Source organism: Thalassophryne amazonica, chromosome 9 (assembly GCF_902500255.1).
Source record: "Thalassophryne amazonica chromosome 9, fThaAma1.1, whole genome shotgun sequence".
NCBI classification, from domain to species: Eukaryota; Metazoa; Chordata; class Actinopteri; order Batrachoidiformes; family Batrachoididae; genus Thalassophryne; species Thalassophryne amazonica.
Window position 1 is genome coordinate 104,699,567 of NC_047111.1, and position 72,089 is coordinate 104,771,655.

Genomic DNA, 72,089 nt, shown 5'->3' on the forward strand with positions numbered 1-72,089 from the left:
AGAATTCTGATTAGAAATGATGGAATTATAGTTCTATCCTGATTTTTTTTAAGTGCACACTTACCAAAAAGAGGCTTATCCAGGTTTACTAGCAGTATACCTCTTTTAAATGAAAAATACAGTTGTATGCAAAAGTTTGGGCACCCCTGATGATTTCCATGATTTTTCTTTATAAATGATTTGTTGTTTGGATCAGTAATTTCAGTTAAATATATGATATAGCAGACAAACACAGTGATATTTCAGAAGTGAAATGAAGTTGGTAGGATTTACAGAAAGTGTGCAGTAATTAGGCAGGTGCATAAATTTGGGCACCTCAACAGAATAAAATACATCAATATAGTATCCTCCTTTTGCAGAAATGACAGCCTCTAAACACTTCCTATAGCTTCCAATGAGATTCTGGATTCTGATTGAAGGTATTTTGGACCATTCTTCTTTACAAAACATCTCCAGTTCAATCAGGTTTATTGGTTTCTGAGCATAGACAGCCCACTTAAAATCACACCATAGATTTTCAATAATATTCAGGTCTGGGGACTGAGATGGTCATTCCAGAACATTGTACTTGTTCCTCTGCATGACTGCCTTAGTAGATTTTGAGCAGTGTTTAGGGTCATTGTCTTATTGAAAGATCCAGCCCCGGCGCAACTTCAACTTTGTCACAGATTCAGACTTCAGACTTCAGACAACTTTACTGATCCCAAAAAAGGGCAATTACGTTTACACTCCAATTACCTCAGAATACAGCAATTAATCCACAATTATTACTTGTTTACCGTAATAATGGAACACATCAAAATTAAAGACAACACATATACATTTGACATTGTTTATGTGCACTAAACTTGAGGCAGTTCGTCATCCGAATTAAGGCAAAGTGGGTGAAGGCCGCTGCAACTGGAGTCGCGCCACCGCTAGCTTGGGGGGAATGGGGTCCTGCCGCAGCTAAAACCGCGCAGCCCCCGGAGGGGATGGGGGGGCGTGAGTGGTGGCCGGGATGGGGTGTGTGATGGAGGGCAGGAATGGATGTATAGGGAAAAAAATGGAGCATGCTTCAGTCTTGTCCATGTGTAAGTCTGTCAGTTTATTGTCTTTGTGGGTTGAGATAAGAAAGGAGCCGAATAATCTCACCAAGGCCAAGGACATTCCTCTGGAGGAGAAAACAGTCTGGCCATTTGTCCTTCAGGCTTTATAAGCCTGGAGTGTTGTGGTTGAGCAGTGAAAAACACTTTTTAACAGTTCCACTTGAACAACCAAATCTCAATTATGAATTAAGAATATTCCCAATTATGAATTAAGAATATTCCCAATTATGAATTAAGAATTTCACCGGCCTCTGAAATCTTCAACTTCAACTGCAAGGCATGCATCTGCTCCAAGATGTCATCCAATTGCGTCTGAGTTCAAGAGTCATCGTAGTCTGAGAATGCACTGCCTTGCCAACCTTGTTAATCATGACGGACAAGCGAGGGGCCGTGGTTCTTGATGCCGCCGTCTTGCCAATTATCCGGTAGATCAGGGCAGCACATAAGCCAGAAAGTACCAGCCCTGCTACCATAAGACCAAAAATGAATAAATCCTTGACATCCTCAATGGAGAAAGGCGCCAAGCATGCAATACGCCAAGACCCGCAGGAGTCGAGAAAATATCCCGCAGGATACGTTCCATCTGGGCAGGTAGGATCCCCGCTCCTGACCTTCTTGTAGAAAAAATGGTGTCAATAGCGTTCAGAGACCAGCTGATCAATTCCCTGGTTAATCCAATAGTAGTCCAATAGATCCAGAAATCCAATATAATTTGAGGAATTTATTTATTTATTTGAATAGGGGCAATGCACATTAATGAACATCAGTATAAAAACAAATGTAAATATGCCGGATTATAGCTACAAAGCTAGTTTTCATCCATAGTCCCTAGGCAGTCAAATACATAAGAAAGAAAATATAATATACAAAATAAGCAACACAAGGGAATGGTAAAAGTCTAGTGGTCACATGACTGGTTTGTTTTCAGCCATAGTTTGAGTTGAGCTCTAAACCTGATCAATGTCGGGCTCTCCCTATGTGCAGAGGAAGACTGTTCCAGATGTTAGTGGCCCTCACAGAGAAAGTGTTCTGTCCAAAAGTTGTTCTCCTGTGGGGGACCTCACAGTCTCCTCTGGAGGAGGCCCTGGTTCTCAGGCCACTTGAAATCATAGGTTTAAACAAGGTAGACACTGGAGGTGGGGCTAGTCCATGTAGCGCTTTATAAATGAAGCATACATACTTAAAATTTATAAAATTTTCAAAATTGAAAAGATTGTACTTGTTTAAAATATTACATACATGAAAAGAATTAGGTTTTCGGTCAAAAACTTTAAGAGATTTTTTGTACAGTGATTCATTTAATTTCAAATTGGTAACTGTGGTAAGAGACCAACTTGTGATGCAATATTCAATATGAGATAAAATCATTGAATGGAGAAACATTATGGCAGCACCAAGTGTTAGAAAAGACCTGATTTGTTTAAATTTTTTAAGGTTAAATTTGACAGTATTGGCAAATTTTTTAATATGATTTTTGAAGGACAAAGTGGAATCAAGTATCACGCCGAGGTACTTGGATTCTGTGACAAGTTGTAATTCTGTAATTCACAGTCTGGTGAAGTAGGGACTTGAAGGTTAAAGCAGAGAGTAGAGATAAGGGAGTGAAGGAGAGTCCCAAGCCCTCGTCAGAGTCCCAAGCAGTTTTCATGATTCATGAACATTGTTCTCAAGAATCTGCTGATTCCATGTAACCCTCAACTTTAACAAGATCCCCAGTACCTGCACTGACCACACAGCCCCACAGCATGATGGAACAAGCTCCAAATTTTACTGTAGGTAGCAAGTGTGTTTCTTGGAATGCTGTGTTCTTTTTCAGTGATGCATAGCACCCCTTGGTATGTCCAAATAACTTAGTTTTAGTTTCATCAATTCACAGCACCTTATTCCAGAATGAAGCTGGCTTGACCAAATGTGCTTTAGCATACCTCATGTGACTGTTTGTGGAGTGTACGTGGAAAAGGCTACCTCTGCATTGTTTCTGTGAAGGCTCTCAGTTGTCCAGGTGGTTTCCATAGTAGAGAAGCTTGAATCTTTGACTGTACTGGGTTGCTTGACGCGAGGATGTTTCGCTAGAGCAAGAATTTTAACTGAGGAAGCTTCTGCGATTTGAAGTGAAACATCCCAGTCTAGTCGAAGCTTCTCTACTACTTCCTCTGCATTACAGCATCTCCTTGTGCAAAGTGCGCTGTATAGTTGAACGATGCATAGAGACACTAGCTGCAGCAAAATCATGTTGTAAGTATTTGGAGCAGGTCTGTGGGTTGACTATGTCTCTTCTCACCATCCTTCTCTTCAGTTTATCTGAGAGTTTTCTTGGCCTGCAACTTCGGGCTTTAACTAGTACTGTGCCTGTGGTCTTCCATTTCCTCACTATGTTCCTCACAGTGGAAACTGACTGCTGAAATCTCTGAGATAGCTTTATGTATCCTTCCCCTAAACCAATGCTTCTCAGTTATTTTCTGTACGCCCCCCCGGAAGAAAAAACATTTCATGCCCCACGCTCCACTCTCTGCCATGACTATAAATAGTATCATTTGTCCATAAAATTGTTATAAGTACACCTCTGCATAACATTGTATCCTTATTAACATTAAAGAAAACAAAAAGAAAGAACTTTAGATCAACTTAACAGCAAAGAATAACTTTAACATTGTTTTTTAGTCTGTAACAGAAAAAAGCTTGCATCACTTTGCTTGAAATTAAAAAAAAAATTCTATCCTTAAACTATAAACATTTTTTGACAGACTGAACAAAATTAAATAAAATCAATAAATAATATACATTCAAATTGATCAGAACACTTACTCAGGAGCACAATATAAAACACTTTAACAGACAAAACAAAATGAATAAAACAATTTGTGGTGATTTTTTTATGATTATTTTTGTGATTTTGTTTTTTTATTAGTTTTTATTTTCGCAGCACTTGCGTAATCTAGCATGACAGAGACCATGTCTACTGCTGCTCAGTTTAAATTATTATTAAAAAAATAGAAAATACTGCTGCTCAGCTCCTCCGCTATGATGCTGACAGTGCTCGCTGGTTTACTGAAGCAGCATTCACAAAGCGGGATGATTGCTGGCAATATTCAACACCTTTTCACTGATAAAAAAAAAAAAAAAACTCAAGCGGCTTATCTGTGTGATTGGGGTGTAATGTCTAAGTGGCGCCTTAATTTATTTGGCTTCATGCTGTCCGCAGTCAACATTTTAAGACACAGCGGTCTTTCCTTGTCTCCCACCCATAGTGCAAAAAAACCCCTACATTGAGCTGTGTTCCATTATGCTAGAGTCCTCAATACCATGGAAATAGAGACCTGGAATGGACGTCACGTGACTAGCGGCATGCTGCACGCGCCATTACTAAGGGTGGAGAGAGCACCTTGAGCCAGTTAAAGAGAAGCGAAATGAGGGGGAAAAAGGCAGCCAAAGCTTCACCATCAACTGCACCAACTACAAAAACAAATTCTCCAACACTAAAATGAACAGTACAATAGCCTTAATGTAATTATGTAAACAAATGTCTATTTTAAAGTCGTTATGTCGCAATTTAATATCAATATACTGAGACTATAACTCAACGCCATAAGTTCTTTTCATTAAGCTGCGTTCACATGCATACAGATACGGAAACAAAAATGTTTAAATATATTTATGTATATACTTGCAGTGTTGTTTAATATGATATGTACATGGTGGTCACAGGCGGCATTTAAATTTTAAGTGTGGTTGGAGGGGATGGAGGAGTACTTTTTACCCTGACTGAGGGTCAAAAGTCATAAATTCTGAATGGCTTTATATCTACTTGTAATAAAATGTTAGTAAAAATCATATATATGTTGTTGTCATTAAAAACTAGCAATAATATTACAGTGGAAAAAGCAGCAAGGTAAATGAGCACTGGCAAGGCATACTTCAGATTTATATTTTAATACATAAGGATTTTTTATCCAGGCATGTATGGGTTCGTTAGAGCTTTTAATTAGCATGAATACAACTTACAAGGCCTCATTTATAAAAATCCATCGAGAATTATGATGACAGGAAGAAAAAAAAAACATCACAGTAAATAAACAGAATGGCATATTTTCCCCAAATTTCCACACTTTACATAAACATTTTTTTCTACCCAGACATGTATGGGTTCATTAGAAAGAGCAATTAAAGGGCTTTAAAACAAGCCTACTTTTATTTAAATCTGTTAACAAATAGCGACAATAGAGAGAGAAAGCAGCACAGTTTGTCATAATTTCCCCAAATTTCTGCATTTTACATAAAAGTTTTTTTTTAACCCCACATGCATAGGTTCATTGGAAAGAGCTTTCAAATGGCTTTAAAACAAGCCTAGATTTATTAAAATCCGTTAAGAAATAGCGACGCTAGTGCAAAAAAAAGCGGTCAGTTTATTACTGACGATCGGACATTTCCACCCTTAGTATGGCGCCTTCCTGTCCTGAGCGACGCTAATAGATCTGTTAGCGCAAGTATATATCATAAATATTTTAAAACATTTTGTTTTCTGGACCACTCAAAGAGATTCACAAAGTTGTCCTGAAGTCACTCCTTTGATATTGGTGCTATATCTGTGCTTAGGGTCATTGTCCTGCTGAAAGATGAACCGTTGCCCCAGTCTGAGGTCAAGAGTGATCTGGAGCAAGTTTTCATCCAGGATGTCTCTGTACATTGCTGCATTCATCTTTCCCTCAATCCTGACTAGTCTCCCAGTTCCTGCTGCTGAAAAACATCCCCACAGCATGATGCTGCCACCACCATGCTTCACTATAGGGATGGTGCCTGGTTTCCTCCAAATTACATGCCTGGCATTCACACCAAAGACTTCAATCTTTGTCTCATCAGACCAGAGAATTTTGTTTCTCGTGGTCAGGTGTCTTTTGGCAAACTCTAGATGGGCTGCCATGTGCCTTTTACTAAGGAGTTGCTTCCATCTGGCCACTCTACCATACAGGCCTGTGAATACTTATGCACATGTGATTCCTTCCTGATTTATTTTTAATAAATTTGCAAAAATCTAAAAAACAAAAAAGAATTCACGTTTATTAGAGGATCTCTGTTGTGTGTCGGGGGGTGTGGCTGGAGGTTTTGGTGTTGTTTTCTTTTCTTTGCTCCTCAGGTGGCATGGAAGCTGATTTGTCTGTGGAAAAGAAGGTGCTGGCTGAAGAATCCTCACCCTCGTCAATATCATGTGAGGCACCTGGGACTGGTGCTCACGTGCAGCCCTAAAGACTTTCAGCTGTAGCAGATAATTGGATGGCGTTCTGCTTTTAAGGCAGGTGTGAGCCAAGCAGAACTGCCGGGAACTCGACCTTGTGATGTTCGTTTGTGAGACGCTGAGGACCGCACCTGGGTTTGACACATTAAGCCTGTGAAGCAAGGAAGGGTGAGGACACATGCTGTCAGCACACAGTAAAGGTAATTAACTGTTGGATTAATTGTAGATAATAACTTGATGTTTTGCTACATAGTATACGTGAAATTGTGATGAGAATGGTGTGGCTTGCTTCTCACTGTTGTGGCGTGCAAGATAAGTGATCCTCTACTTATTGTGAGAAGCTGCTCATGTGCATAAAGATAAAAAGTATAAACCTTGATGTGTTGCTGATAGCATGTGTTCTGTGAAAGAAATTGCTATAATAGCTAACGTGCCTCACATCTTCTGTGCTTCGAGAGTCAGTTTGTCGTGTCCACCTGGGGGGTGTCTGTTTGTTGGTAGTGAGTCCAGGAGCATCGGACTTCTCTCCCCGTGAACACTGGAGAGGGTGCCAGCAGTCACTCCTCCTGAAGGACATTGGGTTGGGGTTTTTTTGTATGATTTATTTAGGCACAGGTGAAAAATAAATTGTTTTTTGTTGATGGAACCGCTTCTTGGTTATTTTTAGTGCTGGGTCCTGTCTGACGCAGGTTCGCTCCTCAATCTGCGTCGACACATAACTCTCTATCTCTCTCACTGTAGTGCAGCAGATAAGTGAATATTTACTGAGGGATCCTTCAAATGGTGATGCAAGCACCAAATTTGGCACACATACTCCTTAGACATTACTCTTTTAAAAATGCCGGGTACCCACGTGAACTTTCAATAGGCGGCCAAGAAGGGGTCAAATTGAGGTATTACACAGGGGTCAAAATTTAAAAATGCTCCAATCATATTAAAAGGTATTCCATATTATTTGTCTGATCATAAAGATTCCAAAAAGATATAGTTTGGACTATCTGTTAATGAATGTTCCGGAGTTATCGGGTAAAAATAGCAAGAACAGTGACAAGGTCAATTTCAATTTGTACAGGGGTCAAAAGATAAGTTGCTCCAGTTTTGGTAAAAAGTGATGCAAATTATTAGTTGGGTGAATACGGTTTTAAAAAGGAATAGTTTGCATCATGTATCATGCTTAGTTATCATGTTACAGGGTAGCATATGTCACATGTCATAGAATCCAATGGATGCTGATATTGTTTAACCTTTACTTTGCAAACCAAGCACGCAACACAGTCAAAACTACTCCATTTATTAATCCTATTAGCTCAACCAGTAATTTGCACCACTTTTTACCAAAATTGGAGTTCTTGCTGTTTTACCCCATAACTCCAGACCGTTCATTCACAGATAGTCCAAACTATACCTTTTTGGAATCTTTATGATCAGACAAATAATATGGAATACCTTTCAATATGATTGGAGCATTTTTAAATTTTGACCCCCGTGTAATATACTTCAATTGACCCCTTCTTGGCCACCTATTGAAAGTTCACGTGGGTACCCGGCATTTTTAAAAGAGTAATGTCTAAGGAGTATGTGTGCCAAATTTGGTGCTTGCATCACCATTTGAAGCATTTTTTTTCAGTTATCCGCTGCACTACTCTCGCACGCACACACAAACATGTGCTCATTCAAGTAATACATATGACAAAAATATGGCAATATTAATGTACAGCCATGATAACACTGTTGCACCCCACTGACATGCACATATGACATATCTGTGATGTGTGTGATTGCACAGTGAAGTGATTTTCAGGACAAGAACCCACTCGCTTACAGTAGCCACATTGCTTCACCTCAGGAGCTTTGGTGTCTGCTATCTGCTCTTTGTGTGTGTGTGTGTGGTGTTGTGTGTGTGGTGTGTGTGTGTGTGTGTGTGGTGGTGTGTGGGTGTTGTGTGTGTGTGTGTGTGTGTGTGTGTGTATACCTAAAGAACATGGCAAACCCTTTGCAACTTCCATCTTAGTTTTCAATAACATTTCCCATGAATTACAATGCAACATACGCTCACACATGCCCAAATGGATATGATGTTCACAGCAAATGTGTCCACTCAGATGTGTTGGTTCCACTCTTGACCGCACAATGACAGTAGGGGGAGTTCCATTACCTTCCAAACTGCACAAAGTGAAGTAATGAAGTGAAAATATGCTTGATAGAACACTTGTATTTCTAAAAAAAACTCTCAAATATCGCAAATAAATAAATAAGTAAGTAAATATTGTGTTGCTGATACAAATGTGAATGATAGTTTTGACCACTTCCTGGATATATTGGATACAGCATGCTTTTAAATAGCACTGATAGTAAAGAAAGTGACTTTTTGTTTTAAAAAAAAGTCATCATTTGTTGTACTGATATTTCAGAAGGGTGACCCTATAAAGACATTAATTCCTGCCAAGGACAAAGTTGATCTCTTCCCATTTCATCCTACACCTCTTTGAAAGCCACTTTAATCATTAGTCAGACTGGAAATTGAACATATTTCACTCCAAGTCTCTCACAGTCTTTTTTTTCCTCCTTCTGTCTCCTGAGGCAAGTTCTTTACATCTATCAGTGTAGACCACTCAGATGCTCATTTGAAATTATGTTGAATCAAGAGGCATGTTAGTGACCTGCGCTGATGCAATGAATTCCAGCCATTTTGTTTGGTTATAGAGAGATTAAGGAATGAAGAGACGTACATTGTCAACAACTGACCTTGCAGGAACTTAAGACACATCTTTCAATACTAAAGTGGCTTCGGGGTTTACCAAGCCTCACAGAATGCAATTACAGCAGGGGATTATTTCCATTGTTCCACACTGGGATAAACTGAAATTGGCCACAGTATGGTGTCTAAGTGCATGGTTTTGTGAAAGTGGGAGGGGTTTTTAATGGCAGCTGATCCATCATGGTGTTGTTCCATATTATAAGCTTTGTATCTTGGAAAGCATAGTTTTGTGAACATGTAAATGAGGTGCACAAACCAATTCCTGGTCTGTCTCACATTTGGTGGATACAATAACATTTAGTCGAATTACTCCAGTGGTCAGGTATCGATTCTTTGTCACTGTACCTGTGTCCAGGACAGTAGACTTTATCTGCATTGTCCCACTCCACCCAGATGTAAATGGGTCTTGGCCTTGGCTGGGGAAGTAACCCATGATGGACCGGCGTCCCGTCCAGGGGGATTCCAAAGCTTCATGCTACGGAATATGTGTATCAGAGGCGATTTCTCTAAGACTACTGTTAGATATCATATGTTTATACAGTGCTACCAAACTAAAAAAAAAATAAACTTTGTACCACAGCCAAACAAAATGAGTCAAAATCTGCAGAAAGACAATAGAAACAGATGAAACTGGTGATTTGATGCCAGCAACATTCACAGAGAAGCAGGCATCAGGTACTAGATTACACATTGTGTGAGGTCCAGGTGAGTTACTCTCTGCTTCATTCTTCAGTTAGTTAGTGTTTCAGGTTGTCACATGTTAAGTCATGTCCCGGTTCGCAACACAAAATCAAAGTATTCATGATTGTAAGTCTATCCGTGCACATGTGGTACTAATTAGGGGTCGCTGATGTAGTTTATTGATGAAAATTAACGACAGAGAAACCGAAGCATTTTGAATGGTTCAGCGTTTTTTGAAGATTTTGATACAATTATATATAGCGACATCTGCTAGTCAATGTTTAACATAACATTTGCATGGAACAATAAAGGGCAAGATGTCATGAAACAGTCAGGCTCTGTTATGTATGTTTAATAATCAAGGTTGTATGTGCTTCTTGAAATTTTTGATATTTTCATTTAAAAACTTTAATAATATACTTGTGTTATAATGTGATTGTGCCATTGTAAAGTACTGTATGTAATCGAGATATAAATTGTGAAATGCTTGTGCAACTGGGGACTGTTATGACCATTTTACATATTTGAATTTACATATAAATTGATACATTTTATGATGTAAGCCGACAATGAGCTTCCCCTCATTGACAGACCAGAAGCTGCCACTGCTGTGTATATAGGTGGGACTTTCTTCTACTTCTTCTATGATATACCCTGTGTATATGAAGTTACTCTTTAACATTTGCTTGAGTACATTTTAAACAAGTATCATTTTTATTTTGATAGCTGATCCTGAGGTGATGCCCCTATAAAGCCTGGGGATAGGTGAGGTTTTTTTCCCCCGTCCGAAACTGCAGAGGGTCACATGTGCAGCTGTGATTGAGGGGCATTAGTGCTCCTCGCTAATCAAAGCAGAGGATAGAGAAGCAGGCATGGGTGGGATATAAAGAGACTCCGTTGGGTGCCAAAGCAGCCCCCCTCTGCACCCAGTGCCTTTAATTAGGCTCACAGTAGGAACACTGAACCCACCCACTCGCTGCTCATCGGTCACTCATAGATGCATGCATGTGCACACATGAAGTGGCAATCGCATGCCCTTTTTTCTGCTCTGTTATCCTAATGCATGTCTTATTACCATGTTATAATGTGCTTGGATGTCTGCTGTCCGTGCAGCTGTCAGCAGAGCAGCAGCGCTGTGCTACAAATGATGCCCTGTGACCTTTCCCCAAATCTAGCTTTTAGTCAAACAAAATGATTAAAAGTGGCTTACATGTCCAGGGTTGTCAATTTAGAACCCTTACAAACCGTGCAAGTAATGTGTGACACCAAATTCACATATATCAATATATGTCACTCGGCAGGAAGAATTGCACATGACTGATGGTCAGCACATTATTATTTGTTTAGCTGGAACATTTATGAGTCATATATCATTTTCCTTTAATTAAATGGATCATTTTGTTACATATTGCATTTTGTCTGAATTTACACAACATATCTGAATAGGAATCTTGTGCTTTTTATTCAGCAATTCATTAAATTATGTCCATTGAATTCTGATAACTGTCACAAAGGATGTTTTGTTTTTTTGTTGTTGTTTATTTTATTTGTCTTAAAAAGGTATGGACAGATTTTAATTATATTTATTGGAGCAATTTGGCATGTGCTTGTGAGGTGGAACAAAATCTATGTACAGATCCAGGATCTGTTTAATTATTATTGTCACTATGGTTTCCATGTTATTCGTGGTTTGGCGAAACAATACCCTCGCCAGACAATTCTGTATAGTTAAAAAGAAAAACATTTTAAATTCCTGTGAATATACACTCTGTTAATACACCTGGCAGGATAACTCATAAAAAAAATAGCTTGGTTTTATGAGATTTGACTGGGAGCACAAGTGTGCAAAAGATTAAAACACAACGGAACTGCTCGTCCTCATCTGATTCTCTCCAAACAACCGCTAATTGGACAAAAAGTCACTTCAGAAGTGCCCAGGGATGCTCAGAAAAGATAGAGTACCTAAGACATCTAGCCGTGGCTTTAGGTCATTGGTCATCCAACTCTCAATTACTAAGAAGTACCAGAACCCTAAAGACTTCATTCTCATCCAAAGATATCAGCATCACCAAACACCTCTGTCCAATGACCTCATGACTCCAAGCTCTTTCGAGGCATCTCTTGATCTATAAGGTTGAGGGCCAAGAGGCATGAATGTCACTGCCAAGATAAATTAATGTCTCTGCAAGTTCATCACATACAGACACACTTTTGATGGCAGAGTCCAGGAAGTCACTGAAAGCCTGTCTCTTAGACATGATCCTGGACAATTGCAAACGCAGACACTGCAACTCAGCATTCAGTTTCTCAAGCACTGCAATCAGGGTATTCATTGATTCCTCAAAAATCACATCATCTGCAAAGTCAAGGTCAGTAAGTCTTTCTGTGGCAACAAAGACAACAAAGTCGCTGGTTTCCAGAACACTAACCAACACCCAGTCCATGCAAGCACTGAACAGTGAAGGAACCACAACAGATTTCTTATGAACACAATCACAGTACTGCAAAATAAATAAAGTACTGTAACTCTCTTGCAGCCTTCATTACATATTGCAGCAGAACATTTTTAAGCCTAACTTATAGCTATATAGTTGTTAACTCCTTCAAATTATTGACATCAGTTGAGATAAACAGAGTCCTTGAACTGCTGCTTGCCATCTGCTGAAGTGGTCAGCGACCTTTAACCCTGCAAGAAAATGTCACAACACCAAAATTCATGCAAAAAGCCCAATGCTACCAGTGCAACTGCCATTTCAGTTTGAAACGGCAGTGCTGTTTCTTTTCCAACATGATCTCCGATGTGATAAGGAGGGCCGAATTACACTGCAAAAAGAGAACATGGACTTTGATACATGAAGGTCAAATATGATACAGTTTTAGCCTTTTTTTTTTTTTTTTTTTACTGACATTAAGGAGGGACCTGATACAAAATTGCAGGACATCATAAGTAATTGACTGTTGGAAAGTGCTCGTTCAGGAGACGTCCTTTGTAGATTCAGATTTAATTTTTGCAAAGGTGAGGTATAACACCTGCATAATGTGTCTTTGGAATTTAATAATTTCCGTAGTTGAAATGCGTTCAGCAAACTCAGCCAGCATCCTTCAGTGATGAGGATATTACTCACTGAATTGTAGTAGAGAAACTTGAATCTTCGACTGGACTGGGTTGCTTGACGTGAGGTCCTCACGTCAAGCAACCCAGTCTGAAGAGAGACCCCATGAGTGGTTATAAGAAGAAAATCATTAGCTACCTCCAAAACCTGGAGAAAGAGGGACTCATCGACAGGCAGACATACTACAGACTGTACCCGGGGGACACCACTCCATGCATCTATGGACTGCCCAAAATCCACGAACAGGACGTGCCACTCAGGCCTATTGTATGTAGCACAGATTCCATCACATACAGTTTGGCCAAGCACCTCAAGTGGATTTTGGCTCCTCTAGTGGGTAACTCAGACCACCATGTGGAGAACACACAAGATTTTGTGAACAAGATCAAGGACATGCAGCAGGAGGCAAATGAAACTATGGTGTCATTTGATCTGACTTCGTTGTTCACCTGCATCCCCACCGCTGAGGCTGTCTCAGCTGTGAGGCAGGGACTGCTGGAGGATGTGTCTCTACCTGAAAGGACCAAACTCACACTAGACCACATCTGCCAACTCTTGGAGATCTGTCTTAACACCACGTATTTCCTGTTTAGGGAGAATTACTACAGGCAGATCCATGGTTGTGCGATGGGGTCCCCAGTATCCCCCATTGTGGCCAATCTGTACATGGAGCGAGTGGAGAAGACAGCCTTGACGTCGTTCACGGGCATCTCTCCCAGTCACTGGTTCAGATATGTAGATGACACATGGGTTAAAATCAAGCAACAGGAGGTCGAGGACTTTACAGAACACATTAATTCGGTGGATTCCAATATCAAGTTCACACGTGAGGATGCCAGAAACAACCATTTAGCCTTCTTGGACTGTAATGTTACGATTGGAGAGAACAGGCAGCTTCAGACAGAGGTTTACAGAAAACCCACTCACACTGACCAATATCTGCTCTTTGGCTCAAACCACCCCCTTGAACACAAGCTCTGGGTGATCAGGACTCTTCAACACAGAGCCCTACAGGTGCCCACAACTGCAGAGGGAAGGGCTAAAGAACAACAACTTGTACGGAAAGCCCTCACAGTATGTGGGTACCCACGATGGTCCCTGGACAAAGTGCAGAAGTCCCAGAAAACAAAGAGACCAGATAGACAGGAGACGGAGACAAGACGAAGAGGAGTGTCTCTCCCTTATTTAGCAGGAGTAGGGGAAAAACTACAGAGGATCTTCAGACAGCACAAAATCCCAGTTTACTTTAAACCGGTTAACACCTTGAGACAGAAAATTAGTTCACCTAATGGACAGGATCCCTAGTTACAAACAGAGCAATGTCGTGTATTATATCAGATGTCAGGAAAACTGTAATGAACACTACAAGGTGAGACTAAGCAACCTTTAAACAAGAGGCTATACAGCACCGCAGAGAGGTTGCCAGTGGACCTCAGTCTGCAGTTCATCTCCACCTGAAAGACACTAACCACACGTTTGAGGACAAGGAAGTTTAAAATCGTAGCCAGAGAGAAGAAATGGTTTGAGGAGAGGTGTCAAGGAAGCATTCTTTGTAAACAGCTGAAACCCAGCCTTAACCAGGGGGAGGGTCTCAGACCACGCTTTGTCCCCTGTTTACAATGGGGCACTCAGGTCTAAGCAGTTTCAGTCTTTTGTTCATGGTAATGAGTCATTCACATCATCAGGAGGAGTCGTCAAGGGAGCCATCAGGGGAGGCTTCCATCCATCATTAGGAGAGTGCACAATAGGTGCTAATTAGAGCTATTGTTTAGTCACTAGCCTATAGCAGTCGGCCTCTCGGTAGGAGGGGTCTGGTTAGGTTAAAAACTCCAGCTTTGTTGGCTTCTGGTTTATTCTTCTCTACAAGAGTCAAGACAGAAGTCAGACTACCAGAGCAAGAATTTTAGCTGAGGAAGCGTCTGTGATTTGAAGCCGAAATGTCCTCACGTCAAGCAACCCAGTCCAGTCGAAGATTCAAGATTCTCTACTATGGAAACCACCTGGACAACTGAGGAGCCTACCACAGATACTCACTGAACTTAATTTTCGTTTTAATATCAAAAGGATGTGCTGCAGTTTGTAATGGTGCCAAAGACTTTTGCACCCCATGTTCGGAAACCAGCCTTCTTTCTTTTTTTTTTTTTTGCAACCCCATGAAAATAATGCTTAGAGCAAATATTCAGCTCTCTGTACCAGGGAAGGTGCTTGCAAGGACTATGCTTAATAGGATTCAGGTCCAGCATCTTGCTCCTCACTGTAGCTTCAAAGGCCAAGAAGTCAACTACTGACTGCATTCTAGCTCTGCTTTCTCAAGTACTTATAGAATGCAAAAGTAAAATTCACCAGTGCTTTTTGTAGCCTATGTTGAGTTTTGCAAGCATTTGATTCAGTTTTATGAAATAGTACTACTTCTCTGGGACATACTAAGAATTAATGGGATGCCAAATGAATTACTAGATATCATATAGCCAACCTACACTCAGAACTGTGACTGCTGTACAAAGCAAAGGAAGAGATGCTTAGATTTTCCCATTGAGAACTGGTGCTTGTCAGGGATGTGTTCTGGCTCCAACAATGTTCAATGCTTGCATGGACTGAGAGTTGAGTATGGTTGTAGAAACAATGAACTTAAGTGCCTTGTTGGTGAGGGACAGTTTACTTTGTGGACAATGTTGTGACCTTTGCAGACTCAATAGATATTCTAATTGCAGTGCTTGAAAAACTGAATGATGAGTTGGAGTGTCTGGGTTTGCAGTTGTCCTGGATCAAGACTAAGAGCCAGGCTTTCAGCGACTTCCTCGCTCTGCCATCAAAAATGTCCCTGTATGTGGTGAAAGCGTTGAACTTGCAGAGACATTAATTTATTGCGGCAGTGACATTCATGTCTCTGGGTTTTCTTCCTTTGAGATAGAGAGACACCTGGGAATAGCTTATCATGAGGTCACTGGACAGAAGTGTTTAATGTTGCAGATATCTTTATATGAGAAGGAAGGTCCAAGTCTTGGAGTCCTGACACTTCCTAACTTTGTGTATGGTTGAGAAACCTGGTCCTCTTGGTGGATCCTTGGGTATCAGCAGAATGACTTTGTATCAAACAAGCGGTGACTTCAGCAACTAAGGTGAGGAGTATCCTTTACAGTGTGAGGAAGCATCAGCTTGACATTCTGCTCTTGCAGTCTGTTTCTCAGTGCATGATACAGCACATAGGTGCCTCAGTGTTGAGGATCCCACTGGAGAAGGCCAGCCCCTGGCCTTCTCCAGTTGCTGGGGTTGTCAACACTGAGACATCTGCATACTGGATCATGCCCAGAGAAATGCACCCCATGGCCAAACTGTCGTAATTGGTGGTACCTCACGATGCAAGTCGTATACTGTCTTCCAAAGTAACTGCTCTATTGGCACAAAGTCATTCCAGTGATACTCATGGATTCAACAGCTTGCACCAAAGATATGTAGTTGTCACCTTAGACCACTGGTTAGCGTCCCAGTCTTATAACTATACAGTAAGGCACGAAGCACCAGAGCCTGCAGACTTAGACCTTCATTCTTTTGCAAAGGTATTATCAGCATCACAAATATCTCTGTCCAGTGAAAATCATGACTACATAAACTGTTAATGTCAATGCAGTGATCCCACAGTCATGAACATCACTGCCAAGATAGAGAATCTCTCAACACATTCTACATTCACTCTATATAGATTCATGTCTGGTGGTCGAGTCCAGGAAGTCATTGAAAGCCTGGATCTTTGTGTTGTATTGATCCAGATCAAAGCTAGGCACTCCAATGCATCTCCAAGGTTCTCAATTACTGCACTCTGTGTATCCATAGATTCTACTAGCAAATGTCATATTATTATTCATCTCATTTCTTCATCTGAAAAGTAACAATTCAAAGTGTCATTAAGTCATAACATTCAAAATTGCAGCCATGAAAATTTCGTACTTGTGCAAAGTGAAATAAACAGGATTGCACTATTTTTTGTTTGATAATTTGCAGTGCATCCAGAAAGTATTCGCAGTGCCTCACTTCCATATTTTATGTTACAGCCTTATTCCAAAATTAATGACATTTATTTTATTCCTCAAAATTCTCCACACATTACCCCATAATGACAATGTGAAAAAAGTTTTGTTTTTTTTAGATTTTTGCTAATTTATTTTAAAAAACAACCTAAGAATCACGTGTACATAAGTATTCACAGCTTTTGCCACAAAGCTCAAAATTGAGCATCCTGTGCATCCTGTTGTGCAACAGTGCATCCTGTTTACACTGATCATCCTTGAGATTTTTCTGCAGCTTAATTGGAGTCCACCTGGGGTAAATTCAGTTGATCAGACATGATCCACCAATCAGTCCTGTATGAAAGAGTGGACAAACGGAAGCCACTCCTTAGTAAAAGGCACATAGCAGCCCGCCTGGCATTTTCCAAAAGGCACCTGAAGGACTCTCAGACCATGACAAACAAAATTTCCTGGTGTGATGAGACAAATATTGAACTCTTTGGTGTGAAGGGCAGGCATCATGTTTGGAGGAAACCAGGCACCATCCCTACAGTGAAGCATGGTGGTGGCAGCATCATGCTGTGGGGATGTTTTTCAGTGGCAGAAACTGGGAGACTAGTCAGGATTGAAGGAAAGATGAATGCAGCAATGTACAGAGACATCCTGAATGAAAACCTGCTCCAGAGTGCTCCTGGGGTGATGGTTCATCTTTCAGCAGGACAATGAACCTATAGCCCCTTTCACACTGGGCCTGGATAGAGTTGCATTGTGCTGTGTATCTAATATGCAGGGAGGGCTGCATAAGTTGCATGCAGGGGGGGAGCTTGGCAGGAATAGCTGCATAAATTGCGTGCAGTGGGAGAAGCTTGGCTCCATGGCACTGTTTTTAAAGACTGCCTGGACACGCAGATGTATTTGATATATTGGAAACAGTCAGAATACATTATTCCCAGGAGTTAATGGACTTTAATTTAATGTGCCATAATCATGAGAGAAGTTGAGGAGGTGAAGGCAGAGCTGCAGCCGGTGATCACGTGCGCGATCCGTCTGTGAGAAGTTATAGTGGATGTGGAAATGTCTTCTTGCTGGCGATCTGTCTGTAAGGAATTCTAGTGGATGTGGAAGCTTGGCCCGCCTCTTCTTCTTCTTCTTCCGTGGTTTTGAAGCTTCACTGCCAATTGCAGAGGCATGGTGTACAGTAGCGCAGTGTTGCATAGACTTGCATAAAGTAGCGGAGTGTTTTGAAGACTTGCGTAGAGCATTACATTTGGTGCTCTAACTGAAAGTCGGCAAAAACACTAAACCTGTTTTAAAAAAATTAAACACGTTTAATTTTTTGCATTCATTTCACACACCCCTTTGCGTCCCTCAGCGTATTGCCACATAGGGCTGCATAAACCTGGCGTAGGGCTGCATAAGCTCAACGTAGTGGGTACTCCACATTACGCAACTCTACATTGGCCTGGTGTGAAAGGGGTTTAAGCACACAGCCAAGATATCAAATAAGTTGCTTCAGGACAACTCTGTGAATGTCCTTAAGTGGCCCAGCCAGAGCCCAAACCTGAATCCGACTGAACATCTCTGGAGAGATCTGAAAGTGGCTGTGCACCGACGCCCCCCATCCAACCTGATGGAGCTTGAAAGGTGCTGCAGTGAGGAATGGGCAAAACTGCCCAAAGATAGATGCACCAAGCTTGTGGCATCATATTCAAGAAGACTTGAGGCTGTAATTGCTGACAAAGGTGCATCAACAAAGTATGGAGCAAAGTGTGTGAATACTTACGTACATGTGATTTTTTTTCTTTTTTTTTTTTTTAGTTTTTGTTTTTAATAATTTGCAAAAAATTAAAAAAAAACAAAACACTTTTTTCATGTTGTCATTATGGGGTATTGTGAGTAAAATTTTGAGGGAAAAAAAATGAACTTACTCCATTTTGGAACAAGGCTGTAACATAAATTGTGGAAAAAGTGGAGTTAAGTGATTAACATTTTCTGCATAATCTTTCCTTCTTCTGACTTGCTCTTGAGCAAGGCCTTGAGGGCAAAATTACATGCTGACCAAGATTGAAAACCAGTCAATTTGTGGTGGTGCAGAAAGAAGAATTCAAGTTCAGTTAATTTTTGTGTTTGTGGTTAAAATGTGAATTGAAAATGATTTCAACAATAATTCATAAAGTATGTGGTGAGCTGCCCCATTGAGAAACTTTTCCTCATTAACTTAAGCTTTTTGCATGGGCCAACAGTCGCCACTCGTCAGGTCAGCTGTGGAGGCTAATGGCGTATTGAGCTGTGGACAGCACACGGTTCAAGAGGTCAAGGTGGTTCAGCTGCTGCACACCTGGTGTCCACTGTGGGTACGATGGGGCTGTGTAGCTCTTCACTATGAAGAGGTACCTTCATCTGTCATCCAACTCTTCTCTTCATCCTCCAACAGCTCATGAATAAGCCCCCCACCCCTAAACCACCCCAAACCCATAGGTCAGCGGATCAAGAGACAGCGATGGCCATTAGCAGTCCTTTATTCATTTATGTCAGCCTTGCTTTTTTTCACTAATATCTGACATTTAGGGCGTTCTTATGGAGCCCCTTTTAGCAATAAAATCACTACACTACGTCACAATTTCAAATTTCAGAGTCAAAATTATGTTTAATTTTTTTAAAATCTCAACATTATAAGTCATGATTATGTTGTACTAAACGTTCTGGCTTTCTATGTAATAATTAAAAGATACATTATGACTTTTAAAGGAAAATGTTCAGTCAAACGTTAGACATAAAAATGCAACACGTCAACAACATAATTATAACATGCTAAGATAACTATTAAAGTCAAATTATGATATAAAAATAAAATTATAATCATAATTGTTCTAAGTCAGTTAAAATATACCCAAGTATAAAGTGTGACTTTTATATTTTATGTATTTATTTATGTACAAAACTGAGACAAAAAAAAAAACTTAAAAGTGATGCCATTTTACATCAGGTTCATGAGATTATAAAACAAAATTACAATATGAAGTGTTAAACCTCCAGCAATCTCATTCATAATTAAGACATGTTTTGTCAAAATTTAGAATTGTCTTTAGAAATTAGATGAAAAACTCAAGGTGTTGGTATTTTACATCAAGATCATATCTGAAGACAAAAGTATGACATAAAAAACGTTTTAATTTAAATTTAAATGTTTCTTATAGATTATTCTTTAAAAATGAGATAAAACATTAAAAAAATTGTCAGTTTACCTTCTAAGTCAAATTTTGACATAAAAACTTTAAAAATGCATCACTTTAAGTCATAGTTAAGAAAGTACAAGTCAAAATGTAGATTGCTTTAAGCACAAAAGGGTATGTATGAAAAAGTATGAAAATTTGAGTCAAGAGGTCAAAATGAACCTTGTCAATCAAAAAAAAAAAAAAAACTCAGCAAACTAAATTTTTGAAATTTACCTTTTTATTTCTTTTTTCTTATCAGATTGTAGAGCAGACTTTTGACTTCATCATAATTTGGAAAAATTAAACATTGACTTTTCTTTTTAGTTTTGTTTTTGTTTGATTTCATATGTGTGCCCTTCTTTTCTCTTTTTTCCTGAGATTTCAAATATGAGAGTGATTGAGGCAAGTTTGATTAAGATATAATGTAAAATATACATTAAATGGGGTTTTCATGTTAAATTTAAATGACCACAAAATCTGTAATCTGGATCAGATCCAGATCAAACTTTTTTAGTAGATAAAGGATACCATCCTACATAACACTTTCAAATATGAAAGGAATTTGATGTTGAAAGACAGAGTTATGAATTTTTGCAAATTTGTTCAGTGTTAAAGATAGGGATTTTTCCAATTTTCCAAGCTTTTTCTTGACTTTGCCCTTAGGCAAGAAGTGACTAAATTTTCAAAGTCAATCAGGATATGAATCTTCAGTAAAACTTTCATAATGATACATGAAAAATTGTGGGATCCAGGCTGCTCACAAACAAACAGGGGTGATAACATAACCTCCTCCAACTTCACTGGTGGAGATCATAAAACAAGAGCCCCAAATTTGTTGTGTAATTTTACGTCTCCTTTGTGGTGACATTACAAACTAAATCATTACTTGCATCTTGATTGTACATTCATGAGCTGTTAATGAGCTGAGAAATGCCCCTAATTCAAAAAGCTGTCTGTAGCTTTTGGATTTAATTGACTAATGGTGACCAGCTGCTGACTACTTATGGAGACAGAGAAAACTTTCAGCTGCAATTTAAACACACAGTTCTTTACATTTAAAGACTCCTCTGGGGTAAAGTTGCACAGACCGGGAACACGTGAAGGAGTGTGACGTGAGATTTTTTGTGATTTGTTCCGAGCACACTTTCAAAGGATGAAATATTAATGAAGCACATCTACATGTAGGTGTAGATGACAGATCAGAAAAATCGCAGCTTTTAATAGAAATTTTGTGGAGTTTTCTGTGGACGAGCCTGAACTTGGATTCCCTCACTCAGCCCCCTCCCCGCCTGAGAGGCGTGGAGGTGTGACATGACTTTGGCCCTGACCCTGATCCCTACCTGCATGTTTTGTTTGGAGCGGGTGGAGATCAGATGTTTGTGGTCATTACACCACCTCTCATTATGTCGCCTTTCTCATCCGAATGAAGCTAATGAGACAGTGTTTAATGTCCAGAGTCGCTGCCTGACGCTGATATAAGGAGGGTGCGTGTGTTGGGGCACGTCGAGCCAAATTACCCGGCGGTCTCGCTCGGTGATGGCACCTGGGCCCCCTTGTCGCTTGGGGGAGGCTGGCTCAGGATCGGGGAATCCACTGGAGGGGGTGAAGCTGGGCCCATCTGGAGGAAGTTAAAGAGCTAAATGCTGATTGCTCTGAACAGACACGCTTGAGTTTCAGCAAAGGGCACAACACCAGGGTTCTTTTGTTTGAGGACATCCTGTAGAGGTAAATTTGCATTGAGACAAACGTTAGACACAGAAAACAAACCTATACCCTTTGGGGGGGGGGGCTTAGTTACGTCTCTTCCTTTAAGACCTCAAGGTGATTTTCTCCACTGGTGAAAGTCAGAAACGTGATTTGTACCTTGCAAGTGCTATTCCTCAGCCTACAGCGCTGAAGCTGATACATCAGCCACAATCAGTGTCAGGGAGGCCGATCCAGTAATGGGCATTTCACACCCATCTGATCCAGTCAGTCAGTGATGGCAACAGGCTGACGCCAGAACTGATACAGGACGTGAAAAGCCTTCTCTAATCTACAGGGTCATTCTAACGGCTTCAGAAAGACAGCGCGAGTAATACGTTAAAAGAATGAGGGCCTTCTCTTAAGCCACCTTGACACTTGCACGAATTTAATCCCCTCACTGCTGTGCAATTTGTTGTGTCAATGCGAACGGCTTTGTTCCGCTGACACCGCGCTTTGTGCCACTGGACCCTGCTTTATATAAAATAATTATTTTGTCACAGATGATGCATTTGCTCTCGAAATTTGGCTGATGAAACCATCTCTCATCGCTCCCAGAATCAAATCATAAGCTGCCCTCCAAAGGGTTTTTGGACATTGGTGAATAAGGTTTGGAGTAATCCAAGTGACATAATCCAAAGGGTCAAAGGTGACAGATGACTGTGTGTCAAAGTGTCCTTCAGCAGGAAACTAAGACCCAAATTGCTCTTTTCTGGGTATGATGTTAATCTGCACCTGTGCCTCTGCTGGTCCACAGCCTGTAAATATTCATGCTGCAAAAACATCCACCGGATTCTGAACCTCATGAGGCCATGGAGCCTCGTTTAGTGTCACTGCCACAGAGAAACAGCAACAGGAAATAACTGCACACCTGACAAACCAACACAATAACAGATGTCTGAAAACATAACTTCACAGGATAAACAAGAGCAGAATTCTGATTAGAAATGATGGAATTATAGTTCTATCCTGATTTTTTTTAAGTGCACACTTACCAAAAAGAGGCTTATCCAGGTTTACTAGCAGTATACCTCTTTTAAATGAAAAATACAGTTGTATGCAAAAGTTTGGGCACCCCTGATGATTTCCATGATTTTTCTTTATAAATGATTTGTTGTTTGGATCAGTAATTTCAGTTAAATATATGATATAGCAGACAAACACAGTGATATTTCAGAAGTGAAATGAAGTTGGTAGGATTTACAGAAAGTGTGCAGTAATTAGGCAGGTGCATAAATTTGGGCACCTCAACAGAATAAAATACATCAATATTTAGTAGATCCTCCTTTTGCAGAAATGACAGCCTCTAAACACTTCCTATAGCTTCCAATGACATTCTGGATTCTGATTGAAGGTATTTTGGACCATTCTTCTTTACAAAACATCTCCAGTTCAATCAGGTTTATTGGTTTCTGAGCATAGACAGCCCACTTAAAATCACACCATAGATTTTCAATAATATTCAGGTCTGGGGACTGAGATGGTCATTCCAGAACATTGTACTTGTTCCTCTGCATGACTGCCTTAGTAGATTTTGAGCAGTGTTTAGGGTCATTGTCTTATTGAAAGATCCAGCCCCGGCGCAACTTCAACTTTGTCACAGATTCAGACTTCAGACTTCAGACAACTTTACTGATCCCAAAAAAGGGCAATTACGTTTACACTCCAATTACCTCAGAATACAGCAATTAATCCACAATTATTACTTGTTTACCGTAATAATGGAACACATCAAAATTAAAGACAACACATATACATTTGACATTGTTTATGTGCACTAAACTTGAGGCAGTTCGTCATCCGAATTAAGGCAAAGTGGGTGAAGGCCGCTGCAACTGGAGTCGCGCCACCGCTAGCTTGGGGGGAATGGGGTCCTGCCGCAGCTAAAAACCGCGCAGCCCCCGGAGGGGATGGGGTGGCGTGAGCGGTGGCCGGGATGGGGTGTGTGATGGAGGGCAGGAATGGATGTATAGGGAAAAAAATGGAGCATGCTTCAGTCTTGTCCATGTGTAAGTCTGTCAGTTTATTGTCTTTGTGGGTTGAGATAAGAAAGGAGCCGAATAATCTCACCAAGGCCAAGGACATTCCTCTGGAGGAGAAAACAGTCTGGCCATTTGTCCTTCAGGCTTTATAAGCCTGGAGTGTTGTGGTTGAGCAGTGAAAAACACTTTTTAACAGTTCCACTTGAACAACCAAATCTCAATTATGAATTAAGAATATTCCCAATTATGAATTAAGAATATTCCCAATTATGAATTAAGAATATTCACCGGCCTCTGAAATCTTCAACTTCAACTGCAAGGCATGCATCTGCTCCAAGATGTCATCCAATTGCGTCTGAGTTCAAGAGTCATCGTAGTCTGAGAATGCACTGCCTTGCCAACCTTGTTAATCATGACGGACAAGCGAGGGGCCGTGGTTCTTGATGCCGCCGTCTTGCCAATTATCCGGTAGATCAGGGCAGCACATAAGCCAGAAAGTACCAGCCCTGCTACCATAAGACCAAAAATGAATAAATCCTTGACATCCTCAATGGAGAAAGGCGCCAAGCATGCAATACGCCAAGACCCGCAGGAGTCGAGAAAATATCCCGCAGGATACGTTCCATCTGGGCAGGTAGGATCCCCGCTCCTGACCTTCTTGTAGAAAAAATGGTGTCAATAGCGTTCAGAGACCAGCTGATCAATTCCATGGTTAATCCAATAGTAGTCCAATAGATCCAGAAATCCAATATAATTTGAGGAATTTATTTATTTATTTGAATAGGGGCAATGCACATTAATGAACATCAGTATAAAAACAAATGTAAATATGCCGGATTATAGCTACAAAGCTAGTTTTCATCCGTAGTCCCTAGGCAGGCAAATACATAAGAAAGAAAATATAATATACAAAATAAGCAACACAAGGGAATGGTAAAAGTCTAGTGGTCACATGACTGGTTTGTTTTCAGCCATAGTTTGAGTTGAGCTCTAAACCTGATCAATGTCGGGCTCTCCCGTATGTGCAGAGGAAGACTGTTCCAGATGTTAGTGGCCCTCACAGAGAAAGTGTTCTGTCCAAAAGTTGTTCTCCTGTGGGGGACCTCACAGTCTCCTCTGGAGGAGGCCCTGGTTCTCAGGCCACTTGAAATCATAGGTTTAAACAAGGTAGACACTGGAGGTGGGGCTAGTCCATGTAGCGCTTTATAAATGAAGCATACATACTTAAAATTTATAAAATTTTCAAAATTGAAAAGATTGTACTTGTTTAAAATATTACATACATGAAAAGAATTAGGTTTTCGGTCAAAAACTTTAAGAGATTTTTTGTACAGTGATTCATTTAATTTCAAATTGGTAACTGTGGTAAGAGACCAACTTGTGATGCAATATTCAATATGAGATAAAATCATTGAATGGAGAAACATTCTGGCAGCACCAAGTGTTAGAAAAGACCTGATTTGTTTAAATTTTTTAAGGTTAAATTTGACAGTATTGGCAAATTTTTTTAATATGATTTTTGAAGGACAAAGTGGAATCAAGTATCACGCCGAGGTACTTGGATTCTGTGACAAGTTGTAATTCTGTAATTCACAGTCTGGTGAAGTAGGGACTTGAAGGTTAAAGCAGAGAGTAGAGATAAGGGAGTGAAGGAGATGCGACCGCCCTCGTCAGAGTCCCAAGCAGTTTTCATGATTCATGAACATTGTTCTCAAGAATCTGCTGATTCCATGTAACCCTCAACTTTAACAAGATCCCCAGTACCTGCACTGGCCACACAGCCCCACAGCATGATGGAACAAGCTCCAAATTTTACTGTAGGTAGCAAGTGTGTTTCTTGGAATGCTGTGTTCTTTTTCAGTGATGCATAGCACCCCTTGGTATGTCCAAATAACTTAGTTTTAGTTTCATCAATTCACAGCACCTTATTCCAGAATGAAGCTGGCTTGACCAAATGTGCTTTAGCATACCTCATGTGACTGTTTGTGGAGTGTACGTGGAAAAGGCTACCTCTGCATTGTTTCTGTGAAGGCTCTCAGTTGTCCAGGTGGTTTCCATAGTAGAGAAGCTTGAATCTTTGACTGTACTGGGTTGCTTGACGCGAGGATGTTTCGCTAGAGCAAGAATTTTAACTGAGGAAGCTTCTGCGATTTGAAGTGAAACATCCCAGTCTAGTCGAAGCTTCTCTACTACTTCCTCTGCATTACAGCATCTCCTTGTGCAAAGTGCGCTGTATAGTTGAACGATGCATAGAGACACTAGCTGCAGCAAAATCATGTTGTAAGTATTTGGAGCAGGTCTGTGGGTTGACTATGTCTCTTCTCACCATCCTTCTCTTCAGTTTATCTGAGAGTTTTCTTGGCCTGCAACTTCGGGCTTTAACTAGTACTGTGCCTGTGGTCTTCCATTTCCTCACTATGTTCCTCACAGTGGAAACTGACTGCTGAAATCTCTGAGATAGCTTTATGTATCCTTCCCCTAAACCAATGCTTCTCAGTTATTTTCTGCTACGCCCCCCCGGAAGAAAAAACATTTCATGCCCCACGCTCCACTCTCTGCCATGACTATAAATAGTATCATTTGTCCATAAAATTGTTATAAGTACACCTCTGCATAACATTGTATCCTTATTAACATTAAAGAAAACAAAAAAGAAAGAACTTTAGATCAACTTAACAGCAAAGAATAACTTTAACATTGTTTTTTAGTCTGTAACAGAAAAAAGCTTGCATCACTTTGCTTGAAATTAAAAAAAAAAATTCTATCCTTAAACTATAAACATTTTTTGACAGACTGAACAAAATTAAATAAAATCAATAAATAATAATACATTCAAATTGATCAGAACACTTACTCAGGAGCACAATATATAAAACACTTTAACAGACAAAACAAAAATGAATAAAACAATTTGTGGTGATTTTTTTATGATTATTTTTGTGATTTTGTTTTTTTATTAGTTTTTATTTTCGCAGCACTTGCGTAATCTAGCATGACAGAGACCATGTCTACTGCTGCTCAGTTTAAATTATTATTAAAAAAATAGAAAATACTGCTGCTCAGCTCCTCCGCTATGATGCTGACAGTGCTCGCTGGTTTACTGAAGCAGCATTCACAAAGCGGGATGATTGCTGGCAATATTCAACACCTTTTCACTGATAAAAAAAAAAAAAAAAAACTCAAGCGGCTTATCTGTGTGATTGGGGTGTAATGTCTAAGTGGCGCCTTAATTTATTTGGCTTCATGCTGTCCGCAGTCAACATTTTAAGACACAGCGGTCTTTCCTTGTCTCCCACCATAGTGCAAAAAAACCCCTACATTGAGCTGTGTTCCATTATGCTAGAGTCCTCAATACCATGGAAATAGAGACCTGGAATGGACGTCACGTGACTAGCGGCGTGCTGCATGGCAGCCATTACTAAGGGTGGAGAGAGCACCTTGAGCCAGTTAAAGAGAAGCGAAATGAGGGGGAAAAAAGGCAGCCAAAGCTTCACCATCAACTGCACCAACTACAAAAACAAATTCTCCAACACTAAAATGAACAGTACAATAGCCTTAATGTAATTATGTAAAACAAATGTCTATTTTAAAGTCGTTATGTCGCAATTTAATATCAATATACTGAGACTATAACTCAACGCCATAAGTTCTTTTCATTAAGCTGCGTTCACATGCATACAGATACGGAAACAAAAATGTTTAAATATATTTATGTATATATACTTGCAGTGTTGTTTAATATGATATGTACATGGTGGTCACAGGCGGCATTTAAATTTTAAGTGTGGTTGGAGGGGATGGAGGAGGTACTTTTTACCCTGACTGAGGGTCAAAAGTCATAAATTCTGAATGGCTTTATATCTACTTGTAATAAAATGTTAGTAAAAATCATATATATGTTGTTGTCATTAAAAGACTAGCAATAATATTACAGTGGAAAAAGCAGCAAGGTAAATGAGCACACTGGCAAGGCATACTTCAGATTTATATTTTAATACATAAGGATTTTTTATCCAGGCATGTATGGGTTCGTTAGAGCTTTTAATTAGCATGAATACAACTTACAAGGCCTCATTTATAAAAATCCATCGAGAATTATGATGACAGGAAGAAAAAAAAAACATCACAGTAAATAAACAGAATGGCATATTTTCCCCAAATTTCCACACTTTACATAAAACATTTTTTTCTACCCAGACATGTATGGGTTCATTAGAAAGAGCAATTAAAGGGCTTTAAAACAAGCCTACTTTTATTAAAATCTGTTAATAGCGACAATAGAGAGAGAAAAGCAGCACAGTTTGTCATAATTTCCCCAAATTTCTGCATTTTACATAAAAGTTTTTTTTTAACCCACACATGCATAGGTTCATTGGAAAGAGCTTTCAAATGGCTTTAAAACAAGCCTAGATTTATTAAAATCCGTTAAGAAATAGCGACGCTAGTGCAAAAAAAGCGGTCAGTTTATTACTGACGATCGGCACATTTCCACCCTTAGTAATGGCGCCTTCCTGTCCTGAGCGACGCTAATAGATCTGTTAGCGCAAGTATATATACATAAATATATTTAAACATTTTTGTTTCCGTATCTGTATGCATGTGAACGCAGCTTAATGAAAAGAACTTAGGCGTTGAGTTATAGTCTCAGTATATTGATATTAAATTGTGACATAACGAATTTAAAATAGACATTTGTTTTACATAATTACATTAAGGCTATTGTACAGTTCATGTTAGTGTTGGAGAATTTGTTTTTGTAGTTGGTGCAGTTGATGGTGAAGCTTTGGCTGCCTTTTTTCCCCCTCATTTCGCTTCTCTTTAACTGGCTCAAGGTGCTCTCTCCACCCTTAGTAATGGCCGCCGTGCGGCACGCCGCTAGTCACGTGACGTCCATTCCAGGTCTCTATTTCCATCCATTCCAGGTCTCTATTTCCATGCTCAATACACCCTGCGCACACTCTGACAATGAGAGCGCCACTGCCACCTACTGTAGTGGATGTGCAATTACACTTTTTTCTAGTACGGGAAAAAAAAGCATGTTCCCCGTGGTCACACCTTGCCCAAGGACCCTTAGTGATTTTCCGGTCAGGCTGGGATTTGAACTAAGGATCCTCTGGTCTGAAGCCCAGCGCTTCAACCACTAGACCATCACCTCCCCTAAACTAGTGTTTCTAGCCATTTCTTTCACTGTTGCCGTCAGTCAGCTATGCCATGTTTATAAATCAGACCAAATACCACATCGTATGGATGAACATAATTCAGTTTAAAAGGTCTTGACTCCACATAACTTGTTTGATCCATTTCTGATTGGGTCATTGCCACATATCACAGGAATTTTATATAATGGCTCTGAGAAATGTGTATGTTCAATACAGTTCCAAAGAACAAGCCTCGACTTTCATTGAGAGAAAAACAAATTCACCCAAAACCCACTGGCTACATTTACACTACTACATACAAGCAACCCAATTCTAATGTTTTGCTCATGTGGCTAATGTCATATGTATTGCAAATATGGAATTGTTAACATACACACAGATACTGACAAATTGAAGTTGGGCAACATGCATCGGTGGAAATAAATCAGATATCTGCAGGTGCAACTGCAGTCAAAAAATACACAGAATTTCTTTGTCATTCTGGCTCATCCTGAGTCCTTCTTGTGAACGGAGGTAGTAGCAGTTGTTGGTGCACACAACCAAGCGTTGACAGCTGGACTAACTCTTCACCTGAAAATCGTAGCATGATGGTGCAGAGCCATTACTCCAGTGCTTAGGGCGAGCCCTGGAATGTCATCGCCGAGATACGTGACTATCATCTACAGGTCCAACACTTTCACCACATATAGACACAGTTCTGATGGCTGAGTCCACAGAGCTCTCAAGGTGAGATACACTCAAGGAGCTATTTTCTGCCAAATCTTGTCTAGCTGGTCATAGGGGTGAAATGTTTCAGAATGTCATGCATTAGCATCAGAGCGTGGTAACATGTTGAGTCTCACGCCAAATGCATGAGACCTGACAGGACCGCTTTGGAGAGCTCTGGAGTCCAGGAAGTATGAATCCATAAACAGTTAAACAAACTAATATTAGCTAAGTAAAGTTAACAATTGTTTTGCCCAACATTAGCTAGCTAATATTGTATTAGGTCCGAGGTAACAGCACCCTGATTCATGCTGGCTCAGTATTGTTTATAGTTTGTTCTTCCTGTTTTATTTTTAGTTTGGTCATTATTTCATTATCGTGAGAGGTGATGGGGACAAAGTTGAAAAATTAGTAGCGTGGACATTGTCATTCACTGAATCAGCCACTAACAGGTACTAGCTAGTTTGAAATGATTATAGCAATGGTCATGGTTCAAGTTTTCACCACATCTCTGGTGTTTATTTTCTACTTTCTTAGTTACTGTTTTCCTTGCATCCCTCATGTAGTAATTATTCTCTGAATATTTTCCGCTGACATTTTTATTTTGATACAGTTATTCCTTGTGTATTTCCAATGCGTTTACTATAACTGCCGCACTGGTAATAACGAGTGTGCATGTCAGTGATCTGATGGCCGTAATGATCTGATCACACGTGTTTACATGCACTACAGCGATGCGATCATCAGTGGATCCTGAGTTACATTTCATCAGTTCATAGGTTGGATGTCATTCAAAACCAGCATGGTGACACGGCAGGTCTTCAACACCCCTCCCCTTTCTTGCCTTTCACCCATACCTCTCGAACCGCACCTGTACAGCAGTCGATGTGCATTTTTCTAATTCTTACTGCAATCTGACAGCAGTCTAAGTATTCATACTGTGTGCAAACTACATTTGGACTGCATTTGTGGGCATGCACATGGACTGTGCACGACTCCGTCGAGGTGGGTTCTGCCCACATTCTAAGTATTCGACCGGCATTTGTACATGGCTGTCGGAATGTTTGTCTTTTTTCCCATTCCGGCTGATTTGGCTCGATTGCTGCTCATTATTGCGAGTGTGATGGGGCCCTAATATTATTGTGTCTGTTGAAAAAACTTGACTATGGTGAAACGTACATAAACAAAAAACAAAGTGTTCACCTGATCATCCAGTGAAATGATACGGTCAGATTTATGTTGATACCGCCACACTTGATTTCTGCATTCACTGTATCACTTCGCAGGTAAAGTAATGAGCTGATACGCTCCAGTAAAAATACCTGAGGGTGTTTGTGGTATGGTGTCATTAAATGAGGGAGGCTCACGAGTCGCAGATGTGCCCAGATTTAAGATGAACATGAAGACAAAAGTCAACCCATCACCCAACCGAAGGGGGAAATTAACTTTCAGCCATGTGAGGGATGATTGATAAACAACCTCTTTCATCTGAACGTGGGGTCATTTGTGTTTTTGAAGACAAAGCTGTTATTTGGTGTCAGTCTATGAGGTGCAGTGGCTCCAAAGGTGGAATTTAAAGACAATCGATAACATCACTCTGGAGTATAATCACATATTTGAAATTCGCGCCAACTTGATCAATAGTTGTTACAGAATTCATTTTGATAAATGATCTCTTTTTTTTTGCCACTTTTGTTTTCTGTTTCATACTGGACAGATGTGCAGTTAAATATCAGACCTGACCAAATCATCAACTGTATGAGGCTGAACTGTTCTGCAACCAGCCGTAGGCAAAATTAGTTCCCTAAGTTCTTCTTTCCAGATCATTTCAGCAGATATTAGTGAGCAAATGTTCCCTCATGTTATTTTTATATTAAAACATATTTATTTATTTTTAATTTAATTTAATTTCACATCTCTTAACCTGAGACAAAATACAAAATGCCAGTCTCACTCTTTTAATGGCAAATAATCCTAAAAAATTCCAGAATCCATACTTTGGTCTGGTTATTGAAGGAGCCAGAATGATTTTCCTCTCACATCCTGTCTCATATGGAGATCTATTACAGTTTGAAAAACCAAATCACATGTAATAATAAGACCAGGGTTTTGAACATAAACAGTCTTCTAATTCTTATTATGAAAAAAGCCAAATATTTAATTCATAAGCTGTCTGATGTGACACTGAGAGGTTTATCCAGTGTCTTGAACATGTGCAAATAAAGTCCCATCTCATTACCATTAAGTTATGTCTGTACATGTCCCCAGAATTTAATGTCAGTCTCTTGATGGTCCATAGATTAACACAGATCCTTGCTATTTTGTTCAGATGTGCATTCAGGAATATTAACACAGAAATGAGGCCACACTAGACTTGACCTGACTGCTTTTGAAGGCGGAAAATCCAGACGAGGGGCAATTTTCTTCATTGTTTCTCTTTGTGATCTCAGTATGTCTGCATTGACATCTTAAAAAAAAAAAAGAGCGTGTGTGTGTGGGGGGGGGCTCCAAATTCAGGAAACATTAAATTAAAGGGCCACACTGCGCATTTTGATTTTTGAGCATAAATACGTTTTCTAGCCTTTCCTTCTAGTATGTGAGTGGCTTCAGTAAATTTTCTAAACCCGCTTCCTCCAGTCAAGGGTCACAGGGGGGGCTGGAGCCTATCCCAGCAGTCTTAGGACAATAGGCAGGGTACAGCCTGGACAGGATGCCAGTCTGTCGCAGTGTCACATACAGACAGACAAGCACCTTCATACACCTACAATCAATTTAAAGTTTGCAGTTCACCTAATCTGCACATCTTTGGAGGTAGGAGCACCCGGAAGGAAACCCACTCAAACACAGGCAGAACATGCAAACTCCACAGAGAAATGACCAGACGGGAAGTGATACCAGAACCTTCTTGCTGTGAGGCAACAGTGTGACCTACTCAGTCACTGTGCCGCCCATATCAGCACGTTGAAATCCAGTTGTTTGAAAGAGGAATAACCCACCCGTTGAACAATGCGAATGTGCAGCTTTTCATCTGATTTCATCTTTTAGTTTTAGTGGAAGATGTGCTGTGAGATTGCTGCATTCAGGGGCAGTTATAAAAGGCCAGCAAAAGACCTTTACATGTAACTGCATTGTAATCATGTTGGAAAGAAAATCATAACAATTGAGACTTGTCCACAGGTGACTTGTCTTTAGCAGTGAAAGTCCAGTGTTATTTTTTACTTTTATCAACATTACCATACTATACCATCCCAACTTTATTTATGAAGTACCTTAAAACAGCCAGCACTGACACAAGGTGCTGTACACTAAAACATAAGACAAATTAAAATACAATCAAATAAAAAGAACCACTAAAATACAATTTAAAACATTATCAAACTAAGCCTCGTTTGTGTCAGAAGCCAAGGAAAAAAGATGTTTTTAATCGAGCTTTAAAAATGACCAATGAGGGTACCTCCCTAACACCTAGAGACAAACTGTTCCACAGTCGGGAGTTGGGAGTAACAACAGAGAAAGCCCTGACCCCTCTGAGCTTTCTCTTCGACCTTGGCAGGAGCATCTGGTCAGACGACCTGTGAGACCGACTAGGTGCATAAGGCTGAAGAAGCCCAGAGAGATATGATAGAGCTAGACCATAGAGGGACTTAAAAAGAAACATAAGAAATTTAAAATGGACCCTAAAATGAACCGGCAACCAGTGAAGTGCAGCCAGGTCCAAAGTCATATGCTCCCTCCTCCGAGGCCCTGTCAAAAGCCGCGCCGCAGTATTCTGGACCAACTGCAAATGGGAGAGAAGTGACTGATTTACTCCCACATAGAGCAAATTGTAGTTACCCAGACAAGATGATATAAAAGCATGAATGACCAACCACTGCTACAATTTGACTGCCCAGTTTAAAATGAAATGCTTTTTTTAACCATATTCACACATATATACGAGGTCTGTGATGAAAAAAGCGGTCCTTTTTATTTTTTTTCAAAAAATAAATGGATTTGATTCATATGTTTTTACGTCAGACAAGCGTGAACCCTCGTGCGCATGCGTGAGTTTTTTCACGCGTGTCGGTGACGTCATTCGCCTGTGGGCAGGCCTTGAGTGAGGAGTGCTCCAACCCGCCCGTCGGAATCTCTTTGTCTGAATGGCCGCTGCGGACGGCGCGTGTTGCTTTATCAACATTTTTTCTGGACCTGTGAGGAATATCCGAGTGGACACTATTCGAGAAATTAAGCTGGTTTTCGGTGAAAAGTTTAACGGCTGATGAGAGATTATGGGGTGTTTCTGTCGCTGTAAGGACTTCCCACGGAGCGGGACGTCACGCAGCGCTTCCAGGCACTGTCGTCGGCCTGTTTCGACCTGTTTCGACCTGAAAACATTCTAATTTAAGGCTTAATTCACCCAGGACGTCGTGAGAGAACATAGAACATTCAGAACAGGCCGGCATGAGGACTTTATGCGGACATTCCACTGTTTAAGGACATTTTGTAATGAAAGACGTGCGCGCAAATTCGCCGAGTCGTCACTGAAACGACTCGGTGAATCTGTGTGCGCCGCAACAGGAAAAACGTGTTGAAAACCATTTGTAAAATTCAGGTGGCTTTTGATGACTTTCAACAAGTGAGTAACTGAGAAATTGTTTAACAGCTTGGGCATGTTCCAACTTGCCCGTTAAGGTTTCCAACGGAGGTGTTTTTCCTGTCGCGACCCCCCGCGGTCGGGTCCGGCCCGACATGCGACTCTGCCCGCACGTTCTTTCATTACAAAATGTCCGTTAACAATGGAATGTCCGAATAATCTCCTCATGCCGACTTCTTCTGAAAGTTCTCTGTTCTCTGACGACTTACTGGGTCAACAGAGCCTGAAATGTGGAAGTTTTCAACTTGAAACGGTGAGACGCTGCCGCCTTGAGGCGCAGATCGCCGTCAGGCGCCGTGGGCCGTCCTTACAGCGACACTACCAGACCAGAATCTCTCATCAGCTGTTAAACTTTTTACCGCAAACCAGCTGAATTTATCGAATGGTGTCCACTCAGTTGTGCCTTACAGTTTTTGAAAAAATTTTTATCAAACAAAGCAGCAGTCTCTGAGACATTCTAAAACAATGAAGAAACGACGAGAGGGTGGGCCACTCCTCACTCAAAGACTGCCCACAGGCAAATGACGTAACCGACAGGCGTGAAAAAACTCTCGCATGCCCACGAGGGTTCAAGCATGTCTGATGTAATCACACGTGAGTCAAATCCATATGGTTTTTGAAAAAAAATAATAAGGTCCGTTACTTTTATCACAGACCTCATATACACATAAAATACAGCAAAGTCATTAGCACTGTTGCCTCACAGCAAGAAGGTCATGGGATCGATTCCCACCTGTGGCCTTTCTGGAGTTTGCATGTTCTTTTGCGTGGGTTCCCTACAGGGGCTCCGGCTTCCTCCCACATCCAAAGGCATGCAGGTTAGATGAATTGGAAACTTTAAGTTGTCCGTAGGTGTGCGTGCGGGAGTGTGAATGTGTTTGTTTGTCTATATGTGGCCCTGTGATAGACTGGCGTCCTGTCTGGGCTATACACCACCTGACGCTCTATGACTGCTGGGATAGACTCCAGCCTCTACTCTTAATTGGAGTAAGCAGGTATAAAAGATGGATGGATATATAAAATAAGGACCATGTGTATGTCAATAGGAAAGGGAGAACACCAGGGGTTCATATATATCTTGGTATGATATAAATAGTCTGGGGGCCCACAAAACCCTTTAATCACATTTTTGATCGATACAGGAGATTTAGACAAAGTATCTCCACAAAGACAATACATTAAATAAGACCAGATAAACCAAGAATAATAATTTAAAATCCCATAGCTTTGCTTCTAATTTCATGTTAAGAATGATCATTTTTAAGTTTTTTGTTTGTTTTTTTTACAAAAGTGAAAATAAGACATTTAAAATTTATTTATTTCTAACTATAGCAGAGGTACCTGCTTTCCCCTGGGTGGAGAATAAATAAACCTCAGATAAACCAAGTTCTTAGTGAGTCAGTTTAGGTGATAAATAAATCCCAGTTCTCAGGGATTTATTATTATTATTATTATTATTATTATTATTATTATTATTATTATTATTATTATTATTATTATTATTATTATTATTATTATAGCCTTTAACCACTGTGTGCTTAGATTTTTCATTTCTTTGCCCTATAGTTACCAAGTTTTGTTTTGTTTTGTTTTGTTTTTGGTGGAGGTACACACTCTGAGGGCTGTAGGTTATTTCTAACCTAAAACCATGATGTTGATGCTCATTCTATTGGTATGCTTAAATTTATTTATTTTTTATACACCCAGTAGTTCCCAACTTATCTTTCCAACAATGTGTGTGTGTATCTGTATATATATATATATATATAACCCCCCCCCCCCCCCAAAAAAAAAAAAAAATCAAAAATTACCTTGCAAAAAACACACACTCCATACCATCCCACCCACCCCAGGACCATTGAGTGATCTATACTCGCTCTTTCAATTGCTCAATAGCTAACAACCATAAAGCAATCTTAGACTCCATCACACCAATCACACGGGCAGTGGACACCTCTAGGTAGATGACATCAAGGAATGTGAGAAACCAATTGGGCAGAGAGAGTTTATCTGAACATTTCCATCTTGAGGCAACCAGTTTTTTAGCTGCTGTAAGCCCAGCTAGAATACGTTTCTTTTTATGTAGAGGGGCAGACATTTTGGATAAGTCATTTAACAGTAAAACAGGTATAGATAGAGGTACATTCAAACCGAATATATCAGATAACTGGCGGGAGACCTTTTTCCAGAAAGACGCTACAGGCGGACACCCACAGAACATATGAATAAATGTACCAGGCACACCAAGTGGACATAAGGTACAGCAGGAATCTGGTAAAAGACCCATCATGTGCAACCTTCTGGGAGTCAGATAAGTTCTATGAGCAAAATTGAAATGAATTTGTTGGTGATCTGGATTATGTGAGGAGAGCTGTATATAATACCCAACCAAATCCCAGTCAAACTCAGGGTGAAGCTCTGGAATATCCCTTCTCCAGAGTCCAGTGGAAGATTGGTATAAGAGGACTCAAGTAATTGATGATAGATCTGAGTGACAAAACCCCTTGACGTATACTTATCATTAAAAAAAATTATGAAATGGGTGTCGTTGCAACGGTCTATCCCAAGGTACCCCATAAGCTTTCAATGCTGTCCAAAGTGAAGAAAAAAGAAGAAAGAGGTACCAGGAAGCTCATACCAGCTTGAAAGATCCTGAAAAGACCGCAGACCAGTAGTGTTAAAAATATCACCTAAGGTATGAATGCCTTTCTTTTCCCACTGAGGAAAGAAGATAGGCCGATGTCCTATCAGTAGTTTATTATTTTTAAACAGCAGGGTGTTACAGTGCCACTCACATCTCACAGCACAAGATTTTTGAACGTCACACCATATCTGAATAACGTGCGTGATCAGGGGGCCAAACCGCAACTGGCATTGCTTAACAGAAATGTTAGCATAGACAATATCTTGGAGCCTATGGGGAGACACGAGTGCCTCTTCCAAAGACCGCCAAGAAACCTTCGCCTTTGGGTCAAACCGCCATCCTTTTTCATCCTCTGAGCAGTGGACATCTTTAACCTTATGTGGACATCTTTAACCTTGACCGCTTATTGTTCCAGATAAAGCTGTATGTTGCAGATTGAAGTTTTTGTCAGTAACCAACAGGGGGACACACAGGGAACATTGAACTGATAAAATTAACCCTTGGTAATATATTCATTTTAATGATTGAAGACCGGGCCTGTAGTGAGTTGGGTAAGCCAGCCCGTCTGTTGAGGTCCCGAAGAACATTTTCATACAATTTGTAGTAATTATACTTTATAATCTGGTTTATAGTGGGAAATATTTCAATGCCAAGATATTTGAAATGCTCAATCGTGGGGATGTTAGCAGGGAGGGTAGCTGCTCTGGCAGCATCATTGAGGCAGATAGGCAGATTTCGACCAGTTGACTCTAAAGCCGGAAAGATTCCCAAAGTCCTCTACAGCTCTTAAAAAGTACGGGACTGAAACAGAAGGATTTTGCAGAAAAAGGAGCACATCATCTGCATATAAATTCAAGTGGTGAACTGTACTACTAGTAAGAATAGGGGAAATATTTTGAGATTGTCTAATAAATTGCGCTAATGGTTCCATGGACAGGGCAAAAAGGCCCGGACTTGAGGGACAGCCCTGTTCAGATGACCTTGAGAAAGGAAAAAGTGAAGAGCAGATCTTACCGGTAAGAACCATGGCTGAAGGGGCTGTATAAAGGACTTTGATCATATGAATAAACCTCTCTCCCAGATCCATCCTTCCAAGAACTGACCATAAACATGTCCATTCTAACCTGTCAAATGCTTTCATGGCATCCAAAGACAAGATAGCTGTGGGAGTCCCACTATCTTTGCATGCATCAATAATGTGTAGCAAACGCCTAAGATTATCTGTTGCCAAACAGCCTTTTATGAAACCAGTTTGATCACAATGAACCAAAGATGTCATATAGTTCTGTACCCGGAGGGCTAACATCTTGGCATAGATTTTAAGGTCTGCAGAGAGCAAACTCAGTTGGGTTCTTACCTTTCTTAAGTAACAAAGAGATGAGAGGTAAATTGATGTCCATAGAAAAACAACCTTCCTCCACTGAATGTACAACCCCTGGCAAAAATTATGGAATCACCGGCCTCGGAGGATGTTCATTCAGTTGTTTAATTTTGTAGAAAAAAAGCAGATCACAGACATGACACAAAACTAAAGTCATTTCAAATGGCAACTTTCAGGCTTTAAGAAACACTATAAGAAATCAGGAAAAAAAAATTGTGGCAGTCAGTAACGGTTACTTTTTTAGACCAAGCAGAGGGAAAAAAATATGGAATCACTCAATTCTGAGGAAAAAATTATGGAATCACAAAAAACAAAAGAACACTCCAACACATCACTAGTATTTTGTTGCACCACCTCTGGCTTTTATAATAGCTTGCAGTCTCTGAGGCATGGACTTAAGAGTGACAAACAGTACTCTTCATCAATCTGGCTCCAACTTTCTCTGATTGCTGTTGCCAGATCAGCTTTGCAGGTTGGAGCCTTGTCATGGACCATTTTCTTCAACTTCCACCAAAGATTTCCAATTGGATTAAGATCCGGACTATTTGCAGGCCATGACATTGACATTATGTTATGTTCTTTTTGCAAGGAATGTTTTCACAGTTTTTGCTCTATGGCAAGATGCATTATCATCTTGAAAAATTATTTCATCATCCCCAAACATCCTTTCAATTGATGGGATAAGAAAAGTGTCCAAAATATCAACATAAACTTGTGCATTTATTGATGATGTAATGACAGCCATCTCCCCAGTGCCTTTACCTGACATGCAGCCCCATATCATCAATGACTGTGGAAATTTACATGTTCTCTTCAGGCAGTCATCTTTATAAATCTCACTGTAACGGCACCAAACAAAAGTTCCAGCATAATCACCTTGCCCAATGCAGATTCGAGATTCATCACTGAATATGACTTTCATCCAGTCATCCACAGTCCACGATTGCTTTTCCTTAGCCCATTGTAACCTTGTTTTTTTTTCTGTTAAGGTGTTAATGATGGCTTTCGTTTAGCTTTTCTGTATGTAAATCCCATTTCCTTTAGGTGGTTTCTTACAGTTTGGTCACAGACGTTGACTCTAGTTTCCTCCCATTCGTTCCTCATTTGTTTTGTTCTGCATTTTCGATTTTTGAGACATATTGCTTTAAGTTTTCTGTCTTGACGCTTTGATGTCTTCCTTGGTCTACCAGTATGTTTGCCTTTAACAACCTTCCCATGTTGTTTGTATTTGGTCCAGAGTTTAGACACAGCTGACTGTGAACAACCAACATCGTTTGCAACATTGCGTGATGATTTACCCTCTTAAGAGTTTGATAATCTTCTCCTTTGTTTCAATTGACATCTCTCGTGTTGGAGCCATGATTCATGTCAGTCCACTTGGTGCAACAGCTCTCCAAGGTGTGATCACTCCTTTTTAGATGCAGACTAACGAGCAGATCTGATTTGATGCAGGTGTTAGTTTTGGGGATGAAAATTTACAGGGTGATTCCATAATTTATTCCTCAGAATTGAGTGAGTCCATATTTTTTTCCCTCTGCTTGGTCTAAAAAAGTAACTGTTACTGACTGCCACAATTTTTTTTCTTGATTTCTTATAGTGTTTCTTAAAGCCAGAAAGTTGCCATTTGAAATGACTTTAGTTTTGTGTCATGTCTGTGATCTGCTTTTTTTCTACAAAATTAAACAACTGAATGAACCTCCTCCGAGGCCGGTGATTCCATAATTTTTGCCAGGGGTTGTAGAATCATTGAGTGTAACAGGGGGGCTATCAGATCCCAGAAAGTGAGGTAGAACTCAGGTGGTATACCATCCCATCCAGGTGCCTTACCATGCCTCATCTTAGAGACTGTCTCTTTAAGCTCATCTAATGTAATGTAATTGCTTAGCATCATCTTCTGACAAATGTGGCAAATTAATTCTATCAAAAAAAGGTTTCAAGTTTGCATTTATTAAGGGTGACATCTGAATTACATAAATCTGAATAAAAAGAGCGAAAAGTTTCAGTAATCTTTTTGGGGTCTGTGGTTATCTTCCCCTGTTGGTGTCTGACAGATGGAATATCAGCGAATTGCTCACTGGCACGAATCTTCATAGCCAACAGATGGCTCGGCCTTGAACCATAAAAATAATAATGTTGTCTTGTCCTGTGCATCAAAAACTCAGATTTTTGTTTAAGAATAGAGTATCAAATTATCTTCTTCTTTGTCTTTCGGCTGTTCCCGTTAGGGGTCGCCACAGCAGATCAATCATTTCCATCTCACCCTGTCCTCTGTATCTTGCTCTGTCACACCAGCCACCTGCATGTCCTCCCTCAGCACATCTATAAACCTCCTCTTTGGCCTCCCTGTTCTCCTCCTGCCTGGTGGCTCCATCCTCAGCATCCTTCTCCCTACATAACCTGGGTCCCTCCTCTGCACGTGTCCAAATCATCTCAATCTCGCCTCTCTGACTTTGTCTCCAAACCGTCCCACCTGAGCTGTCCCTCTGATATGTTCATTCCTAATCTTGTCCATTCTTGTCACTCCCAAAGAGAATCTCAACATCTTCAGCTCTGCCACCTCCGGCTCTGCCTCCTGTCTTTTTGTTAGTGCCACCGTCTCTAAACCATACAACATAGCTGGTCTCACTACTGTCTTGTAAAGTTTCCCCTTCACTCTTGCTAATATTCTTCGGTCACAAATCACTCCTGCCACCTTTCTCCACCCACTCCACCCTGCCTGCACTCTCTTCTTCACCTCTCTACCACACTCTCCATTACTTTGAACAGTTGACCCCAAATATTTAAACTCATCTACTTTCACCACTTCTACTCTTTGTAACTGCACTATTCCACTGAGCTCTCTCTCATTCACACACATGTACTCAGTCTTGCTTCTAGTGACTTTCATTCCTCTGCTCTCCAGAGCATATCTCCACCTCTCCAGACTAGACTCAACTTGCTCTCTACTCTCACTACAGAACACAATGTCATCTGCAAACATCATAGTCCATGGGGACCCCTGTCTGATCTCATCCGTCACCATCTCCATCACCATTGCAAACAAGAAAGGACTCAGAGCTGATCCCTGGTGTAATCCCACCTCCACCTTGAATGAGTCTGTCATTCCTACTGCACATCTCACCACTGTCACACTATTCTTGTACATGTCCTGCACTACCCTAACATACTTCTCTGCCACTCCAGACTTCCTCATACAATACCACAGCTCTTCTCTTGGCACCCTATCATAAGCTTTTTCTAAGTCCACAAACACACAATGTAACTCTTTCTGGCCTTCTCTGTACTTCTCCAACAGTATTCTCAGAGCAAACATTGCATCTGTAGTGCTCTTTCTCGGCATGAAACCATATTGCTGCTCACAGATCTTCACCTGTTTTCCAAGCCTAGCTTCTACTACTCTTTCCCATAACTTCATGCTGTGGCTGATCACCTTTATGCCTCTATAGTTACTGCAGCTCTGCACATCACCCTTGTTCTTGAAAACAGGAACCAGCACACTTCGTCTCCACTCCTCCTTTCACTTTCCAAGATTTTATTAATCTGGTTAGAAACTCTACTGCCATCTCTCCTAGACATTTCCATGCCTCCACTGGAATGTCATCTGGACCAACTGCCTTTCCACTCTTCATCCTCTTCATAGCAGCCCTCACTTCTTCCTTACTAATCTCTTGTACTTCCTGATTTACTCTCACATCATCCAGCCTTTTCTCTCGTTCATTTTCTTTATTCATCAGCTCTTCAAAATATTCCCTCCACCTTCTCAGCACACACTCCTCAGTTGTCAGCATATTACCATGTGCATCTTTTACCCCCCTAACCTGCTGCACATCCTTTCCAGCTCTGTCCCTTTGTCTGGCCAATCAGTACAAGTTCTTTTCTCCTTCCTTACTATTCAACTTCTTGTACAGCTCACAATATGCCTTTTCCTTTGCTTTTGCCACTTCTCTTTTCACCTTACGCCACATCCGTAACACGTCTGCTCCTATCACCACTCTTTCATGCTTGGGCACACTCTCCACCACCTCATCTAACACACTCCAGAAATCTTTCTCCTTCATCTCTCAACCTACCTGTGGGGCATATGCACTGATGATATTCATTATCACCCCTTCAACTTCCAACTTCACACTCATCACCCTGTCAGACATTTGCTTATCCTCCAACACACTTTTAACATACTCTTCCTTTAAAATGACCCCAACACCATTTCTCTTCCTGTCCTCACCATGGTACAACAACTTGTACCCACCGCCGATGTTACTTCCCTTCCACTTGGTCTCTTGCACACACAATACTTCTACCTTTCTTCTCTCCATCATATCAGCCAGCTCTCTCCCTTTACCAGTCATACTACCAACATTCAAAGTCCCCACTCTCATTTCCACCCTTCTAGTTTTCTTCTTCTCCCGCTGTTTGTGGAAACATTCTCCTACTCTTCTTCGTCGTCTTCGCCCAGCAGTAGCCCAATTTCCACCGGCACCCTGTTGGGTAACAGCACTGGTGGCGGACGTTGTTAACCCGGGCCGCGACCGATCTGGTATGGAAATTCGATTCTTAGTCTGCATAGTTGGGTTGGCTTGTTTTATGCTGGATGCCCTTCCTGACGCAACCCTCCTCATTTATCTGGGCTTGGGACCAGCACTCAGAATGTACTGGCTGCACACCCCATGTGGCTGAGTTAGAGTATCAAATTATGAACAGGCAGAAACACATACAATGCTTCCATCCTGAATCATCCCACAATTTCATGGAATGTGTTCCAGTCCGTATCCAAATCTTTCACCACATTTTAAGATCAGTTCAAATCCTGCTAACAAACAAAGAAATAAATAACTGGCCTGCATCTTCTGTCAAATGTGACAGCTCACTGACAGCTGCAGTTTGTAAATGTTAGACTGCTCACGCTCTTCCTGTCTTTGACCTTTATCGGATGTCTCAGCTGTCCTCATCCTGCAGGGCTTGTGCCGTCCCTCCGGCCGGGTCAGGACCCCAAACAGTGGACAGATGGCAGTGCGGCCTTATACATGCCTTAATCCCTGAAGGAAGCCAATCAAACACTGTCACAGATAATATTAACTGCACAGTGACACAATCCATCAATCTGTACATCAAATGACCAATTACATACTGACAATTCAATAAAACATCTCTTACACACACGCAGATTGGCTTTGGCCCCTCACTGCAACAAAATTAGGTTCAGGAGTAGAGTGGGGCAGCATAGCCATTTTTTTCATAAGAATTGTGCATTTGGTGCTTTTATCACCAAATCTGACACAGATGTTACAAACACACTCACACACTCATCTTCAACCGCTCAGTCCAATTAAGGGTCACGGGGACCTGGAGCCTATCCCAGCAGTCATAGAGGGTACACCCTGGACAGGACGCCAGTCTGTCACAGGGCCACAAACAGACAAACAAACACATTCACACCCACTTGCACACCTACGGACAATTTTAAAGATTCCAATCTACCTAACCCGCATGTCTCTGGATGTGGGAGGCAAACCGGAGCACCCGGAGGAAACCCAAGCAAACACGGGGAGAACATGCAAACTCCACACAGAAAGGCCACAGGCGGGAATCAAACCCATGACCTTCTCGCTGGAAGGCAACAGTGCTACCCAATAATCCACCGTGCTGCCCTGTTACAAACATGTTACAAAAAAAATCTGGATATTGAGCCATCGTGAGTGTTCCCCATGGTTGTCATAGTGACCATTTTTCAAACTACTGCAGTCACTTTGAAAATGATACCACATTATATGAGTGATCATAGGGATTCCAAAAAGGTATAGTTTGGACAATCTATGACTGAATGTTATGGAGTTATGAAGTACCAACGGCAAAAAAAGTCATTGTTTTATTGGACTTTATTGTTTTAGTTCATAGGGTTTTAAAAAGGAATAGTTTGCACCATGTGTTATGCTTAGTTTTCACATGTCACATATCATAGAATCCAATGGATGTCAACTTCGTTTGGTCTTTATTTTGGAGACTAAAAATTCAACTCAGTCAAAACTATTCCATTTATTAATCCTTTTAGCACAACCAATAATTTACATCACATTTTTTACCAAAATTGGAGCAACTATAACTTTTGACCCCTGTACAAACTGAAATTGAGATGGAAACACAGGTGATTTATTGTCCTAAAACACGCAAGATCAGGCTGGCAAATGAAGCAAATACAAGGGGTAAAACACAAGTCCTAAACAAACACACAACAGAATCCATACAAACAGGTGAGACAACGGAGGTAACAGGATGATCGACACTATAAAACAAGACACAGCTACAAGCAGGAAGAGACAAAGATTATCAACGTACTTACAAACAGAAATACAGGAGGAACCAACAAGAAGAAAACGGTAACTGAACAGAAAGCAGGGCAGGCTTAAAATACACAACGGAACAAATGAGCAAATGAGAGGCAGGTGTGGGCATATTCGGGGAGACTGGATCAAAACACACGTGGTGAACTAATCACACAAAAGGTAACTCAAAACTCGACAGAAAGCCGGGGGTGTGTAGAACCCAAACATAAAGATAACAAAACAACCTAAAAAGGGAATCACAAAACCAAGGACACAAACAGAAAAACCAAACATGGAACTCATAAGTGTACAAAGTGGAAACAGGGAAACAAAGAACACAGGACTGAAACATAATGACAAAAGACACAGAGAGACAGACAGAGGACAGAGATCACGAGGAAGAATAATAAACAAAAGATCATGACAATTTACACAAAGAACACAGACAAAAGACTGACCACAAATACAGACAGGGTATAGACCACAAGTATGACTGACATAAACGGGGGAGAGAAGACAATGAATACTAACCAAAGGACAGACAGAAGATGACAAAAAGCACACAAACAAAGGACAGGCCACAAAATTGGACCACAGACACAGACAAGGGACATACCCAAACATTGTCACCATTTTTGTTGTTTTTACCCCATAAATCCATAACATTCAGTCATAGATAATCCAAACTACACCTTTTTTCTATCATTATGGTCAGACAAATAATGCGCTATATTTTTCAATGCAATTGCAGCATTTGCAACATTTTTAAGGTTTCATTTTGAAAATTGGCTGCCATGGGTGACATACTGATAATTCATGAATCACAATGGCTCATTATCAAATTTTATTTGGGATACCTTTGGTTATATGCATACCAAATTTCATGCTTTTGTCACAAAATGCACATTTAATTTTGCCTATCTGCTGCACCAGCAGATATTTTCTGACTTCATTCATTTTAACTTTTTCAAAACAGATATATTTCAGATTGTTCTTATTTGTGTGTGGTTAGTCTACAGTCAATGATGCAGTGGAATTTAATAGTAATATTTTGCACTTATATATTTTTCTTATTGTCTTTTTATAATTGTCACACAAATACAATATATTACAATATATTAGAAGTTAATCTAAATGTGTGTCTTATGCTGTGTGTGGAAGCTTTATTTATTTTGGGGACACCTGCTGGTCAAAAGGTGCAGCCCAAAGAGAAAGATCTGAGGCTGTTGTTGTAAGAGTGTGACATGGGATCGAATCCCATGATCTTCAGTCTCACAGTGTGATGATTATGCATCTGTACCTGTTCAAACTGAAGACATGAGGAATTTTTAACAATAGTAAAACAGAGAGATAAAGTGAAAGAATCACAAATTGCAGTGGCTTGCAAAAGTATTCATACCCGTTGGTATTTCACGCATTTTATTTTGTTTATGGCATTTCTAATACAAAAAGGAAATCAGGCTTCTCAACATAAAATTTCCAAATGATCTTCCTTAGACTCAAACTGAAAGCAAATCTCTACAACTTGATATAAATTAATTAAAAATATAAAAGCCAAGATGATGGGTTGCATAAGTAATCCGTCCCTTTGGCATAATACCTGTAAATAATCAGTTTAATTGCCAGTTTTCTTCAGACAAGTCAGGGGATGGATACATGAACATTTCCAAGTCACTGAATATGTCTTGAACTTTATTTACATCAGTTATGAAGAAATACAAACAATATGGCACTCTGTGGTAAATCTGTGTGGAGTAGACAGTTCTGTGCAAGAAGGAGAAGAGTAAGGAAAGCCACCAAGACATGACTCCCCCTACTCTTGTAAAAAATTTACCACCTTTTTAATATATTTTTTTAATACTTTTCATCAACCTGGAAGTTGCAAAATCACTGTTTTCTCCTTGTCACACCCCCAGAGTTTCAAACTTCAACAATGAAATAAAGGTTAAAAGTATCACTTATATGAGAATTGTTGATGCCGTTGAGTTAAGGAATACTAAAATAAATAAAATATATTATAATATTTGATTTGTGTCCACTGTCAATATTATTTTTTATACAAAATATACCTGTCACACAGCATTGGCATCATTTCCACCACAACACCTACTTTCCCTTTTAAAAGGTTCTTGTGAAAGATTGTTTAGGTAGTTTCCATGGAAATGTAAAGTGACATCAGAGCACATGTTGGACATGGAGGCCAGTTAAATTTCCACCCACAACTGTTGAAGAAAAAGCAAGGTAAATATTGCTTGATCAGCAAATATATTTATTGTATGTCATTTCCAAACATGCTGTAGTTCCATTGTTGTTTTGAAAAAGATTACAAATTTAACATGAAAAGCATTATTTTGCATACATGAAATGCTAACTATCAATTCAAAGCTAATCAATGAAGCCATCATCCATTTTTTATCAAAAAAATGTAGAAATGTCATTTCCACTACAGTCATTTCCACCACACTTCCCTCTGTTCTCGTTCGAAGATCGAAGCATTAATTAATGGTAGGGCTTCCTTGAACAGCCTGGTAGGAATGGGGTCTAATAGACATGTTGATGGTTTGGAGGAAGTAACTAATGAAAATAACTCAGACAGAACAATCGGAGAGAAAGAGTCTAACCAAATACCAGCATTACTGAAAGCAGCCAAAGATAACAATATGTCTTTGGGATGGTTATGAGTAATTTTTTCTCTAATAGTTAAAATTTTATTAGCAAAGAAAGTCATGAAGTCATTACTAGTTAAAGTTAAAGGAATACTCAGCTCAATAGAGCTCCTACTCTGTCAGCCTGGCTACAGTGCTGAAAAGAAAACTGGGGTTGTTCTTATTTTCTTCAATTAGTGATGAGTAGTAAGATGTCCTAGCTTTATGGAGGGCTTTTTTTATAGAGCAACAGACTCTTTTTCCAGGCTAAGTGAAGATCTTCTAAATTAGTGAGACGCCATTTCCTCTCCAGCTTACGGGTTATCTGCTTTAAGCTGCAAGTTTGTGAGTTATACCACGGAGTCAGGCACTTCTGATTTAAGGCTCTCTTTTTCAGAGGAGCTACAGCATCCAAAGTTCATATAGATTGTGAAAGTAAATATATTCCTTTAATAGGCCCTATACTTTTACTATATATACTATATACTTTTACAATAAACTTTAGTAATTTTATTTTATCTGTTTTTAAGATGCCACCAAAGACAACGAAAGAAAGATCACAAGCCTATAGGGACAAAATAAAAGCTGACCCCATAAAATATGAGGAGAAACTTAAACGAGACAGAGAGAGATATTTGAGGAAAAAGGAAAAAGGTGTTATAAAGCCAATCACAGACATGACAAAGCGGGAGCAACGCAAACAGCGGAGACAATGGAGAACAAATCAAAGAAACAGAAGAGAGAAGACTTGAAGTCAATATCATTTCCACAACACCTTGTCATTTCCATCACAGCTTGTCATTTCCACCACCGCACATATTTTTCACAAAATTTCTAAAAATTAGTCAGCTCATATTAAAATCATATTTACATTTATTGATGATTTGCGTTACTTTATGTAACAAACCAGATTATTTATTATTTACAAGGACCTACCCAAAGTAATATTGCATTTCACACTGTGAAAAATGTACAGTTCAGCATTTGATCCTTAGACAGTTAATTTAGGTCATTCAAAAATGAATTATTGTTGTAAATAGTGGAAACTGGTACAACTAGTTAAGCTAATGGTCCTAGAAAATTCTAGGGTGTTTAAATTATTGCACTTATTTATATGTGTTAAATGAAATGTGGTGGAAATGACATTTGTTTATTCCGGGTCAGATAAAATGTGAAAAATAACAATTAATCTTGTAAATTTAGTTTGAAATCTTATGGATCTCAATACTACAATGGTTATTTAAACATATGAAGTTATGTGAGTTGAATTTGTATAATGTTTTTTTCACTCGACTTCACAAGGCCAAAGGTGCACATAATCTAAGAATCACCCGTAAAAAGATCGATACTCGAGCTTTTTTCTCTCCCGCACGCACTGACTGCTCCACATGCAGATTCATCAAAGTCTACTCTCTGTAAAAGCAGCGCTGCGCTGTGTCACACAACACGGAGCAGTGCACCCTTGTATTGTGGTTTGTCAGCCCTCTACCTCAGGAGATTTTGCTTTAAGTTGTGTTGAGTGATATTTTTTTAAACAAAAATATTGATTTGATTGATTTTTATTTGATTTGTTTATTTAGCACAAAATAAAACTCATACAAAATAATGTATACACATAAAACAACAAAAGAGAGAGAGAAAAAAAATACAATATAAGTAATGTGCAAGGGAGTGGCGGAAGCCAAAAGGCTTATAGAGAATCCACTCCCGAACAAAGCAAACACGACAGAATACAACAGAATTACGCCATTTTTATCCAGATTATAACAAATCATTGTAAATACTCCTGCAGAATCTTCGCTTTTCGTCCACTTTTATACGTATATAAGGTGACAGATGGATTCACAAGATGTAATTATCATTCCAAGATTTAACGCCATGATATCTGATGTTGATTGTGATAATAAAGTATTTTGTTGCCACGTACAATGTTTGGTAAAATTCTATCCTAGGTCTTTTGAATCCTTTGGCTCTATGAAGCTTAAATATGAAAAAGTATTGGTATCGGTATCAATATTGGCGATACTGGGCCTGTAGTTACTTGGTATGAGATCAATACCAAAATTCCCGGTATCGCCCACCTCTACTAGGTAGTAGCATAAATAGGCCTCCTCCAGAGTCTAAGGCTGCTACCAGCAGTTTTCTCTTGGATGGTGTGTATCTCTGCACTGCCCACTACAGTGTGGGTTGCATCCCACACATGGTTTCAGAGACTTGTGAGGTTCGATTGGTTTCGATGCCAGTGCAGGAGGCAACATTTGAGCTATGCAGGATGCCCCTTGAAGCACCATGGTTGGAGGTTGCGGCTGTGTCAGCAGCACCAGGTGTACAGGTGCTACAGACGCTCTGAGTGGGACGTAGGTGGCCGCAACAGACTTGCACTGAACGGTCCCTTCTAAAAATGAGTCCGCCCTGGCTTCACTGTGCATGCGTCTGAGACTGACTAAGTCTGACTCTCTACAAACAAACCAATCAAAGGGAATAATGGGATTAACCATCAAATGAGAAAGTAAAACCTCTTAAATCATTCTAAAGTCAGTTTTAAGCAGAAACGAGATGATAAACGGTGAATCGCTACCGAAGCTCCAAAATGATGTAATTGCAGCAGCACTGAAAAGCTAATCCGCTAACAAAAACATTGGTTATCGGATTAGCTGAAGAGTGCCCACCACGCCCAAATGAGCGGAGGCTATTGACCAGTAGCTCCCTTTTAAACGGCCAAAGCACAGATCTCTTGTTCTCCCTCTACCATTTTTCTCTTTACCTTCATTTTTTACTTTTTCATCCCCGGTTTGTATGGTTGTTCATCCAACCACGTGGCTTTGTTCATTTCTTATTTTGTTCCAGTGTCCTCTGTTCATTGCTTCTTAACATTTTTAGTTGTTGGTGATGTGCCAGTCTTGATCATTTCTAAGGCTTGAGTCAAGTTTTTTGCCATTCATAGACAACTTCGTAGTTGAGTTTTTCAGATTAAGAGCGAATTTGCCAAAAGAGTTTTTTTTCTGTGACTTTACAATTCTCATAATCAAGCTTTGAACTTTTTCTACATGTATGCAAGAACTTTAATTCGGTCTTCCACAGGTTTTTGAAGCCGCCAGAGCAATTTGAGAACAAACCCCTACAACCTTCATTTATGGGTCGACCACCATTTTCAACAGGACCACAGAACAATCGTTCAGTCCTGCCGGCCAAACGAGCCGGACCAACGCCTGGATCACTGAGGAAAACTGGCAGTTTCACATTAGACACAAGCAACAAAGGCCACAAAGGCCCATCAAAAACTGACCCAGACCAGAACCACGTTTGATCCAAGGGACCCAGATAAGTGAACCACCCAAGAATCTGGAAGGGCTTGTTGTCAAATTATGCGAAATGGGTATACATATCTGTTTGGTAATTTTCTTTATAATAGTAATAATAATAACAACAATAATAATAATTAGTGAACCTAAACTCATCATTCAATTCCAATCAGATTTCTTCTCTTTAAATTCTTAAACTTTCACTGCTTTATCTTTTAACCCCTTAAACCCTAGAGCCTATTTCTCCAAAATCACATACCCATACATTATGATTTATTTCTCAGCTTGTACAAGGTCAAAAATGCAAAAGTTTGGATCAGCTAAAAGACAGGTCCTAGGGGATGTTATGGGTGCAAAAAAATTGAAAGTAAATAATACTTGGTAGGAGTAAATGAGGTTTTTTCCCAAAAAATGAATTCCAATTTATGTCTTTATTTGCTTGGCGTTTCAGCTGTGGTTAGTTGATATGTGATTGAAGTGGATACTTTTGTAGAGGAAACTTTGCTTGACATTTTGATGTATAATAAGTGTATGTTGGTGTCAGCATTGGTTAGTTATGGGTGATCAAATGTTCCAAAACAGGGCACGTCCCAATATTTGGGGACTCTAGGGTTTAAGAGGTTAATGTTTCATGATTAACAGACTCTCTCTGTAATAAAACTATGAATCATTATTCATGTTCTCAAACTGTCAGTCACCCATGTTTATCTCTGTACATATGTAAATGTGTAAATATTATGCCAGTGGTTTAATTGTGTTCAGTTGAAACAGAGGTTTGATCAATCGTATCGGGAACTTATGACTTTCAGACCAGAGACTGATTAATATTAAGGATGTCCTACACACCCAAATATGTAGGTACTGCCCTTTTTTCGAGGTTTAATTAAATTTCATAAATTTCATATTTAATTAAATATGGTCTTGTTTTTATTAATATCTCAGTTTGTTACAATATATGTTGGTGCCCGTGTGGCCCAATAATTATTAATAATTAAATGTTGTTCTATTTTCTGGTGCTTCTGAGTGAGGCATATTAAAAATTACCATTAAACATGAATAAAATATTTAAATTGGAACATTATTTTGATGCCCACATGTGAGGCCCATTCAATCTTAAAGATTAATAATTATTAATGTTTCAAATTACTGCATTTTTTTGGTTCTGCCGTGTGACGCAATATTAAAAATATTGAAATCCATTATAGCGGCGTTGTGTTTTGCACTTCATGGGTGCATTATACCTGCATTTTGGGCAGAAGCAAATCTTTGAGAAAACATGCTTGCAAACCATTTTTCTTGAAACATGTCAGACAAGTATGGTGTAGGCCAAAGAAGAAGCTCAAGGTATTATGACTTTTTTTTTCTGCCACCAGATGGTGGACTAGCACCACTTTCAGAACAGAAGCAAAGCTTCCTCAAACCTTCCTGGCAGGTGGCACAATAGCAGGTGGAGACTTTCAGTAGGTCTAACAGCTCTTTATGTGGTTAAAAAAAACAGACATGTATGGATTGTAGTCATACAACACTCTTAGTCAGAGGTACAGTATATTTAGCCTCTAATTGTGATTTTGTACGTATTTCTTGCAAGTAACTGTTATTTGCCATGTTGAAAAAAAATCAACAACTTTTACTGCCCTTTTATGTGGTAGCAGTAGTAGTAGTAGTAGTATGGTTAGTGCACTTGGTTTCAGTGCGGAAGGTTCCCAGTTCAAATCCCACCCCTGCCACATTTCTCTGTGTAATGTGGCATTGCATCAGGAAGGGCATCCAATGTAAAACTTGTGCCAATTCAGCAGGCAGATCCACTTTGGATTTGCTGTGGTGACTCAAGGAACAAGGAAGCAGCTGAAGAGACTTACAGTATTAGTATTATTGGTAGGGGTGGTGACCAAGTGGTTAGTGCACTTGGTATCAGTGTGGAAGGTTCCCGCTTCTGCCACATTTATTATTATTGTTATTATTATTATTATTATTAATATGCATATGTCGCGGACATGAACGAGCAAAGCTCATCAGCATCTCACCATGTCATTTAGGTTCTTCAGATTTTATTTTGAGTAAATGCTTCAGGGGAGCATTAGCATGGAAAAAACCTTTCAGCTTCTGGGGGAGCTTTGCCCCCCCCCCCCCCCAGACCCCCTACCTTTTTAAGCATTTTCCTTTATTTGCCTCTCACATACTTGGAAAAGCTTCCCGTCATCTAACCATGTCCTTGAGGTCCTTCAGACTTTTTTCAGTAAAATGGTTCTTGGGAGCATGAGCATGACTAAAACCTTTTAGCATTTTCTTTATTTTGCCTTTCAGCTGACCCCCCTAATTACAGCCCTCTTAGCCCCCTGCCACTTTAAGCATTTTTTTGAAATGTAGATGTAAATAGCGGACTTCACGGTTGACGTCACAAATTAGCTGCGCAGGTGCTGCTGGGTACTTCACCAAGACAAACAAACCGCATTTCGCCATTGGAAATATACAAAATCTAAGCTTGGATGTTGCTGTTCAGACTTAAACCGTATGTGGAAAATATAAATCATACTATAAATAAACAAATGCAAAATGGAGGAGATCGTTTTGACGGAGAAAGACGTACCAGGAGCGTTTCTCGATAAAGACCCAGCTAATTATTGATTGCCAGAACTGAAGCGATGGCTCGAATGTCACGGGCAAACAAAAAATGTTTCACTGGGAGAGGCTATTGAAAAGGTGCAGGGCTGTATCGCAATGAAAATACAGGTTTACCCAGGGGTGGATGGTGGTAAATGGTATGAACTGAAGAAGAGAGGTCTTGCGAGTGAAACCAAACCTGTTACCTTGACAACACCTGGCAGTGGCTGGACGACGTTCCCATCCATAGACATCCCAGAGATGATTAACTATGGATGTGTTTACCACTACGTAATCGAGTCACTTTGGCAATAAGGATGGCAGCTGCAGTAGCGACGAGGATTCTGACATGGATAGAGGATATGCAGCTACAACAAAGCCACTCAGGAAAGGTAAAAAACTGATGGAGAGTGACTTTGTGGACGATATACAAGATAATAAAAATGACGAAAATTACTTTTTGCGTGCACATGTTCATCACTCTATGAAAAATGAGTACCCTTTAGATGTGATGATTGTGTTGAGTGATATCAGTGGATTTGTGTCTAGAGCCGCTTGTAACTGTAAAGCATCAGCCCTGGGGAGGTGTGTGCACGTTGCAGCACTACGTGTAAAACTTGTAGACTACACAACTAAGAACAGCCACCGGGTGGCAACATCATCCACTTCAAAAGCTTGTGTTTGGAACAGAGGAAAGAAACGTTCTAAAAACCCCAAACCTCTGCACAAAGCAGAATACCAGTCCAAGCAACTCAGGGATGGCCGATTGTATGAGTGGGACCCCAGACCAAAAGAATACAGAGTTCCAATGATTAATGAACAAATTAATGACTTCATCATAAACCTTCAAAGTGTCAGCGCTATTACACAAAGTGAGTCCATGTGGGAGACATCACTCAAGATTGTACGTATATGAGGATTATGGACTAACAACAGAACGAATGGAAACTCTGCTTCAGCATGTACAGCACTTGGAAGACTCACTAACTCCAAATGACACTTCAGCCAAAAGAATGTCAGCTCATGGTGCTTATGAAATAATAGGGACACAAGAACAGAGCACGTCATTTCAGTGGTGTCAGGAAAGGCAGTACAGGATAATATCATCAAAATGTAAACAAGTTTGTTTACTGGGAGACAAAATAGTACAACACAAAGGTTATGATTTAACATACAACTATTTTCACTGGCTTTCTGATAATCTTTGGTTACCTAAATTTGTTCAGACATGTGACATGCAGTACGGACTCTCAGAGGAGCCTAAGGCTAGAAAAGCATACAGTGATGCCACTGGAAACAAAATAAGTGAAACAGGACTGTGGGTGAACAGAAAGTTTCCTTTTCTAGGTGCCAGTCCAGACTGTAATGTAACATGGTTGGTATTGAAATTAAATGTCTTAAAATCCTAAGGGAGAAATCTGTTGATGATATTCTGCAGCAGCACAAAGATGGTACTATCCCAAATGAAGTACTTAATAGACAATGCTTCAAAATCACTGACGGGAAGTTAAAGCTCTGTGAAAGCCACATGTACTATTACCAAGTACAGTTACAACTTTTGGTTACTGACTTGGATTACTGGGACTTTGTGTTGCACTCTCCCAAAGGGCCTCCCTCTGTTGAAAGAATCTCAAGGAATGAGGAGCTTCTGAACAGGATAAGACATAGTTTATCAGCATTTTGGCATAAAGTTATAGCACCAGAGATTTTTGAAATGCGTCTACCAAGGTGACTTCTCCCTTTTGTGTTGTAGAAGAAAAAAAAAAGTGTAAACACTACCCATGTATAGGGAATATGTTCAGTTGTATTTCTCATTGTTGAAGGAGTTCTCAATAAAACCACATTGGTTTTTCTTTGCTGATCAATGTTTTAATATAAAATGTATACAAAGAAAGGATTTCTGTAAAAAAAAATAAAATGTGATTGCTCAAATACTTTTCTAAAGCATTTTCTAATGATTGTACTACTTTAAACTACTGTAGAGTATTAATTTCTTCACATTAGCCTTTGAAAGCTTTAACCTTTTAACCATCAAACTATTACTGTTTTTAGTGCTCAAGCGCAAGTAGTGCATTTTTTACATGCTTTCAAATACACAAGCTACTCTGAAAGTTAACCAAACAGCATCCAACATAGACCATTTGGGAGGCAATAGAACAGAGACTGAGGGGGATAGTTTGACTAATAAGCTTGAACTTTTTCAGTCTTTCATTGAAGCGTTCCACGTGGATCCTTGCCTTAGCTACTCTCCTGGTGTCCATCTCCTCTATGCTCGATCGCTTTCCAAGGAATGCAGGGATTTTTACTGTAGCCTGTTTTGACAGAAGAAAGTCCTGTACAGTGAATCCTTTGTCCACAAGCAAAACATCTCCTGGTCCAATGTGATTTAGAATTCCCCATTTCTCAAATATTTCCACATCACTTGCACTCCCCTCATATAGGTCAGACACAAAACAAGCAGCACCATTAGGGGTGACTGCAATCAGTGCTTTCATGGTAGTATGGTGCTTGTAAGAGGAATAGACATTACCTTGCTGGCCATAGTCCCTGGGTGTCTGGCAAAAAAATTCTGTGCAGTCCACTGAACATCTTATATTTTTAACATTTTTAAACACTTTTGGCAAACTATTTTTTATAACATTGTTGGGAAAGTGTCGTGACACGGACCCACAACAGGGGGCGTAAATGAACGGACAATGAAAGAGTCAAATATGAACACTTTTACTGTTGTGAATGAGCACAACCAAGTACAGCAGATTACAGAATGTCAGATAATAGTCAATCAACAAAGGGGACGTGTGGGCAGGCTCGAGGATAGAAGACGTTTGTCCTGAGAAGAACCGGAACCACACGATTTCCTCCACCACCGAACCAGGAGAATACTGGAGCCGCCAAGTCCCGAATCCCCAGGTGGCCACCGTCTCCAAGCGTTGGATCTGGTACTGCTGGCAAGGAGCAGAAACAATCAGAGGTGGGTGTGTGTACACCCAGTAACAACGCTGGTGGAGATCCCACCTCCACCTCCTATCCAGAAAACAGGTACGTGCAGCAGTTGAGAGTACTTATCACAGAATAGCGTGGGGAGCGAAGACGTCAGCTCTCCACGTCTCTCACACTCAGCCTCCAGCTGCGAGCACTCACGGAACTGACTGCAAACACTGTGTAACAAACACTTGTCAGAAAAGACAAAAGCAACGGCTGAGAGTTTTACCTTTACTGGTAGATGATATCTCGGCAACGGGGTGGAGATGACGTCCGGTATTTATGGTGTGGACTGATGAAGTGTAGATGGGTGACAGCTGTCCTGAGATAATGAGTGCCCTGTGTCCTTGGCGGCAGCGCCCTCTGGTGCCTGAAGCCCGCACTTCAGGCAGGGCGCCCTCTGGTGGTGGGCCAGCAGTACCTCCTCTTCTGGCAGCCCACACAACAGGACCCCCCCCCCCCCCCCCCCCCAACGGGCGCCTCCTGGCGCCCGACCAGGTTTGTCCGGGTGGCGGCGGTAGAAATCGGCCAGAAGGGCCGGGTCCAGGATGAAGCTCCTTTTTACCCAGGAGCGTTCTTCGGGTCCATAACCCTCCCAGTCCACCAGATACTGGAACCCCCGGCCCATCCGGCGGACGTCCAGGAGCCGGCGCACGGTCCAAGCCGGCTCCCCGTCAATGATGCGGGCAGGAGGCGGCGCCGGACCGGGAGCACAGAGGGGTGAGGTGTGGTACGGTTTCAGTCTGGAGACGTGGAAAACGGGGTGGATCCGCAGCGAAGCCGGGAGTTGGAGCTTCACTGCAGCAGGACTGAAGATCTTGAGGATCTTGAACGGTCCTATGTATCGGTCCTTTAACTTGGGTGAGTCCTTTGTGGATAGCCACACCTCCTGCCCGGGCTGGTATGCAGGGGCCGGGGACCGCCGGCGGTCTGCATGGGCCTTAGCCTTCGTCCAGGCCTTCAACAAGGCAGAACGGGCGGTGCGCCACACCCGACGGCACCTCCGCAGGTGGGCCTGGACCGAGAGCACACCGACCTCCCCCTCTACTACGGGAAACAATGGGGGCTGGTACCCCAGACATACCTCAAACGGGGAGAGGCCGGTGGCAGAAGACACCTGGCTGTTATGGGCATACTCGATCCAGGCCAGATGGTTACTCCAGGCCATCGGATGCGCAGATGTCACACAGCGAAGGGTCTGTTCCAGTTCTTGGTTGGCCCGTTCTACCTGTCCGTTCGTCTGTGGGTGGTACCCGGACGAGAGGCTCACAGTGGCCCCCAGTTCTCTGCAGAAACTCCTCCAGACTTGAGAGGAAAACTGGGGACCACGATCTGAGACAATGTCTGTTGGTATCCCATGCAGACGGACGACGTGGTGGACCAGGAGGTCAGCGGTCTCCTGGGCTGTAGGGAGCTTCGGGAGGGCCACGAAGTGGGCCGCCTTGGAGAACCGGTCCACTATCGTGAGGATGGTGGTGTTGCCCTGGGACGGCGGGAGGCCCGTGACGAAATCCAGGCCGATGTGGGACCAGGGGCGATGAGGCACAGGTAGTGGCTGGAGAAGCCCTTGGGTCTTCTTATGGTCAGCCTTGCCCCTGGCACAGGTGGTGCAGGCCTGGATGTACTCCCGGATGTTGGCCTCCATAGACGCCCACCAGAAGTGCTGCCGGACCACTGCCACGGTCCTTTGCACCCCTGGATGGCAGGAGAGCTTGGACCCGTGACAGAAGTCCAAAACCGCAGCTCTGGCTTCTGGTGGGACGTAGAGTCTGTTCCTCGGCCCGGTTCCGGGGTCTGGGCTCTGTTCCAGGGCCTCCCGGACGGTCTTCTCCACGTCCCAGGTGAGGGTTGCCACGATAGTGGACTCTGGAATGATGGGCTCCGGTGGATCCGACAGCTCTGTTTTGACTTCATCTTCGTGCACCCGGGACAAGGCATCCGATCTCTGGTTTTTGGTCCCGGGGCGATAGGTGATCCGGAAGTCAAAACGGCCGAAGAACAGTGACCAGCGGGCTTGCCTGGGGTTCAGCCGCTTGGCGGTCCTGATATACTCCAGGTTCCGATGGTCAGTGAAAACCGTGAATGGCACAGACGCTCCCTCCAACAGGTGTCTCCACTCCTCAAGAGCCTCTTTCACCGCAAGGAGTTCTCGATTGCCGACGTCATAGTTCTGTTCGGCCGGGGTCAACCTGCGGGAAAAATAGGCACATGGGTGAAGAACCTTATCGGTCTCTCCGCTCTGGGAAAGCACGGCTCCTATCCCTGAGTCCGAGGCGTCCACTTCAACCATGAACTGGCGACTAGGGTCGGGCTGCACCAGAACTGGTGCAGTCGAGAACCGTCGTTTCAACTCCTTGAACGCGGCTTCACACCGATCCGACCAGGTGAAGGGGACTTTTGGAGAGGTCAGGGCTGTCAGGGGGCTAACTACCTGACTGTAGCCCTTAATGAACCTCCTGTAGAAATTTGCAAAGCCGAGGAACTGTTGCAGCTTCCTGCGGCTTGTTGGTTGGGGCCAATCTCTCACCGCCGCAACCTTGGCCGGATCAGGGGTGACGGAGTTGGAGGAGATGATAAACCCCAGGAAGGACAAAGAGGTGCGGTGGAACTCGCACTTCTCGCCCTTCACAAATAGTCGGTTCTCCAACAACCGCTGCAGGACCTGACGTACATGCTGGACATGAGTCTCAGGGTCCGGAGAAAAGATGAGTATATCGTCCAGATATACGAAGACGAATCGGTGCAGGAAGTCCCGCAAGACGTCATTTACCAAAGCTTGGAACATCGCGGGGGCGTTAGTGAGGCCGAACGGCATGACCAGGTACTCGAAGTGACCTAATGGGGTGTTAAATGCCGTCTTCCACTTGTCTCCCTTCTGGACCCGAACCAGGTGATACGCATTCCTAAGATCCAACTTTGTAAAAATTTTGGCTCCATGCAGGGGGGTGAACACGAAATCTAACAACGGCAACGGGTATCGGTTGCGAACCGTAATCTCATTCAGCCCCCTGTAATCAATGCATGGACAGAGTCTGCCATCTTTCTTGCCCACAAAAAAGAAACCTGCACCCATCGGGGAGGTGGAATTCCGGATCAGCCCAGCAGCTAATGAGTCCCAGATGTAGGTCTCCATTGATTCGCGCTCAGGTCGTGAGAGGTTGTACAGCCTGCTGGACGGGAACTCCACTCCTGGAATCAAATCAATGGCACAATCGTACGGACGGTGCGGGGGAAGGGTGAGTGCCAGATCCTTGCTGAAGACGTCAGCAAGATCGTGGTACTCAACCGGCACCGCTGTCAGATTGGGAGGGACTTTGACCTCCTCCTTAGCATGTAAACCGGGAGGAACCGAGGATCCTAAACACACCCGATGGCAGGTTTCGCTCCACTGAACCACCACCCCAGATGGCCAATCAATCCAGGGATTGTGCTTCAACATCCACGGTAAGCCCAAAATCACGCGGGAGGTAGAAGGAGTCATAAAAAACTCGATCTCCTCCCGATGATTTCCAAACACCACCAGAGTTACTGGTTGTGTCTTGTGCGTGATTAAAGGGAGAAGGGTGCCATCTAGTGCCCGCACCTGCAATGGCGAAGGGAGCACCACCAGAGGGAGCCCTACCTCCCTAGCCCATCTGCTGTCTAGCAGATTCCCTTCCGACCCCGTGTCCACCAGTGCTGGGGCTTGAAGGGTTAAATCCCCGCTCAGGATTGTAACTGGGAGTCGTGTGGCAATACGTGTGTGTCCCACGTCAATGTTATGACCCCCCCTTAGCCCAGTCTCTAAGGGCGAGTGTTGTCGTTTTGGCCGTTTGGGGCAGTTTTTCTGTATGTGCTCTTTTGAGCTGCAGAGAAAACACTCCCCGCGGACCAGCCTCCTCATTCTGTCATCTGTTCTCGTTTTGGCCCTGTGCATTTCCCTAGCAACGTCAGCAGGGGGAGCTGTGACCCCACGGAGCGTTGAGGCCGTGGAGCGTGGGGAGGGCGGAACCCGTTCGGAACCGGAAGGGAGAGGGACGGCGCGTACCCGGCCACGTCCTTCGTCTCGCTCCCGACGGCGTTCCTCTAACCGATTGTCTAACCGTATAACGAGATCAATAAGCCCATCTAAATCTCGCGGTTCGTCTGTAACAAATAGCTAATTTGTTACTTAGTGATTTTATAGCTGTACAGTTACTTTAGTTAGGAAGCACCTTGATGTATGTAGGATTGAGTATTGAGGTGTGTAGTTGTAATTTGTCTTCCTTACCTCATGTCTTGTGTCCAGGCGGCAAAGAGGTCCCACTGGAAACTGTTGCTATGATAAAGGTTCTGGGATAGACCAAGGCAGGGGAGTCATGGGGGGAGATGTGTTTAAGGGGGTTTATTGGTGTATGAATTTTAGTAAATAGGTGGTTTTGGGGGGTTTAAGTTTAGGTTTAGAGATGGTGGGATTTTAAATGGGTTTTGGGTTGGTTAAAGGTATGGAGGGTTTTGATAGGTGTTAGGAGCTAGTTGGTTAGCTCTTACCTTTTTAGATTTTAATGGTTTAACCCGATTAGTCAAACCAGATAAAAGGCGCCTGAGAGATCATTCTGGAGTGGCAGTTGGGGAGAGACTATTCCCACCACCTCTCTGGGTATTTGTACTTTATGCACGATTTTCTTTGTTCTTTCTGGAAGGGTAGTGATAAAGTAAGAAAATTAAAGTTGTGGACCACATCAAGTTGCCTCGGCCTCTGTCTCTGCTTCTGTCTCATTGGGGGTTTGACCGCTAGGGGCCAACCGACGTCACATTTGGTGTCAGAAGTGATTTGTGCCTTGGTGAGACAGGATGGGAAGGAGAAAAGGGGGAAAGTGAGGCTCAGAAGATGACAGTGAATCGGGCGAAGCCTATAATGAGGGGGCAACGTCGAGGGGTTGAGATAGACTGGAGGAACTGATGGACCTGGTTAAGATACTGGCCGAGTCCCAGACAGCAAGAGACCGGGAGAGGGACAAAGACTGGTCTTTGCAGGAGCAGCGTTGGTCGTCCATGCAGCAGCAGGTCCATCAAGTTCAGCATCAGCTGTTAACAATGCAGTCAGAGCAATCTGCATATCAAGAAGAGGAATTAGTGGGAGTGCCAGCAGAGGCTGTAGGGGTTGATGGGGTAGATAATGGTAGCTACCACAGGCCGCAGCAGGAACCAAAGTTGTTACCGTTAGCCCCTGAAGACAATGTGGAGCATTTTCTCACTACTTTTGAGAGAATGGCTCAGGTGTCCAGGTGGCCAGTGAAGGAGTGGGCTTTTCGATTGGTTCCGCTCCTTACAGGCAAAGCCCGTAATGCCTATGTGTTAATGGATTTTGCAGATACGGAAGACTATGATAAGGTGAAGAAAGCTATCTTAGCAAAATATGAGATTACAGCAGAGACGTACCGACGTCGCTTCCGTTCCTTGAAGATGGAGACAGAGGAGACGCCGCGAGAACTGTATGTGAGGCTTAAGGAACTGTTTTACAGATGGATTCAGCCAGAAAAATCTACTGTTTATGCCATATCCGAAACCCTCATCATGGAACAGTTCCTTCGTATGGTCAATCCGGAGTTGGAGGTGTGGATTCGGGAGCATGACCCTACCACTGCTGAAGAAGCGGCGCGGCTAGCAGAGGTCTTTACAGCTGCTCGTAAAGGGCCCAGAGCTACCTTCTTTGGCCGGGAACTAGGCCGGACCTTGCCAAGTAAGTCCTTTGGGGGTGATAGGGGTTTTGGTTTAGGTCAGGGTAATAAGCCTTTCCAGGTAAACCCACAGTCTCATTCTGGTAAAAAATCTTCTAGAATGGCACCGCAGGAGGTCAGATGTTATAATTGTGATAAGCTTGGTCATATACAGCGCTATTGCCCAACTTTGAAAGCTAAGTATTCTTTGCTTTGTTCTGTGCCGAGGCCGGCATCGGTCCAGACTGAGTGTAGGAAGGGGCATACGACGCCAGTGTTGGTAAATGGCCAGCGTGTGGAGGCATTGTTGGACTCCGGGTGTTTTCAGACTGTGGTTTTGGCTGGTTTGGTTCCGTTTGAAGGTCAGTGTACCGAGGAAGCCCCTTTAGTTTGTATACATGGAGATGAGCATAGGTACCCTATGTCAGAGGTTTATTTAACCGTAGGGGGACAGACTTATTTGGTTTCTGTTGCTTTAGCAAAAAACCTACCTTTTCCTGTCATTCTGGGCAATGATATTCCAACTCTTCCTGATTTGCTAGTTCAGGCTAATCAGGGTAAGCCGGAAGCGGGGGGAGAACTTGTTTTGGAGCTGGGGGGACAGGGTACCTTTGAATCAGCTGAGCGGTGTAATGTTTTTTACCAGAGCTCAGTTAGTAAGGGGAGATTTTGAGGAGTTACCGTTTTGTGATGAGGAATTGGAGGTTCAACCAGGAAAGACAAGGAAGTCTAAGTCTCAAAGGAGGAGGGAGAAGTTTGCTGGGTCTCAGAGGGAGGCACTGGTTAAACCCCTTAGTCTAGGGGAATGGGATATCCCTTTAGACATAGGGACTTTGCAGAAACAGGACCTTACCCTTAAGCCCTGGTTTGATAAAGTTAAAGAGCAGGAAGGTGCTGAAGTGGGAAAAAGTATTTGTTTAGATGAGGAACGTTATGTAATTAAAAACGGTCTTCTCTATCAAGTGAGAGGTAAAGTGGATGTCTTAGCTTTGCCACAAGAGTTTAGAGAACGAGTTATGGAGCTCAGGCACTCAATTCCTTGGGCAGGCCATATGGCATTTCAGAAAACACTTCGGCGGATTGGGAGTCGGTTCACTTGGCCAGGAATGTACTCACAGGTCTCCAAATTTTGTAGTTCCTGTGAGGTGTGCCAGTTAACAGCAGGAAAGAGGGTAGCTCAGGCCCCTCTGCACCCTTTACCGATTATAGGTACGCCTTTTGAGAGAATTGGCATGGACATTGTAGGCCCCTTGGAGAGGAGTGCAGCGGGCAACCGGTACATTTTGGTCATGTCGGATTATGCTACACGCTACCCAGAGGCCTTTTCTCTTAGATCTATTAAGGCTAAACAGGTTGCCAATTGTTTGGTGCAGCTGTTTTCTAGGGTGGGGGTGGTTAAGGAGATACTTACTGACTGTGGCACTAATTTTTTGTCGAAACTTCTTCGACATGTATATCAATTGTTAGGGGTCAGGGGTATTAGGACCACTCCATATCACCCTCAAACGGACGGTTTAGTGGAGCGGTATAACCAGACGCTTAAAAATATGTTGCGCAGGTTTGTCTCCTCTACAGGCAAGGATTGGGACCAGTGGTTGCCATATCTGCTCTTTGCTTACCGGGAGGTCCCCCAGGCATCTACTGGTTTCTCACCGTTTGAATTGCTGTATGGACGCCAGGTGAGAGGACCTTTAGATCTGTTGAAGGAGCATTTGGAGCGGAAGGAAGCAGATGGAGAGAACATTGTGGCGTATGTGGTGAAGATGAGGAAGAGGATCGAGGCAATGGCAACTTTGGCACAGGAGAATCTTAAGGAGGCACAAAGGGCACAGAAGACCTGGTATGATAAGAAGGCGAGGGATCGGACCTTTACACCAGGCCAAAAGGTACTGTTGCTTTTACCGACTAGTGACAATAAATTATTGGCAAAGTGGCAGGGGCCGTATGAGGTTATACGGCGTGTTGGGGAGGTGACTTATGAACTTTATATGCCAGAGAGACTTAAAAAGTATCAACTTTTTCATGTTAATCTACTGAAACAGTTCATGGTGCGTCAGGAACCTTCCCAGCAGCTGTTGGTTCGTGGGGTGAAGGATGATGAGGTGACGGAGAAGTTTTTTCCAGTTCCAGCCACTGAGCCGGTTTCCATTGACTTGTCGCATCTTTCTCCCTCTCAGCAGGGTGATATGTGCTCTCTTCTGGATCCAGAGCTCTTTAAGGAGACTCCTGGTTTTACCTCTCTAGTGCAACATCATATCCGGCTCAAGAAGGATGCTCCAGTGAGACAGAGGAGCTATCGAATTCCTGAGCGGTTGGTTATGGAATTAAAAAAGGAAATTCAATTGATGTTGGAGCTTGGAATTATTGAGGTTTCTAACAGTGAATGGTGTAGTCCTGTGGTGCTTGTGCCAAAGAAGGATGGTTCTCTTCGATTTTGTATTGATTTCAGATATTTGAATTCAATTTCGAACTTTGACCCTTACCCAATGCCACGCATTGATGATCTGCTGGAACGAGTGGGGAGTGCCTCCTTTATTACAACTTTGGATTTGTCAAAGGGCTACTGGCAGCTTGCATTGGCGCCTGAAGCGCGAGAATTAACAGCTTTTAAAACACCTGTTGGCTTGTATCAGTTTCGGGTGATGCCCTTTGGGTTACAAGGGGCGCCAGCCACGTTTCAGAGGCTCATGGATCATGTACTTCGGGATGTGACTGATTTTGCGGCAGCGTACCTGGATGATGTTGTAGTGTATAGTCAGTCTTGGGAGGAACATCTTCAACATCTCCGGGCGGTGTGTCAGAGAATTCGGGCTGCCGGATTGACTATTAACCCTCGTAAGTGTGCGGTGGCACATAAGGAAGTGGAGTACCTGGGGTACACTATTGGCTTTGGGAAAATTAGACCACAGGTCCAGAAGATGGAGGCTATTTATTCCTTTCCGGTGCCTACTACAAAGAAGAAAGTGAGGGGGTTTATCGGACTGGTGGGATGGTACAGAAAGTTTATCCCCCAGTTTGCTGAGCGAACGAAGGTCCTCAATGATTTGACTAAGAACTCTGCCCCAAATAAAGTTTGTTGGACAGAGGACTGTGATCAAGCGTTTAAGGCTTTGAAGGAGGCCATAGGTACTCGACCTGTGCTTCAAACCCCGGATTTTGGCCGGCCCTTTATCCTCCAGACTGATGCGTCAGGGGTGGGATTGGGGGCAGTGCTCCTGCAGGAAAAGGATGGTGAAAGACGACCGGTCGTGTTCCTGAGTCGGCGGTTGTTGGAACGGGAAACGAGGTACTCGGCGGTGGAGAAAGAGTGTTTGGCAATGAAGTGGGCCATTGATTCTTTGCGTTATTATCTGTTGGGGCGTCACTTTGTCTTGGAGATGGATCATCGGGCGCTGCAATGGCTGCATAGGATGAGGGAGGCAAATGCTCGTATTGCCGGGTGGTATCTTGCCTTGCAACCTTATGACTTTACGGTTCAATACAAACCAGGGAAGACTAACATTGTGGCGGATTGCCTTTCAAGACTGGTAGAAGAGTGATAATGGCCTTTGAGAGGAGGGGGGAAGTGTAACAAATAGCTAATTTGTTACTTAGTGATTTTATAGCTGTACAGTTACTTTAGTTAGGAAGCACCTTGATGTATGTAGGATTGAGTATTGAGGTGTGTAGTTGTAATTTGTCTTCCTTACCTCATGTCTTGTGTCCAGGCAGCAAAGAGGTCCCACTGGAAACTGTTGCTATGATAAAGGTTCTGGGATAGACCAAGGCAGGGGAGTCATGGGGGGAGATGTGTTTAAGGGGGTTTATTGGTGTATGAATTTTAGTAAATAGGTGGTTTTGGGGGGTTTAAGTTTAGGTTTAGAGATGGTGGGATTTTAAATGGGTTTTGGGTTGGTTAAAGGTATGGAGGGTTTTGATAGGTGTTAGGAGCTAGTTGGTTAGCTCTTACCTTTTAGATTTTAATGGTTTAACCCGATTAGTCAAACCAGATAAAAGGCGCCTGAGAGATCATTCTGGAGTGGCAGTTGGGGAGAGACTATTCCCACCACCTCTCTGGGTATTTGTACTTTATGCACGATTTTCTTTGTTCTTTTTGGAAGGGTAGTGATAAAGTAAGAAAATTAAAGTTGTGGACCACATCAAGTTGCTTCGGCCTCTGTCTCTGCTTCTGTCTCATTGGGGGTTTGACCGCTAGGGGCCAACCGACGTCACATCGTCCTTAGCTACCAGGTGCTCCTTCAGGACCGACGACAGTCCATTTACGAAGGCAGCGCGGAGCGCAGCGTTATTCCAGCCGGACCTCGCAGCCGCGATGTGGAAGTCGACTGCATAAGCGGCTGCGCTCCAGCGCCCCTGTCTCATTGACAGCAGCACTGTTGAAGCGGTCTCTCCTCTATTAGGGTGATCAAAAACCGTTTTGAATTCCCTCACAAACCCAGCATACGTGAGAAGGAGCCGTGAATTTTGCTCCCAAAGCGCCGTAGCCCAAGCGCGTGCCTCACCACGAAGCAAGTTAATGACATAAGCCACCTTACTGGCGTCAGACGCGTACATTATGGAACGTTGTGCAAAGACGAGCGAACACTGCATAAGAAAGTCTGCGCACGTCTCCACACAACCCCCGTACGGCTCTGGGGGGCTTATGTATGCTTCAGGGGAAGGTGGGGGGGGTCGTTGAACGACCAGTGGAACGTCTATATTCTGCACCGGGTCGGCAGGAGGAGGAGCTGCAGCAGCGCCCTGAGCGCGCGCTTCCACCTGAGCGGTGAGAGCCTCCATCCTGCGATTGAGGATGACGTTTTGCTCGGTCACCTGATCCATGACGTGGCCGAGATATCCTGTTGGGAAAGTGTCGTGACACGGACCCACAACAGGGGGCGTAAATGAACGGACAATGAAAGAGTCAAATATGAACACTTTTACTGTTGTGAATGAGCACAACCAAGTACAGCAGATTACAGAATGTCAGATAATAGTCAGTCAACAAAGGGGACGTGTGGGCAGGCTCGAAGATAGAAGACGTCTGTCCTGAGAAGAACCGGAACCACATGATTTCCTCCGCCACCGAACCAGGAGAATACTGGAGCCGCCAAGTCCCGAATCCCCAGGTGGCCACCGTCTCCGAACGTCGGATCTGGTACTGCTGGCGAGGAGCAGAAACAATCAGAGGTGGGTGTGTGTACACCCAGTAACAACGCTGGTGGAGATCCCACCTCCACCTCCTATCCAGAAAACAGGTACGTGCAGCAGTTGAGAGTACTTATCACAGAATAGCGTGGGGAGCGAAGACGTCAGCTCTCTACGTCTCTCACACTCAGCCTCCGGCTGCGAGCACTCACGGAACTGACTGCAAACACTGTGTAACAAACACTTGTCAGAAAAGACAAAAGCAACGGCTGAGAGTTTTACCTTTACTGGTAGATGATATCTCGGCAACGAGGTGGAGATGACGTCCGGTATTTATGGTGTGGACTGATGAAGTGTAGATGGGTGACAGCTGTCCTGAGATAATGAGTGACAGCTGTCACCCCGGCTGTGTCCTTGGCGGCAGCGCCCTCTGGTGCCTGAAGCCCGCACTTCAGGCAGGGCGCCCTCTGGTGGTGGGCCAGCAGGAGCTCCTCTTCTGGCGGCCCACACAACAAACATCTGTAGTTGGAAACATTTGGACATTCATAGATTTGAAATGCAAGAACATAAACTGAATCCATGTGATGAAAATTTTACTTATTAATGATTCTGATGTGTCAAGTATGTAAGCAATAGTTTTCAATGAAAATCCTCTTCTGAGCCTGAGAAGTGTGATGAAAAGTTCTTCCTTTGGAGTGAAACGTCGACATGGACCCTTTTTCTTCTGATTTGATTTGATAGATTCCTTGGTGTCTCCCTTAGGGTTCCAGTACTTTAGATTATATTTGGCTGGACCAAGAAATGTGTACAAAACATCAAACTGCTCAGGAAATAATCCAATAAAAAACTTAATATTTTTTTCTGTTTTTTAACACAACACGTGGATCCATCCGTTTGGTAACTTTGGCTTCCTTTTTCTCAATTTGAAGTACAGTTTCATTTCTTAGGATCATAGTCTCAACTTTAGCTCCAAGCATGTACTGATTGTACATCGTTTGTGTAGCTTTGTCTTCTGTGCGTGAGGCAGCCTGACAGTCGGCTGACGTGCTTTCACATATGATCCCGTCGTCACTTTTCTGAAGCAAAGGCTCTTGCAACGATCCGCTTTCTTCGTTGTTTACATCTGTTACAAGCCTTTTTGACCACGTTTGGGTGGGCATGGTGTTTCGTCTACACATTCAGAGCGGGCCTTTCGTTTACACCGTTGCTTCCTGGACAACTCAACATCTGTGAGTGTAGCGAGTCTCGGCTCATCATTCTCGGACGTAGGACCTTTCCCACCAACAAAATGCAGAGAACAAATATACATGCTTCCTTTTATCTGCTGTACATTTTGAAAATCTGCTCGTCCACATAAATATTGCCATCGCTTAGCTTTGTCCATCTTTAACGTTGCCTTTTCTCTTTCCAGTCGTGGCATGTTGTCACGGATCTTACCGGGCTTTGGAAATGGGATAAAAAATGTCCCTTCTGGCAAGCGATCAGGATATCTCGAGTTGGAATTGCACAATCCCCAACAGCAATGCTTAGTTCCTTGGCATTTGAACATGGTGTAACTAAAGGAAATGTTTTTAAATCCGTTAATAGGCAACTCGAACCACGCACAACCATGCAACTCAAATGCTTGTTTGTCTAGGTCTGCGTCCCATAATGCTTTGCGGCGTGACGTCACGATCTATTTTTAGATACTGTGAAAAGCGCTATTAATATTCAAAGTTTTCAGCTAGTTGACAGTAGGGCTGTACAATATGGTACAATGTGGCCAAATTATCGTATCTCAATATTATCATATAAATTGTCATGTAAATGTCACTTATATACATGCTGTCCATATTCTTGAGCTGCTTAGGTGGGTAGGGAGAGTTCCCATGGGATAAAAAAGCTTTTCAACCTACCATCCCTGGTTCTCAAGACCAGGCACCTAAGTGGCTCTACTCTCTTTTTTTTTAGAAGATATACCTTACTGAATTGTCATATCAATATGATATACGATATGACTATGATTTGACACAAAGTAATTAAACATTCTTAAACAAAACAGTAATAATACCACACTCATTTTGCACTCATCATAATGTTAGGATACTGTGCCCTCCAAAAGTACTGGAACACTTGGAATTTCACACATTTTAAATACAAGAAATACAAAAAAAATAAAGAATTGAAATTTGTAAAATTATCTTACTGTTGTATGGCTGGGGGGCCTGGCTGCCTTTTTGTTTCTGTCTTTTGTTTTTCCTTCCAGGTGGCTTGCATTTGGGACTGAGTGGCTGTGTTGCTGAGGTTATCAGGACCTCACCCTGATCACCTGCGGCTCGTCAGGACTCACAGCTGAGGTGCATCTATATGGATTGGAACATGGTGGCATTTAAGACTGGAGTATACAGTGTGTATTTGCCAGAGACTCGACCTTGTGACCAGACAGGTGAGATCGTCGTCTCGGGAGCCATCTCATCATCAGTGGATGCAGAGAACGTCCAGGGTTTGATGCACGGTCTGTGAAAGAGGAGGGGGTGAGGTCTCACGCTCGTCAGCACACTTCCTGAGGTACGTTAGATTTTGTGACTAACATTTATACAGTCAGTAAATATGGTGTCCCTCACACCTTATTATATTGAGCTGTACGTTAGTCATGTATCGGCTTCCACTGCAGTGGAGTTTTGTGAACTGGATGTTCCATGCCTGCAGGTTGGGAAGCTGATTAGTAATCAAGCCAGGAAGTGTTTGCTGTTTGTACACCTTTAAGTGTTCTCTCTGTGTGTAGAGTGTGGACTCACATAATGGTTCCTTCTTTCACAGACTCAGTTTGTTGCGGCCACCTGGGGGGTGTTGGCGGGGTCCTTGGGTCCGAACAGCTTCTGGCTCCAGACCGTTAGCGCTGCTGGGAGCGCACCACGCCAGACCGCACTTTCTTTTGTTATTTTTTGTATCACTGTTATGTATTAAATTCAGTTAGCCTTTGTACCGTGCTCTGCTTATTTCATACTGGGTCCTTCAAACGCTGGTCGGTTCTCCGAGCTGCGTCCGACACATAACACTTTCTCAGACTCAAACTGAAAGCAGATCTCTAAAACTTGATAATACCTGTAAATAATAATCAGTTTTATTGTCAGTTTTCTTCAGACAAGTCAGTGGATGGAAACATGAACATTTCCAAGTCACTGAATATGTCTTGGACTTTATTTACATAAATTATGAAGAAATACAAAAGTTTCTTTCACTAAAACAATCAAATCTAGGCTTTCATCTCAAATGTACTTTCTGTCAAATTGTAGATGAACTTTCAGGTTTTCTTTTTAAGAAAATCCTCCTCGACACCACTTCATCAAGAAGCTTTATTTTATATTTTTAATTAATTTATATCAAGTTGTGGAGATTTGCTTTCAGTTTGAGTTAAGGAAAATAATTTAAGAAAAAAAAATGTATTTGAAATGGAATAAACAAATTAAAATGTGTGAGATACCAAGTGTTGCAATACTTTTGAGGGCAAATGAGAAACAGGCTGATGAGGAACCTGAAGAGAGATGACCACAGACTGACTTAGTCATGCCTCTAAAGACATTCATCAACCCAGATTTGGTATCAAACCTACTCTGAACTGACAACATTCGTCTCTGTACCTTTTGGCCGATGGTCTTCTTATAGAAGTTCAGCTCCTTTTCCAGACGCTCAGACAGACATGGAGGATAGAACTGGAAGTCCTGGATTTTTGGCTGCTTGGGAGGATGAGGAGGCTGAAAATGGAGTCAGAAAGAGATTCCACCATAAACAGGATTCCAAACAATCAAGCATAATGACACTGTAAGCTTTCGTGTTGCTGCAGAAACATCATGTACTCTAACAGTGTTTGTACAACCCCTGGCAAAAATTATGGAATCACCGGCCTCGGAGGATGTTCATTCAGTTGTTTAATTTTGTAGGAAAAAAGCAGATCACAGACATGACACAAAACTAAAGTCATTTCAAATGGCAACTTTCTGGCTTTAAGAAACACTATAAGAAATCAAGAAAAAAAAGATTGTGGCAGTCAGTAATGGTTACTTTTTTAGACCAAGCAGAGGAAAAAAAATATGGAATCACTCAATTCTGAGGAAAGAATTATGGAATCACCCTGTAAATTTTCATCCCCAAAACTAACACCTGCATCATATCAGATCTGCTCATTAGTCTGCATCTAAAAAGGAGTGATCACACCTTGGAGAGCTGTTGCACCAAGTGGACTGACATGAATCATGGCTCCAACACGAGAGATGTCAATTGAAACAAAGGAGAGGATTATCAAACTCTTAAAAGAGGGTAAATCATCATGCAATGTTGCAAAAGATGTTGGTTGTTCACAGTCAGCTGTGTCTAAACTCTGGACCAAATACAAACAACATGGGAAGGTTGTTAAAGGCAAACATACTGGTAGACCAAGGAAGACATCAAAGCGTCAAGACCGAAAACTTAAAGTAATATGTCTCAAAAATCGAAAAATGCACAATAAAACAAATGAGGAACGAATGGGAGGAAACTGGAGTCAACGTCTGTGACCAAACTGTAAGAAACCGCCTAAAGGAAATGGGATTTACATACAGAAAAGCTAAACAAAAGCCATCATTAACACCTAAACAGAAAAAAACAAGGTTACAATGGGCTAAGGAAAAGCAATCGTGGACTGTGGATGACTGGATGAAAGTAATATTCAGTGATGAATCTCGAATCTGCATTGGGCAAGGTGATGATGCTGAAACTTTTGTTTGGTGCCGTTCCAATGAGATTTATAAAGATGACTGCCTGAAGAGAACATGTAAATTTCCACAGTCATTGATGATATGGGGCTGCATGTCAGGTAAAGGCACTGGGGAGATGGCTGTCATTACATCATCAATAAATGCACAAGTTTACGTTGATATTTTGGACAATTGAAAGGATGTTTGGGGATGATTAAATCATTTTTCAAGATGATAATGCATCTTGCCATAGAGCAAAAACTGTGAAAACATTCCTTGCAAAAAGACACATAGGGTCAATGTCAACGAGCAGATCTGATCTGATGCAGGTGCAACTGTCACAATCTTTTTTTCTTGATTTCTTATAGTGTTTCTTAAAGCCAGAA

The 72,089-nt window shown here is 41.9% G+C and overlaps 1 long non-coding RNA gene and 1 pseudogene across 1 annotated transcript; both read right to left on the bottom strand.

The window, feature by feature from the left end:
- Positions 1–21,878: 21,878 nt before the first annotated feature.
- LOC117516626 lies at positions 21,879–44,459 on the bottom strand. The gene is made up of 4 exons (XR_004562494.1): positions 44,280–44,459; positions 36,821–36,825; positions 26,185–26,190; positions 21,879–21,889 (listed from the first exon to the last, which is right to left on the bottom strand). It is a non-coding gene; the product is annotated as an uncharacterized LOC117516626 (long non-coding RNA).
- Positions 44,460–65,549: 21,090 nt separating this feature from the next.
- Positions 65,550–72,089, bottom strand: part of LOC117517999 — a 12,385-nt pseudogene continuing 5,845 nt past the window's right edge.